The 72,089-nt window shown below is 42.4% G+C and overlaps 2 protein-coding genes across 2 annotated transcripts in view; both read left to right on the forward strand.

The window, feature by feature from the left end:
* The first annotated feature begins 263 nt into the window (after positions 1–263).
* Positions 264–60,407, forward strand: zc3h3 (zinc finger CCCH-type containing 3). Its single transcript, XM_056379448.1, has 12 exons — positions 264–339; positions 910–2,389; positions 2,712–2,884; positions 33,875–34,025; positions 41,909–42,072; positions 44,348–44,423; positions 44,855–45,010; positions 46,157–46,226; positions 49,372–49,503; positions 56,734–56,897; positions 57,011–57,168; positions 60,135–60,407. Exons 1-12 carry the CDS (start codon positions 294–296, stop codon positions 60,164–60,166), a joined length of 2,802 nt encoding a protein of 933 aa, XP_056235423.1. The 5' UTR covers positions 264–293; the 3' UTR covers positions 60,167–60,407.
* Positions 60,408–68,252: 7,845 nt separating this feature from the next.
* The window catches only part of mafaa (MAF bZIP transcription factor Aa), a 4,111-nt gene continuing 274 nt past the window's right edge, over positions 68,253–72,089 (forward strand). Inside the window, exon 1 of the mRNA XM_056379610.1 lies at positions 68,253–72,089. This exon is cut by the window's right edge and continues 274 nt beyond it. Within this exon, the coding sequence (XP_056235585.1) occupies positions 69,275–70,210 (936 nt within the window). The 5' untranslated portion in view covers positions 68,253–69,274 and the 3' untranslated portion in view covers positions 70,211–72,089.

Genomic DNA, 72,089 nt, shown 5'->3' on the forward strand with positions numbered 1-72,089 from the left:
ATTTAAGGAATTTTGTTTTAATAACCAACATTTTTTTTCGTATTTTTTTTTAAGATTTGGTGTCCTCGTTAAACAGGGCATATCATATTTGCCAAACATTGCATAAATAATATAACTGCGCCTTCTATGTGTACAACATGACGATATGTCTGTAATGAAATTCCACCTTGCAAGACAAGACTGAGGGCACAACCCTCTATTAACTGTGCCCTGTGATTGGACAGTATCAATACCGTCATTTGCGTGAGCATATTCACGTCGCTGTTTGATGACGTACCACTTGGGTTGTAAACATGGAGGAGAGAGAAGCGTTGAAGAGGCAAATTGAACTTCTTCAGAGTAAGTCTTGCTTTGTAAATGTCGACAGTTGTATGAGCAGCAGGTGGGTTAAAAGGATGAAAATACACTGAGAGCTCCCGGTAGGGTGTGCGGCCCGCGCTTTCTGATATTTAAAAACGAACTTTAACCGACAGCTTTTCCTCCAATCAACCGTCAACGTTACTCATTTGGCTAAAAATAGACACGTCTCTGCCCTTCATAACATAGGATATATACATAGGATATACATGTATCCAGCTAATATAGTAGCTAATAATTTCTGTTTAGAAGCACATACGTAGTCATTTATTCTAGTAACGGTTAGCTACCAGTAACAGGTTAATAGTTTTACTCGTCGGTTCTCAAGGCATAGCGGTAAACGGTCAAAAAAACATAATTTATCATAACATAAGTGCTTGACTTTGATACTGTTATATCTAATATATCAGATTGTCGATTACTATGATGTTAAATTTCCTTGCTGCACGTTGTTTATTTTGTGAAACAACCCTTTAAAATAGGTTTTATTTTCTCATTATCAGTTTGCAAGTGATTGACAACCAAATCACCCCATTTCTTTTTAATTTTCAGATCTCATCAATAAACACAAGAGTGTCCATGGTGATGCACCGTTTGAAAGAGATGAGCAGAGGCATCTAGAACCTCCAACATCAGCCAGAGGCAGAGGTCACAGCGCATCTGTCATCAATCCTCACAGCTCCAGAGGGAGACTTTATGCTCCTCAGACCCGTGGGAGTTGGAGGAAAGCGTACTCTCTGAGAAACAAGAACCCTCAGTCTTCTTTTGGACATCACTCAGCTTCAGACTTCTCTGTGGATCAGTCTAGTTCCCAGCCTGTATCTCGCAGCATCTCACTGCCCAGTCACAGCAGAGGAGAGGAGAGCCATAGAACCAAAACTTCTGCTTTATCGTCAGGGATTGTTCAACAGAAGAAAGAGGAACATGTAAGCAGCATCACAGGGAATATAGAAGATGCAACAAAGAAAACACCCACAGACACTCTGCGCAAAAGAGGTGAAGAGGCAGCTTTGTCTCAGCGTAAAGATGGAAAAGGAAGTTCAAGCTCAACAGGCACTAGCTTGCAACATGAAACGGGACACAGACAGACTCAAGAATTTCAGCGGAAGACTGAAAGCAGTCGTGTTGCCCTTCCAGGGAAGATGGTCAGTGGTTCTTCGGAAATGCCATCTTCACTCAAGACCAATACCTTGACCAAGCAGAGAAGCTCCGAAGTACAGATCAAACCTCCCCTGACCAGCAAAACTGAGTCTAAACTGACTCCAGCAATTCCTACGACTGGCAATACCGCATTACCCCTCTCTGCTCAGTTTAAGATAGCAAAAAAAACTTCCCCTGACCTCACATCTCAGACCAGACTGGCCCAGGTCAGTACATCTTTTATGAAAAAATCCAAGTTCACTTGGGTAAAGAGCCAGAACGTGGGAGGAGTGGAGTCCAGACAAGGTAGCTCTATTTCTTCATTCACGGGAAAAGCTGTAACTGTTGCCCCAACATCAGTCTCAAAAGCTGGAGTTGCCAGTGGAAGCTCCCCCTCGCTCACAATCAGTAAGAGAACCCCTACCAAGAAGTTACCCCGAAAGCTTAGCCCAGTCACCGTCGCCCCGAAGACCTCCAAGTACAAATGGGTCTCCTCTTCTGCTGGAGTCCAAGCCAAGGTGTCTCGTAAACCACTGTCACCCAAAGCCCTGACTCTTGCTCAGAGAGCTCTAGAAAAGGGAGAGGCCACCAAAAAACTCAGAGCACCCTCTACTCCCTCTGCTAAAATAAAAAAGGCAACCAGCCCCTCACTTAGTAGCCGTTATCGCTGGAAGGCTGGGGGACAGACTACGTCTGGAGCAGCGACAGCAGGGGCAGCAGTGGCTCGTCGTAGATCTGCCTTCCACTGGACTTCTGAAAAAAGCAACAAAGGAGTGAAAGGAGGGCTTGTTGTTTCCCCGTCTCTACATCAACGTGCCTCCCTCCCATCCTCCTCCCTTGGTGGGTTCAAACTGCGCAGCAGGATGAAGATCATCAGGAAGTCTGCTAACAGGTTAATAATGGAAACATGCACATGATCTGATTGATTTTACCCTAGGTTTATTCTTATCTAATGATGTTTCTTTTCAGTTTTTTTTTAGTGTACTTGTCTTTTGCCAGAAGGGGGCAGCAGATATATATATATATATATATATATATATATATATATATATATATATATATATATATATATTTATATGCCCTTGTTCATGTTATATTCTTGTTTATTTATACATTAATCACATAGATTTTTCTCGACACAATTTGATTAATAGTAACCTCTAATGTCTTACTGATCACACTGTTCTCTTTTGTCCTTTGTATTGTGACCACAGTGGGGGTGGGTCAGAGAGGGGGAGCAACCCATCAGCAGTGAAGTACTCCCCACGGGGCCGAATACTCACCTCGACCCGGACTCCTTTAGGACTGAGGAGGACATCCTCCAGGGAGCTTGTTTCTTTTGGAAGACACAAATTGAGGCGGCTCTCCCCAACCTTATCAAGGACAGGTAAGGAGCATACACTACAGTACAAGATTGTTGTTTTCTGGTATTGTCTCGTTCAGTTTCATTAAGGGCATTTATTATGCGCATTTTTTCTGCCATGTATTTGTCATTGCCAACTAATTGCTATAATGAGCTGCCAACCAAATGCTCATCCATGGAAAACAACATTACATGCTTAGGAGGGAACATATCTAATCTGGTTAGTTACAGTCCAACTGTAGTTTCTGTGGTCCTAATAATGGAAATGCTCAAATCATGTAGTTAATTTTGATTAATCTTTTTAATATTCCTTCTCCCCTCCCCCACTTACAAGCCTGTCAATATCAGTAACCACACAGTACGACCCACAGCAGCTAAACTTTCCAGATAGGATCAAAATCTCACCCACTGACTTTTTAATGAGAACTACAATCCACAGCCTGATGGTGGTGCTGTGAAAACTTGTTTTCCAATCTCACCAACAACTCGCAGTATTCAGAAACATTACTTCCTTATACAGTCATCATGTTCTGTTGGATTTCCTCCCATTTCACCAAACTGGTCTCACAAGATTCTCTTGAATTTCAGTGGATGCATTTACTCCTAAAAGTTGTACTTTTTCTTACATCATCAAAAAGCTTCAACTTATGTTTTAACTGGAGTTATTTACATCCTTCCAAAGCTCAGCAAACCTGGTACTCGCACTCCCACTTTGGTTTGTTTGTCTTCCTTCAAAACAAAAGGAAACACAGACTTATTGATTAACAGCTTCAGAGTCCTAATACCTAAGAGCATGTCTCATAGAGAAATCTTCCCATCCAGTAAACTGGCCTCTATTTTCCATTTTATCTCATGGATCAGATTGTTGATTACTGTGATGTTAAATTTCCTTGCTACAAATATCTCAGTCAACTCTTTCCCCTTATATTTTTGTCCAGCCTCTGTTTTCTTGTATCCATTTGTCTCCTTTGATCATAGTTGACGCAGAGGATTTCAAACATACAGTTCATGATTATTCTAACATCATGGGGATTTTGGGTCAAGCACGTCTTCTGACCGAACACTCGTCCTCGTCGTGTGTTCATTTCAGCTTCTTGAAAATGTAACAACATTTATCAATGTTTAAATGATCACCACTGTTCCTCTGCATTTCTATTGGTTCCTTGCAACTTTAATCCCTTTTTTTGTTTATTTTATTGCTTTTTACTCTGGCTCCGTGTCTCTCTTCAGTGCTTGTGTCAGTTCTATACCAGCTGTGCTCTTGTGTACTTTGACTGCTGCCAACTACACGCTTTACTATACAGCCTTATAGCTTATGGCTTATGACTTATGGCTTTAGTATGCCATTTTTGCAGTTAGTTGAAAACTATATTTGAAATCATGTCAAAAGTCATATGAAATCCTGTAGTAGGTTGGGGGTTTGGAATGAGATGCAACAGTTTATTGTTCTTCACTATGAGGGAAAAAAAAAGATTTTCAAATTTTCTTAATGATTTAATTCTAACTTTTTTGTTTTACAAGATCCTCCTGAATGTGTTTTCAGCTCCACTCACTTCAGGTTCAGTGTTTTGCAGCTGTTATTTGCTCCTACATTACCTTTGTGCATTGCATTTTAAGACAACAGTGTAAAACAATAGCACACTCAAAAATTAATGAGATTTAGTATACCAACTTCTTATAGTAAAAATTACTTTTGGACAAAGCATCTAAGTAATTGGCCCTTCAACTACAGTAGCTATTGCAGCCGTCTCCAGTAGAGGGCAGCAGCTCCCACCCATGTCCTCCTTGTAAGGGCTTTGTGTTGCTGCCTGTCACAGGAGAGGCATACACACAGGCTATAAGAGGAGGGGGGAGGTTAATTGATTGCCCAATTCAGCCGTGATGGCGAACAAGTGCCGATAGCGGGTAATTTGCAGAGGTGGAGGCAGGCAGCGACACTGCTATCAAGCCCTGGCACCACTCTCCCTCCAGTAGATAAAAAGGAGCTAATGCATAATTATCCTTTTGCAAATTGGATTGTTTTAACGAACTGTAGAATATAGGCCTAACCTGATGGAAAGCAATCATTGTTTTTACAGTCCCCCCTCTCGCTCTCCCCCCTCCCTCTCTCCCCCCTCCCTCCACTTCCCTCCCTCCACTTGCCCCTCCAACCCTCCGGTCATTCTGCGTGTACCCTACACGCCTCATGCCCATCTTGGTGTAATCTCCCACACTCAATGGAGTCAGAAGACATTAGAAAAGCCATCACTATTAACATTAGGCTTTATTCGTCCCCATGGCTTAGCGTCTATCAGTCCGCTTCTCTTTCTCTGATTCTCTAACTTTGTGTGTCCTTTCTTACACCTCCTACATCCTTTTCCTCTTCCCTTCCTCCTCACCATTTCTCCCTTTTTTAAAAAAAAAAAAAGTCATTTGGAGAACCTGACTGGCCTACTGTAGGAGTGAATGCATCTCTAATTAAAGATGTGGATTCAGAATTAGAGACACAGGAAAGGTGGAGCAGGGGTGAGTGCAGAGGAAGATGAAGTGCGGAAAGCTGCTCATAGCCGTCTGCGCCTCTGATAAGAGCCGCTAATAAAGAGCAAATTGAATTACTAATGATGGGAAGCAGAGTCCCTATAGATGAGCCTGTTAAAAACCAACCTTATGACCACTCACACATGCATGATAATACACTCACAAACAATGTTTCTTAATTTCCTCCTCAATGACTAGCTTCAGCCTCCCATCCTCACGTTTAGGGGGCTAGCGTTTTCTGAGGTGCTCGGTTATCTGCGGATTAATTTAAAGAGGGCATAAACCTAAGTAAGCAGTTAAAGCAGTAATGAATCAAGAGGTGTGTGTATGTATATATCTATACGTGTGTGTGCTTGCATGCGCCCGGAGACAGCTATGTAGCCCAGATAATCTAATAAAGCAGATAAATGTCAGGAACGGACAGAACACAGAGAGGAAGAGTGCTGAGCCGAGCGGCTTCGGGCCCCATGTGACAGGCTTCTGGAGCATTTTAGGTCTCTATCTCACTCTGCTTTTCTTTCCTCCCTCACCGTCTCCCATCCAGTCTCGCTCAGTCTTTTTTTCCTCTTTGGAGCTGTCTTCACCACTCTGCTAATATTCCCTGTGACTTTATTTAAGCCCAGTGCTGTATATCACTGTGCACACTGCAGACATTTTCTGTATCATCTGATTTTAGGTCTAAACTGAAGTATAAAGTCGTTAGAACTAATCAGATTTTCTGAATTCAAATTTCCCCCCCCAAAAAAACATTAATAAGTAATAAATCTTGGCATTGATCATGTGAATTCATTGTACCGCAGTCTGATTTAAGATAGTCAAGAACTAAGCTGCTTTGTGGAACCAGCCCCTGATTATTCTCTCAATTGTTTGGTATACAAAATCTCAGGTGGTGGAGAAATGTTTATTTTATTTTTATTTTTTTATCTCAAAGTGATGTCTTTAAATGTCTGTCTTTGTTCGACAACAGTCCAAAACCCAAAGGTGCTCAGTTGACTTCCACATAAGCGAGAGAAGCAGCAAATCCTCATATTTGATGAGCTGTAATTAGGGAATGATTAGTGCCGTTGCTTTGAAAAGAAAGGTCTGCCTTGGGGCTGCCCTCCCCAACGCAGTCGTGTGGAAAACATTGTATGCATTGCCCACACCAGTTGTACTTCTCAGTTGGTCTCTAGCCCTGTTTATGTAAATCATAAAATCCACTCACACACACACTGGGGGTCAGATTGTCGACCTGCTTGTGTGTTGTAGTAGGACTGAGTCTCTGATGGTGGCAGTGCTGCCACCTTTGGTCTCTCAGCATCAGCTTACCGACACGCTGCCCCCCTCCACCTTCTGACACCACGGAGCCCATTACTTACTACCACAAAAGAATCCTCCCTCCCCACCCCCCACCCTCTCCTTCCCTCCTTCAGGGATCCTGTTACCGCTCCTACAGTGATCCCATTTATTTCACCCATAAATCATATGTGCTGCTCTGCATCGAGGCCCTGCTCTCACTGACATTTTCCACTTTCTCCTGTGATATGTACTGAATGTACACACTACTGTATGTACAGACACGTGCAAACACAGATGGGATGCTATTAACAAACAGCCGTTACTGTGCAGTGTAATCATTTGAGAAGCTCAGAACCATTTTCAGGTATCAGGTTCCTCATAAAGTGGTTCAGCCTGTGCACTGGTTTCTTCCACACAGCAGCAAACGCACCTTCTGACTAATCTGTTTGTTTTATTCACCAATGTTTTTTTTTCCTGTTCTTCTGATGCCTCCTCTCATTGTTGATACCTGTTGTCCAGTCACAAAGTTATCGTTAATTTAAGAAGCCATTTGCTTGATTTACCTCTTTGAAAACTTTTAAGTAATGCATTGGTTGTAGCTTCTTTAAGAAAAGACTGAAGTGATGTTCTCTCATACCTTGTTATCTAAAGGCCCACACACACCGGCAGTATCTGATGTGTGTCCACACATTACATACATCCATAATCCTCGATGTATGGTGTTATGCACCTCATTGTGGGTTTTGTGAGCAGTAACTCATGAGGATCACGTCAACACACTCGTCAGCTCCTGAGAGAAACAGCAGTTTTTCCATTGGCTGCCTGGGTTGGCACATCCTGGCTACTGCGCCTCACTTTATATGGTGCATTCATTCTGCGCCATCACCGTCACTTAACACATCTCATTCATGAGAAAACTGGAGGATTTGCCAACAGTCTAATGGGGCTAACCGTGTCTGTTTTCCAGTTGAGAAGTTTAAAGTTCACTATACATGTGCTAAATATTCCTTTAATAACTTCACCAGCTGGCTGTTGACTACATGCACTGGAGACTCTTAATGTTGTTTAGAGCCACTCTTGATTATTTGATTGGTTCCTGCAATACAAGTAAGATGAGCACATGACAGAAAATGAAACTTTAATTTAGTGTTATCATTTTAATCCACCTTTCATTTGACCCAATGGTTGATTTACCTGTGGCACGCTGAAGCAGGAAAGCTGCAGTATAAATTGCACAAGTTTTTGTTTTGCTTTTGTGTGCGTCTAACTTCATTGTTGCTACATTATGCATACACTTATCAGTTTATTATGAAAACGAATACAGTCTAATACGACAGTCCTCCTAAATCCTCCTTCATGAAGGTTATAATGTTCAGTTTGTTGCAGCTGTGTTAAAGAGGTGTTGATTAAACTGTATGAACTGCAGTTTATGGAGCTGTTGAACTATACTGTAGTGTAGCCTATACCCTCACTGATTTGAATTGGGTGGACAAAATAATAGGAACACTCGTCAACAGCACCTCAGACTACATTCAACGAAATGATCATACAGTTGAATCAACACGTCTTTAACACAGTTTCAACAAACTGAACATTAAACATTACACTGTTCGTTTTACCTAGATGTTCCTAAGAAACTGCCAACTGAGTGTACAGTATAATTACTTCAAAGTTGTGTATTGGGAGTTTTGTCTGTCTTGTCTTGGTCTTCTCTCCGTCTCGATTACACCACTGGTAATCTGACTCTTGGAGTATTATCAGTCTCTTAGTAGGTTATCATTACTATGTTCTGAAACTCTACCCATTAGTTTTATAAGTGCTGTTGGGTGAAAACCTTGTATCTCCTGGTTAGCCATGTTGTTTTTGGCTTGAAGACATTATATATTGTGATGTTGTCAGCTTTTTAAAGAGTTTTTGTCTAAGTCCATGGATGACTTCCATCTTTCAGAGGTTTAGGGATGATAACACAATAACTATCCTAGCCAATATGTTTTTCATGTATTGCAACATGTGCAATCGGACTCCTGGAGCCCTGTCTGTCCTTTTCTGACTTCAGCTTGGCACGACACATGTTTGTTTATTTTTGTTTGTTTATTTGCATCACTCTCTGGTTCACACTTGCTCCAGTTTCTCCCACTTTTCCTTCACACTGTGGCCACTTGTCCTGCGCTCTCCTCTCACTGACTCATGCTCCCACATTTACACACACACAGCACACATGTACACACGCACATAGTCACACATACACACAAAGGCAGATTATAAAGGACACTGACTCACTGTCTGTTTGTTTGGACCTAAGAGCACACAGTTAGTGTTGCTATGTGCATACTGGAAGCGTCATATTATATGTGTTTGTGTGCTGATCTTTCTCTGAACTTTTTATTGGTCGAATGATTTTAATAGTTTGTTTGTGTGTCTGTGTGTCTGTGTGTCTGTGTGTCTGTGTGTGTGTGTGTGTGTGTGTGTGTGTGTGTGTGTGTGTGTGTGTGTGTGTGTGTGTGTGTGTGTGTGTGTGTGTGTGTGTGTGTGTGTGTGTGTGTGTGTGTGAGTGATTCTCCCATCAGCTGCTTTTCTACATACCGTTCTCCAAATGCCATTCCCCAGTCCTCCCATAGTATTATCAGTTGGATGACACACAGACACACACACACACACTTGCACCGTGTGGACCTTAACCCTAATGCAAACACACACACACACACACACACACACACACACACACACACACACACACACACACAGAGGCATTCTGCTCATTCCTCTACACTTTCTCAGGCTCTCTGTGTCAAACAGGTGGACCTCTGTCTTCTCTTTCTGTCTGTATTTCTCTGACCACATCTTGCTCCTCTCTTCCTTTCTCTTGATGTCTATAGACATTTGCCAACGCACACACACACACACACACACACACACACACACACACACACACAAACAAATCATACAGAATTACTGCATTTCCATAATGATTTAATGATAATGATAATTTATGTTTTCCATGTATGTTTTAGCATTTGGGACGACCCTTTGCATGCATTTCTCTTTGCGCCTATATATAAACAGTATGGCTATTTGGTTGCATGAATGATTCAGTTTCTCATGCAAGATGGTGTCTAGTGTAAAAAGGGCTCAGTATAGCTCCCTGCCATGGTGCACGGTAACATTTGGCATTTTGATTAACCTCAGGGACCCAGGGAGCCGTGCATGTCAGAGACCAGACCCCTGTACCTACAGTATGTCCACATGAGTAACTCCTCCCAAGCTGTGTTGTAGCACCCATCCTCCTTCCTCAGACTCTCATCAAACTGTCAACTGGCCATAATTAAAGTTCTGACTCATTTGAGATCAACATGCAGATGGAGCTCTCTGAGTGCACACAGAGAGTAGTGAACACTTGTAATGCTTCACTAAACCTGGTCAAGTGACTGGATAGGTCATGTTGAATGAGTTTCAAATTGCTCAACAGGTTTAAATTATTTTTCTTTAGAAATATCAATGTTATACAGAGCATCATAATATTTGATCAGTGTGATTTTGACTGAACTCAGAGTGCTGTGCTGTGTGCCATCATGAGGGGGTGTTTTTATGCTGTGAATCTGCAAGGGGGGGGGGGGGGGGGGGGGCATGTGTTGAAATGTGTAATCAATACTATTGAGTCCTGAAACTTTAGCTTGAGATGATTGTGACTCCTTCCCAGTTAAGGAGGTAAATGTTTTCTTGGTATCCAGAGGAGTGGCCCATGTTCCAGGCTGTCTGAATAAATCAGAAACCTAACGGGACACAGGCGGTGTCCTACTAATTATTTGAGAACACATGGCAGGCAATGCAAGTGTCATTTATTGGTAAACGGCTTGGCTGGGGCACAAGATGTTTCCATCTTTAGCTACAGGAGTATAAATTCTCACAATGATCTAGTATTCAAGTATTCAAAATTTAACATGCACAATTCCTCATGACGTTGTCTTCTGCCCACAGATGTTGAACAGGTGTAGAATTTTATTCTCTTTATTCTTTTGTTTTTGATTTCTTCTTTTAAATGACGATACAAGTGTTTTGCATGTCATGTTGTAACTCATAAACAGAAAATCTCATACTTTACAGTATATTACAAATGTTGCGATAGAGCCAATAGTTTTTCAGTAGCTTATTTTCCCCCATTCTGCAGATTGATCATATCAGTATCATTTCAGTGTCTGTAAGTAAACTGGACTATACACACCTGCAGTTACACCAAGTTCACAGTACACAGACATTCTATCTGGTGGAGGTGATACATTTTGATAAGCTGAATATTGTATTTGATAAAAATTTAATAATTTATTCTCTAACTCTGGATTCATGTGTTACATAACTGTGTGTGTTCTCCTCCCCACCTCCCCAGCTGTTCACATCTCTATCCATTTTGAAGTACATCAGGAACTTTAGTCTTTAAGTTACATTATTGTTAAGTGATAATGTAGTTTAAGTGCAGACCGGTTTTGGGATTGATATTAGAGAATTCTTTACAGCATCACCTCATCATAATAATAACTTTGACAAGAAATAGCAAACCATTGTAAACTCCAAGGTGATGTTTCACAAAACTGATGCAGCAATGTGCCATTTGACTTTCATACAACACTAAAAGGAATGTAAACCAACAGCTCCCTAAAAGGTAGCTCGATGTGTCTTTGATTTTATTGATGAGTGTGTGTTGGTCCAGTGTGGTTTTGGTCTTGTTGTGTTACACAAAACATATATCTGTTCTGGTAACAGGAGGGGAAAGTCAGGAGCCGTTAGGAGCCGCTCCATAAATCTTCACCTTCTGTCAGCTGGAGAGCATGCTGGTATAGCTGCCCAGCCCCTCACCCTGCTGTACCCCGACCCTATGACAGTAACCCTATCCCCCCCAGCTCTCCTCCATATGTCTGCACACACTGACGTGTTACCATAATAATCACTGGGGGTTTGCCGTTTACGTGGGAAGACGAGCAAAGAGTCTGAGGAGCGCGCGGCATGTTAATTATGTCCCACACACGGGTATGGACACATGGTGGAGCAGGGATTGTGTGACTGGTTGTGGGGGGTTGGTCACTGGTTGGTCATTATGGTCAGGGCAGGGTTATCTGGGCACTTGGCATGGCTGTTGACATGGGGGATGCTTTATGACTTCAAGGTCTTGTTGGCGACTTCAAGTAAAATTGCTCTGCACAATTTAATCACATGTAACTGTCTTTTCAAGGGGTTGATTTTGGGATCTCTATATTAACTTTACAGAGCCAAATTTGAACTGTGGATTCATCTAAAACACTTTCAGTTCTCAGGGTCCAGACAATTGCAAGATATACTTTTAGATAGTTGATTTCATTCTAGCTTTCTAATCACGGTATATAAAAGATGAGGTGCCCAATCCTCATAAGTGTTGTGCACGATGCTTCAAAACTCTTGAAAGCATTAGGACCAAAGCCATCTCTCATTGAAGGTCTCAAACATCACAATATTTTGGCCAAATAGCTCGTTGTCAATAATGTCCTGATAGTTTTGCAATGAGTACAGATGCTTTCAAAAGGCATTTACATGGGAGAGTGTAAGAGACAATCGAGCAGGTAGAGCTTTCACTGCAGAACACAATCAACTAAGGAAGTCTAAAGCTCGAACAGAACTTTGAAAATTCAGTTCAGAAGTTTATTTGTGCAACTTGATTGTAGGAGCCAAAATGTGCATTTTGCCTATGTTGTTTATTTGTTTAGGTAGCACACGTTAATTTGATTATCACTTCAAGCAGTGGACACAGGGGTGAGGTTTAACTTTATTTACCTGTACTTTCGTGTGGCGGGATTCAGACAAAGAGGAATAGTGAGGCTCTGTTATTTTCTGTTGACCGTTATGTTTTTCTAGCACCACAATTGCTGATCGGTACCAGTTGTTTCAAATAAACAGTGTCATATGGACTAAGCAACTGATTTGTACAAACGCGTCGCAGTGAAGAGCCCACTGAGTCTCTTGCAGCTTTCTTCAATGGATAATAGTCACTACATTAACTTTAATTCAGCCATTTGAAGAATAACTGCGTCCGGTTCTGTTTGCCGTGCTAACTATCTGTGACAAAATGCTTTTCCTACACCCAGTGCAGCAAAGATGTTGCATTACAATATAGTACAGCAGACTTCACCTGACTACACCCAGCTGTGTGAGAAGACAATCGCGGATCATAATATGACATTATTCAAATCTGGGGAATTGAAACTTGTGAAGTATCAAAATCTGGCGTTGAATGTTTGGTCAGATCAATACTTCTTTTTTATTTTGATACAAATTCGTAGATATAGTTCTGCTTGTGTTTAGATAACATGTAACATTTGAGCAAGTTTGGGGTTGTTTGGTTAAATGGAAAAAGGTTTTTAAAGGCTAGTATGTTATTGAAATATCATTTTGAAATCGTATTTTGCACTGGAACTCTTTTATCATCATATTGGCCGTAGTGTTCCCTACACATCTCTTAGCTCTACTTTCAGTACCGAATGAACATCTCGAGTCAGATTGTCACAAACTGTTGAGCCTGTCGATCAAATCAGTGATCTACAGGCAGTCAGTTGTGTCATCCCTGTTGATATCACACTAACCACTCACATGTTCACTTGCATTTTTCAGTACCTTCCATATTTTCTCTCTCCCATGTTCACATTCCTTAATTGTTCACCCACACCCTCACTCTATTTCTCTACTTCCTTCCTGAGGAATTAGCCATAATTCCCTAATTGATGGCTTGGCTGCAAGTCTCTGTAGGTTGGTGCAGCCAAGTGGGGGCCAAGGCCCATATTCTCATAATGTTAGTGAATTTTGTGTGGTCATGTGAACTGATCATCCCCTCTACCGCTCCACTCTGGTTTTATGATCGTAAGCTCTTATCGTTTTTATCTCTGTCTTTCTGTCTGTCTCCATCTCTCTGTTCCCCTCTTAGTCTTATGCCCTCCCCATCCTGCCTGTTCCTCCTGGCTCTCCATCCAAACGCCAGAGCCAGGCATCAGGTCATCGACCTAAGCTGAGGAGAAACCTGACCGCTTATCTTCTTGACGTCTTTTTTTCTTTCTTTTTTTTTTTCTCAGCCTTTCCAACTTTCCATTTCAGTCATACTGGCCTGGACACCCGAACCCCCCCAAGTCTATTCTGGTCTTGTTGAGTTATTCAATAACCCCCTACTATCTCCCCCAGGTCCCCACTACTCCTTTCCCATCCATCTAAGTACCTCCTTTCCTCTCTTGGTCACCACTCGTCCCCTCCTTCCCCTTTTCTCCTCTGCGTCTTTGTCCGTCCCATGGGGAAGGTTACATTTTGTGCGGTCTCTGGGGTCCATGAGGTATTTTACTGTGTGCCCCAAGCCATGATTGGCATGCAAACCTCTAAGCTCTATGCCCTGACTTTCCCTTACATCCCTGACCTCCCTGCTTGCTGTCAGAGGGTAAGCCTCCTGAGCCCACCATAACCTCTCTGCAGGTGTTCCCCAAATGCAGTCATTAGGAATAATGCTGTCTGGCTTGGGAACAAATGTGGAACAGATTCTTCAGCAGACAAATCATGGACAGGTGTAAACTGAGTTACAGATCTGTCCTGAAAGCCAGTCTCTTCTTACAGTTTTGGTCTTATTTTTGGCAGCAACGTGTAATTTTTCTTTTTTATAGTTGCAGATTGACAGAACCAGAAGACCATCGACATGGCCATTGAGAAGTTTATGTATTTAAATGCTTTGAGTTGCTATTGGTATTGTTGATATTGCTATTGATTGTGTTACAGTCTGTACAGCATATGACACCATCTGGCCTCAGACCCTCGCAACACTCATGCCTTATTGAAAAAGCTGCCTTTTGCTCACGACTTTCATTAGTCATTTATTAATGGCCTCATCAGAGGAAGGTATAAAAGTTCTCATAGGAGGCTATTCCTAAATTTCATGAGTAATGAAATGATCATACTCGTTTTAAACAAATCCCCATGTTAGCTAAATGTATTTGAAAGAGAAAACAAAGACATAAACAGTCTGTTAAAATTCACAGATTGACAGTTTTGTCCTGCTGTTTTTACCAAAGTTGTGTGTAAACAATTTTCCTGGGCAATGAAATATAATTACCTACACTCTGGGTGTTTCTCCCCAAATAAAGTGATTTAGATAATCTGGATTAACTGTCGGCTGGTTAATAATCTGACAGCTCATGTTTTTTGCCCTGCTGAACTTTGTTTCAAGGGGGGTGACAAATTAAAGGAAAATCCAACATAAAGTATCTTAGCAAGGTGTTGTTCCACCTTGTGCCGCCAGAACAGCTTCAGTGCTCCTTGGCATTGATTGTACAAGTCTCTGAACTCCACTGGAGGGATGAACATTCTTCCTAAAGATATTCCCTCATTTGGTGTTTTGATGATGGTGGTAGAGAGAGCTAACACGTCACTCCCAAGATCTCCCATTGGTGTTGATCTGGTTTGAGATCTGGTGACTGTGAAGGTCATAGCATATGATTCACATCATTTTCACACTCATCAAACCATTCAGTGACCCCTTATGCCCTGTGGATGGAGGCATAGTCATCATATTACTATAAAATACTATTACTATTGGAATGTGACAAATAAAACTTAAAAAACATTTTAAAAAACGATAATCTAATCATATATTATCAAAAAAAAGAACTGAAACCTAAAGTACAACAAAATAACTATTTTATATAAGAACCCGCCCCTGCCTGCACACCGCCATGATAATATCATATATCGCCATATTTGGGTTGGACTGTATCAAGATACTAAAGACTTAATGTTACCAGATCTCAGCAATGACTTTGGTGAGTATGGTGTATGACTGGTTGAAGTGTTGGCGAAAACTACAGAAACAAGACTTAAGTAAGGAAAGGTTTCCTTTATATTTCATTCATCTGTTTCTCCCTCTTCCTCAATCTCACTTAACTTCCCCTCCATTCAGCCTCCCACCTCCTCACCCTCCTCCCATCATCACATCACCCACACCCTCAGTGTTTTCATGTGTCCCTCCCTACCTCCCCCGCCCCTGGTTCCGCATGGCCTCAGATGTGTTTTGGTATTTAATAATGGATGATTGTTTGTGTTTGTCAGTCAGCACGCTGTTGTTAAAGGGTTTTAAGATAACTGCTAATTCCAGCAGGGCTGTATTGATTAGCCGCGCTGGGTGCAGATTGTTTTATAGCCCGAGAAGAATGCTGCATCCCCCTCCATCATCCCCTTCCCATGCTCCCTCAGTACCCTCTCCCTCGCCTCTCCCTTCGTCAAGGGTCTCTCTCGCTCTCTGGTTGAATAATTAATGCTTAACCTATTTAATTAGTGAGATTTGCTCTGAACAGAAGTAGAGTAATTGAGTCCTCAACTCTGTGTGTGGTTGGGGGAAGTCTGTTGGTGTTTTCCTTGGCTGTGTGTATCCATCGCACTTCCTCCTGCACTCTCAGTTAAAACAGCTTGTATGATTTACAGTAGCGCTGTGGCTTCGATGTGACTGTCAGTGAGTTGGTATTAGCGGCGTTGGCATATCTTGTAGCGTAGGCGTAACCAGTTTGGTATGGCAACTCCGGCGCGGGAAGCTGTGGTTGTGTTCAGCAGCCGTCATGCCAGCAGGGCATCAGGGAGTCAGCAGCAATAGGTGGAGAGCTCAGACTATGAGCTGTGGTCATGATATTAATAACCAGCACTACAGGCCAAAACAATGATGAAGGATTTGTTGATCATCTTTGGTTTTGTAACTGAGGCTCAGCATGTAGACCCTGCATTCTGATTGGATAAACTGTGATCCAGTGTGACATTCGTTTGGCTGTTGAGATTTTGAGACACTGAAAATGTGGCAGTGACAGTTTGAGACACTGATATTTTCAATTCAGCACAGCAATTTATTAATTATTACCTACATGTATATATACCCCTTTATTAACCACTTCTAACTGAAGTTAATGCCTCAGGTGAAACAGATCCCAAAATGTCAACAATAAATTACAGTTCAGAAAATATTATTTATGAGTATATGTGGAAATTCTGTGGTTTGACTTATATGTGTCAGATGTACATTGTTGTAGAGCTCGAGATCAATAAGTTAATGTTTAGTCCATAAAATGTGAGAAACTGCTCCTTCCAATTTTTCAATATCCAGGGTGACATCTTCAAATGTTTTTAAAAATGTGTTTCTGTCCAGCCAACATCCAAAACCCAAAGATATTGAATTTAATTATATAAAACAGAACAGCAGCACATCCTAACAAATTAGAAACTGGGAACATAGAATTTTAAATTATTTTAGAAATTAATTGATTAACTGATGGTTGTTTTTTGATTTTTTCCCTACAATCAGATGATTGTTTCAGCGCTAAATGTAAAAAATGAACAAGTAAATTTAATAATTTGTTGATGTCTTGATGATTAGTTGGTCTGTTCCTAATTTAAAGCCTGGCAGGTGGTTGGTTATCAGCAGTGGTTGGAGTCTGCTGGCAGCGATAAAGGTTTGACTGTGGTCCCACGTTGGCTAACAGTTGAGATGACACTGATTGGTCAGAGAAGACCGCCGGTCTCCGTTCCACCACGTCGTCTTGGCCCACTGTGACTTGGCATGAAAGCCCAGAATCGGGGGTCAGTACTATTTATACTCACCTGTGAGTAGGTCAGGGTGTACAGCCAGATTTGGGACACGTGCGCAGACACACACACATACACACACTCACACTCTATCTCTTAAACACACGCCAGCACATGTACACATACTGTAAACTACAAGATCCTACTTCTGCACTGCTGCCAGTGAGCTGCAGAGGGGGCTCTGCACATGTTCACCGCTGCCTCAGCAACCTGAGCAACTGATGAACTCCTGCCTGATTTTATCTAATGCTGACAGTAACAAGTGGCATCAACAAGTGTCAAATAAATGAAACGTTAATGTGTGTATACGAGCAAGAAAAACAAGTGGCAAACAGTGTTAAAACACATAAAAGCTTATTAAAAGAAGGCATGGAATAACATCTAAAAACATTACAACAGCATTACAAAAACAGATGGTTTTAACAAAAATGAAACAACAAAAGGCAAATACAAGCGACAGCAATGCACACAACAAAATGTGCTAATATATCTTATGCAACACGGAAGCTTGGTAGAATTGCATATCACACAACATGTCACACAGAGCTGCTCAGAGTTGACTCGGGTAGCTGGTGGCTGCAGTGTTTCTTTGCTTCTATACCTCACTGTGTTAATCATTTTATCTGTGGATATGTTGCTCCAGGTGAACTGGTTTATTCATTGAAGCAGGGATATTGAGTTGCAGCGTATTAAAGCAGCATTTAAAAAGGTTGACCTTAACCAGAGTATGACAAATAGCCAGGTTGCATCATGAATGTAAACATAAGGTGCGTTTCCACCGCAGGAACTTCCCCCAGGAACCTTTTGAGGAACTATGTATATTTCCACTGCAGGAACCAGGGTCTAAATTTAGTTCCGTGGTAATTGATAGACCCCCAGAAAAGTCTCTGGTCGGGGGATAGTACTTTCCAAAGGTTCAGGAACTATGGGGGGTGTGGTCTGCAGTGCTGAACATTTCTCATTGGTCGAGTACTAGCTGCATTTTATTTCACCTGCCATGTTTTAAAGCCCGCAGCTGCAAGCCGACTATTTTGTTTTGATTTGAGACTGTTGACGTGCGTCTTTAATCCGCTTTGCAACTAACGCTCGCCTCCTTTCAAGCGTTGATTCAATGAATCCATTTGCAATGCAATAAGGCACGATCAACAGCAGCACAACTTGAATCTCCTCCACGTTAACAGGCTAACTGTAGTGTCGCACAAATGATGATGCTGGCCTGTCCGTCACTTTTATGGAGTCATCGTTGTTTTATAGCCGTCGTCTTCATCTTACTGCTACCTACTGGACTGAAGGTGTAGTGCATTTATTTATTAAGGCCGCGGTGGAAACGCAGACAACAATGGGCCACAGGAACCTTTTAGTTCCTGAAGAAAAGGTTAGTTCCATGTACTTAACTAAAAGTTCCTGGTACTTTTTGGTCGCAACGCGGCTATACTGGAATAGTCTTTCATGGAATACCTGCGTCTTCATCACTGACCAGGATTCTCACACAAAATTCTTGCACATTTACCTTTTTTTCTTTTTTTCACTTAACACTTCTTCGAGGTAAGGCATGCAAACACACTCATTCTTATTTCCATCCCTGAAATAAAAACTAAAAATGTTGTCTTCTCCTTGGTGGGCCACACTTTGCTGTGGGTCTGTGGAGGAGAGTAGAGAGTGACTGTGAGAGAGAGTACAGTATTGATCTGGGGCAGTTCATTTTCTGCTGTCCCTGGTGAGTTGCTCTGGGGGAAATGGCTAGTTTGTCTCCTGTCATTGTAGCTTCAGAGTTAAAGAGGAGTAAAGAAAAAAAGAAATGTGGGGGGGAAGAAAGCCACTTGTCTAACAAGAGCATCACGAGCACAAAGACTTCCTCAGTCACAGAGAAACCTCAGGATCAAACTGGGCTTAAAGTGTTATGTTTAATGCACAGGATTGATATACAGTCCCCTGGACACATGTTTATGTGCTTGCACGTGCACTTGTGTTATGTATCTACATGTGGGGCTAATATTGTGTGGGCTTTCCCGAAGAAGGCGATATTGATCACTTGCTGTTTACTGTCCCCTGCTCCCTCGTGAATTGCTCTGTGGGAAGTGGTTAATTTGTCTCCTGTCCAGGGGGCTTCTCTGTGTGTGTGTGTGTGTGTGTGTGTGTGTGTGTGTGTGTGTGTGTGTGTGTGTGTGTGTGTGTGTGTGTGTGTGTGTGTGTGTGTGTGTGTGTGTGTGTGTGTGTGTGTGTGTGTGTGTGTGTGTGCGTGCGTGCGTGCGTGTGCAGGCAGGCATATTTGTCACATGTGTGTATGCCTGTAGTGTGTGGTTAATTTGTGTCCTGTCTGTGGGGGGCTTAGCTGTTAAATACCTCACTCTGTCTCTGTGGCGACACACACTGATATCATTGATCGTCTTGTCCGATGACAGTAATGCTGGACTGATTGGCAAATAGCCGTCATTAACAATCTAAACTCTAATATAAATGCAAAAAAGTTAAAGATGGTGTATCTGAGGAAAACCAGATGTTTGTGATTTTAATATACATATAAAATGAATCATGTTTGGTGATTTTAAAATTAAATTAAAATGATTCCCAATGTTGATCATCAAACACAACAGAGACGCACTTTATACCCATATTCCACCTTTTAAACATTCCTAAAGTCCTGGTCTAAACATAAAAATCTTAACAAATATAGGCAAGAACAAACATGAATAAACAAAACAAGTATAGGCACACAAGTAAAAATCAGATCATTGTCATCTCATAATCCCTCTATAGTTTATCCCATAGAAACGCATACCACAGATAGAGCGTATTTCCAGGGACTAACACAGCCACAATCTAAAAATATTTAAACAATGACAACATAAGGAATATTTTCACACTTTAATGAAAAAAACTCTTTGAGAGGTGAAGGTGGAGTCATTGGTTAAAACCTCTACAACACGCTATAAGTGATGCAAAAGCTCTCAAGTCTAATGTCTTTCCATCAGGTTTATACCTCAAAACCATCTCATCATACTACGATTAAACTCAAAATCCAGGTCATCCAGTAAAATAAATAAGTCACATACATCCGTCCTGTTTCTGTTTCTTGTTCTTGTTCTGGAACCTCAGTCCCTCCTGCTTACACCTCCTGCTTACACCTCCTGCTTACAGCAGCCATCCTTTGCCTTCATGCTTGCATGTGGTGTTTTATAGCATATCTGCTCTCTTACAGTTTAGCTTGTGTACTGGAGGTTCATGACCTCTGGTCTATTTTGGTCAGGACATGCTTCTATTTTCTCACTTATCTGTCTCACATCGAGGCCTGTCTTTCAGTGAATTCTCGCTTTAATGAGTTTGTACATATAATAGCCAGTTTGGAGCAACATGTGTTGAATTACCACAGTAATGGGGACTGTGTAAATAATGCTCCGGCTTTGAGTGATGTCAATGGAAATATATTCCTGTGTTGAAAGGTGTACAGATACTAGACTGGTATTGCAATAATGTTGTTAAAAAACAGTTCTATACCTTATTTTATTAGTACAGATACTTTAAGAGTAACTGTGTTTTAATTAAGAGACGTATTTCCTGAGTTGCGTCAATGTGCCATAATGTGCGATAGTTCAGCAGTGTGTGTGTGCACTGCTCTGCTTCCACTCCCTGCAGGCATAGTGGGTGCCACGGCTTGTCGACAGAGTAGACGCACAAAACGAAAAGTGGCTTTATTTTGCTTAAATTGCCCACAGTCAGGCCAAGGCCACAGATGTTTTAAACCCACACAGAACAAGCAGGCCAACAAGCATCTCGCTGACCCGTTCAAAGAATTCAAATAGCAACAGGTTAGCAAATGTGACAAGATAATTACATCATGTCCATGATCTGAAATATAAGTGAAATGAGTGTGATTTATTTAGGACCATTGTTCCTACAGAGCTGCTTCAGCACAGATATATTTTTAAGATGTCTGTTTGATTGTTCACAACTTTAACTGAGATGAAAATCTGACCATATTTTAAGAAGAATTTATACTTAAATGCAGGTAATTCCAAAGAGTTCACTTACTTTTTCTTGCTACTGTAGAATAGGAACCGTTTGGAGAATAATAGTTGAAAGCATAACGTCAGAACCTACTAGCTAGACTTGGAGTCCCAGAGAAGAACAGCTATTTCTGTAAAAACTATTAAGTGTGATGGGTTTTTTCTATAGTCAAGGCAGGTTATGACTTCATGCATCAAGGAGTTTCAGGAAGTTATATTTTTGTATATTTTTTTCTAGTTCTCCACTTGAGTAATCTTTGTTTTAGTCAGTAAGCATAGTGTAGAACTGACAGTAAATATAATCTTGCTCTGTTGTAAATCCAATCTTAGCGTTATGGAGCTGAAGCCCTTCAGCTCTTATGTTAAGGTCTGGTGTGACTTTGAAGGACCTTTACCAGTTCCTATGCCTCTGTGTATGTGTTTGTGAGCGGACTGTGCCACTGGTTCAGCAGCGGTGTCCACTCTTAGCAGATGCCCGCTCCTCCTGGTTGCGATCAGCACTTTAGCGGGCTGCTGCCAGTTCTTCCTCGGCCCAAAGGGACCAATTAGGCGCCGGCAGCTGCACCGCGAATGCCACCACGGAACGAGGGTTCTGTGGGTGGGTGAGGATGCTGCACGAGAGAAGGGCAGATAGAGCTAAGGACACACATGTAGACATGGAGAGTAACAACATGGAGTTATTACAGAAAGGGTCCACAGCTTAGTCTAAAGAGGGGATGGTTTGGTGCGAGCAGAGAATGGAGAGCAGCTGATGGAGAAGAGAAAGGAGAGTAGTCAGAGGTGCACAGTATTTATTTGGATCCTGTCTTCTTAAGATCACCTGCTGGTCTTCTAAAGGATCAGAAAGAGTAGAGTGGAAGCCTCTTGGCCCCCTGCCCTCACCAAATTAGCACCCGAGACGAGAGGGGACTTGACTGTCCCTCATTGGACTGTTGTCCCCCTTTCTCCCCCCTGACCTTTAGCCCCTGAACCCTCACTTCACCCCGGTAAATGCAGTGCCACATCCAGAGCTTTGTGCCCCTGTTACTGAGCTGACTATGGCCTGGGGCCAGAGTGAACCATTAGCCACAAGTTCTGTAGTTATTCCAACAGGCCCTCTTCATTACATTGAGACTCAAAGGTCAAATATCACTGTCTTTTTATTACTGGACACACAAACCTTTATAGTTACACAGGGATGCCACTTTCTTATAGAAATACTGTCATCAAATGTTGTTATTATGTATAAACTACTGGCTCATTATTGTAAAGGGTGTAGAAGTAACAAAAGCAGATAAGTAACTTTTTAAATATATGAGTGATTAAAGTCTTAACAAAATAAGGATCATCATGATAAATCTTTTTTGAATAAGGCCGATGAAAAACAATGCTTTATTGTTCAAATGTATACCAGGATAAATCCCTTTAGATTTAACATGTTGAGTGCATGCCATAAAAACATGATATAAACAATAGCACAGCACTGCCTGGTAACAATAGAACAACCAGCAATTACCACAAAATCAACCAAACTGCATTAAAGAAACAAATAAGGTTAAACAGTAAAATGGCAGGATAGGCACAAGGAAGCATTAGAGAAAAAAAGGGATCATGCAACAAGGAGGTGGCAATCAATGTGGGTTTTAGATAAGAAAACTAAGCATTCGTAAATAAACCAAATGAGCACAACAATCAACTCTGTACAGGTAAATTATTCTAATCAAAAGCAGCTCTAAACATAAAAGCTTTTTTTTCCCCAATGTCCCTGTTGGCTATGGGACCAATAAAACTGTGCTCATCAGAGCCTCAGTGAGTAATGGGAAGTGTAAGAGAAAAACAAACACAATACAGACACACAATACAGACAGGGTGCTGTGCGGGCCAGTTCTCCAAGACACCAAACTGGGAAAAACATTTTTATTGACTTGGCTATGCACAGGGACATTATCATGTTTAAAAGGTGGAAACAGAACATTGTCTAAAATATCGTGGTATGGTGTCATTGTATCAAGATTTCCTCTCGCTGGAGCTAAGAGGCCTCAGACCAAGTCCATATTTTGTACAATTATGTCCAATTAACATCTTTCTCCCTGATCCGATGAAACGACGAGACATTTGGTCTTTAAAGATACAGTAAAAAAATTACATACACTGAAGAAGCTGGACTCAGCAATATGCTTTACTTAAATGATCAACTGATTATCAAAGTAGATGACACTTTGTGTCAATTAATCGACTAATCAACTCTAGATAAAAGGAAAAAGACAAGAGGAAAGGTAGATGAAGGTGGTTGACTGACAGTGTGAGAGCTAAGTGGCAAACTGATGCCAGTGTTTTTGTTCCCTGACCTTGAAGGAGAGCAGCCTAAACTTTATCCTTTGAAAGATGTGCCCCTGCTTACAGTCGAGTGTAAAGTATACCTAAATACTCCTCATGAGTAACCTCGTCCTCTTGCCGACACCCCCCCCCCCTTAACACTTTGACACATTCGTGATGTTTGTGTCTCTCCCAACGGGCTTGTACGTCAACTCCTTGTCTCTCACTCAGTGAAACAGAAGTTGAGGGCCGGTGTGGGGCCGGCTGACTGGGGTCCATCACTCACTGGCCCAAAAGAATAAGCAGCATGATGGATGCGCACCAGGTTGGCAACTGCAACCAGAACCTCAGTCCTGGTCTAAACTACACTACTAAGCCACCTCTGCTCCCTGAGTGTGTGTGTATGGGGTGACTGACATACAGTACCACTGGGCCTTGCATATGTCCTCAACCCATCAGTCAGTATGATGAAACACAGTCAAACCAACATACTGTACGTCCAAACACCAGCTCCTCTTTCTCAACATTACTTTATTTCAGCGCAAGTGTTGTCAGCCAAGACATCTAAGCACAAACTATTTCTGAGTATAAAAACAAGGCTTCTCAACACAGTTGACAGGTGTTGATGGCAGGTGGAACCAGGAAACACACCAGTCAACCAGTTTTTATCTTAAATATAAGAAGAAAAAAAATCATAATGACAATTAGCCAATATTTGTTTTTTAGACCCCTTCAACCTGTAGTAACAAATCTGTTGTCCACCTGGGGGCAGTGGAAACAAGTTGTGAACACAACATTGACATATCATCACCTTTTAAGTTAAGATATTGTAAATTTGTTAGCAAACTGTTGCCTATTTACAATTCCAGCAGTTACAAAGCAACATTATCATTCATTTGGAGTCATGCTTGTGAATGTAAGTCCTATACTCTGTTTTTTGCTCTGGTTTTGGTCTCCACCACCTCCTGAGGGTAATCTCTGGCTCTTTAGCTGCTAAATGCTCCACTATGTTCACCAGCTGCTCTCTAACTGTGTCTGTCTGCTGTTTGCTGCTGAGCAGGTAGTGGACAGTATCTTTTTGGAGCTTTTTACTCTAAAATATGAGAGAGGTGAGAGTGAACCAGAACAGTATAAGTGAATAAAAAATCTAATTAAAGGTCCATATAGTATAAAGGTAGATGTCCTTGTGTTGTTTGATTATAAAGCAGGTCTAGGTTCTATATTAATACTGTGAAAGTATCAAAGCCTCAGTCCACAGAGAAATGCACACAGCCTGTATTCAGAAACTGAGCCTTAAAACCAGCCGTCAGGCCTTCTGGAACTTTGTGATGTCACAACACACCATCAAACCTTACAGGATTTGGTTTTTTTTTCAGCATTTTTGATTCAGCATTAAAAAAAAAATACAACAAAATCAACAAAAAACTTCTCAGACGCACCTATAGCGTTTGTCCACACATCTTCCCCCTCTTTCTTCTCTCTCACTCAGACCCGGGGCTGCTCACTCGCTCACGATTTTGATGTGTATTGTTCGGGGCAGAGGTTCACATCCCTTGTGGAATCTGCTGTTGCCCTTTAGGGATGCGTTCACTTAACCTTCAAGTGCCCCCGTCATGCCTGGAAAAGGTTTTTATGACTCACACTTATCCCCCAAGCTTTTCACTCTCTCCCACCAGCACACGCACCCCTGCCTTCCCTCTTGATACTCACAAACAGATGCACATATAACGTATGTAATAATAGCAGTCCTTAAGTGGACAAAGCCCCGGGCTCTTCCTCTTGATGCGTCTAATGGGAGCTGCTGATTGACAGCCACAGTCATCCCTTTGACCAAACATGACACTGAGTGTGTGACACACATGTCATGGGACACACATGAAATGTTTGTGGCGAATCACAACCTCACGGAGTCCTGATCACCACTAAAGATTGTGTCAGCTCTTGGGGTCGGGGTCAGGGTCAAGGTTGAGTTCACAGGAAATGCGTGTTTTCATCATGTCTTATTTAAGTTATTGATGTTCTTTATGGCGATGGGAGCATATAGCTACTCTGGAAAAGCACACATAGGGGCTATTATCATTTAATTATTCATCAAGGATGTTGTCAGGTCTCCTTGCATATTGTTCAACATTTGGAAAACTACTTAGACATGTGGTCTTTAAAGTGTGGAGAAAAAGTCTGTCTGTGTTTTATCTTTTGATTAAGGTGATATAAAAATGTTTTAAAAATGTACAGCAGATCCATTATGTAATGATATAATCTTAATGCTGATTACACATCACAGTCAAGTAGGGTTATGTGTGGCCCTGAGCTTAATTGCAATACTTCCTAAACTTACCTAAACCCCCAAAGACTGGGAATCAAACCTTGATATATTTGGTTCAGTCCAACTACAAGACAGCTGCCACTAAATGTGTTTTCTATTCACAGTCGTGCTTGCTTGTTCTTTCTAATGACTCCAGTTTTCATTCACAATTAGCTGCTTGTGTGAAGACAGAATTTAACATTTGAGAACTTTTTTCACTGAATATTTCTGGAAATACTCATTTTCTTCCCAGGAGGTATGTAAGAAGATCAGTCCCCCTCTCATGTGTCTGAGTTGAGTATGAAGCTAAAACAAGGCAGAAATATTTAGCCTGACTATGTCCAAAGTACAAAGTAACCTTTACAACACCTCAAAAACTCACTTATTGTATTTAATTTGTTTGGTAAACAAATAGAAAGGTAAAAATGAGACTCAGCTCTCATATAGGCGCTAGTGTTAAGAATTTTAAATGATAGAAGATAGATTTCATTTTTTTGTTTCTGTTGTTAAAAATCTGTACAAATCATTTACTTAATATAGCATTGCTATGGCAACAAGCTACCAGCACACATTTGTGTTTGCATTTGCCTGAGCGGAAGAATTTTCCCTCCCTTGGTCAGCTGGTATATGTTACAGCTGATGGCTCCACTGCGATGATGGATGAGACCACAAGCCAGACCACAACCCCCCCACCCCACCACCAACCCCCACCCCAATCATCACCACCACCACCACCCTCCTACCCAAAACACACTCATCCCCCTTGAACACGCCTCTCTGTGGTGACATCACCACCACATTGGCTGTCAGTGGCTGCTGATGGCATGCACCAGGGGCCTCCTGTGTCAGTATGTGGCCCCATGCAGCCGTCAGCCTGTCAGTTCATGTCAGCCCAGCTCTTCATCCACATACACACCAATGGAGCCTCTGAGTATTCCTCTAAAAAGATTCCATCAGACAGAAATAACTTTCTTAAATATAATACCATTTATTCTCTGGCATCTGACTGTGTTAATTCAGTAATGACACAGTATAGACCTGAAGAGCAATTGATTAATGTTAGGCCATCTGTTATCATTTATGTTACATTATGTATTATCTCCTTCTGAACACCTCCAAGACCAAAGAGATTTTCATTGACTTTCGGAGGTCTAGGCCCATCCTTTAGCCAGTCAACATTCGAGGGAAGAACATTGAGGTGGTGCACACTTATAAATACCTAGGTGTGCACCTGAACAGTAAACTGGACTGGTGCCTGAGCACAGATTCCATCTACCTGAAGGGACAGAGCCGGCTCTTTTTCATCATAAAGCTCAGGTCCTTTGACGTCTGCAGTGAAATGCTGCACATGTTTTATCAGTCAGAGGTGGCCAGTGTACTCTTTTATGCTGCAGTCTGCTGGGGCAGCAGCATGTCTGACATGAACACAAAGAGACTGGACAAGCTGGTAAAAGAGACTGGGTCTGTGCTTGGCAACAGTCTGGACTCACTCAGGACTGTTGTGGAGAGACGCATGCAATGTAAGATGGAGGCCATCTTGGGCAATACCAACCATCCTCAGCTACAGCTACAGCAAACGTTTCATCTCACTGCGCTGACAAACAGAGAGGTTCAGGAGATCCTTTGTTCCCACTGCCATCAGGCTATACAACACCTCAGCCACAGGAAGTGGACTAATCTAATTATTATTGATTATTAACTGTTATTATTATTATCAACAATGAGCTAATGGACGCATGAATTTCCCCTAGGGGATAAATTAAGTATCTATCTATCCATCCAGTAGTGCTGTTTTTAGTCTGCAGTAATGAATAAAGGTCATATGCAGTATTACTTAAAGGAAGTACACAACATATTCTCAAGCATCCTTAAAGCTCCACTTAATTTTAATGTTAAAATGAAATAAGTGAGACTTGTAATGATGAACCCACAGAGAACTCTGCAGCTCTGTGGAGCTTTTTAGCCTCTTTAAGCTCATAGTTTTGGTTTTATGACACATTTACTACTGTATGGTTCAGTCTCAGTGCTGTCATCAACCCTGTGTCTTAGTCTGCAGCATGTGTGAATGGACAATCTTTTGCTAACACCTTAATCATAACAACTTTGTAAGCCAATAATATGCGAGGGCTGTTTTTCCTTTGTTCCTCTGCCCCTTAATGGCTTGGATGCATGGATGGTAGTTGCTGTGGGAACACGGTGCATGGTGTAGGACATTTCATATAATATCATTATTTTCACAACCATGTGGCAAAACAGTACACTATAGTTTGTCAGATACTGGCTTTTTGAGACCAATATCAACATAAAATTTTGCTTAAGATTTAAATTACCAATACATTTCTTTTCATAAAAACAAATAGATTTATTATTATTATTATTATTATTATTATTATTATTATAAAATTATTTTTTGATAATTTGGTAATTTTGGTAATTTTTAATTTATCCTTTTTAAAGGAGCTATTTGTAAGTTTTGCAATTGTTACATGGCCAACATTAGCATCTGATCTTCCCTGAAGATGTAGCGCTGACAAGAAACCACATTTGGCAGGCAGAGAAAACTTATAAATAGCCCCTTTTTAAAAAAAAAAAAAAATTAACTGAGGTATGTACTGAGCAGGATATTTGCTTATGTGATAAAATAAAATCAGCTGATATAAATATTGACAAATATTGAAATACATTTATTTTTAATTGTAGTGTTAAATGTCAGCGGCTATCAGGAAGTAAACTTGGACCCTTGCTACTTCCGAGCAATGGTATTCTGACCAAATGGTCCATATATTCACTAGTTACATATCTATCAAGCCACCACATGACACAATAAACACACAGACACACATCTGGACCCTTACAGCAGGTCAGTAATTACAAATGGATCCACATCCTGCAGCATTCAACATAGCGACCTTGTCTATCATGTTAGAAAACTGACGTACACTCTGAGACTGTACAGACAGAGATGGCTCTAGCATTAAGCAGTAGTACATGGAAGTGAGTTCGTGATTTTCTTAAAACAAGATGTTCAATTTGTTCACATGGAACGACTCCTGCAAAGCTCACATTCTAGTCGTACTCTGGGAGTACATGATATACTGCGATGAGTTACAGGATGCAGTATTTTTAAGACCATGGAATGCAGTTCTCTGTTGGCAGGCTGGGGCATCAAACTCTGTTGACATCTCTGGGTAGTCTGTCAGAAAGTATCACTGGGTGTCAAACACGCAGAGATCATATTATCATAACCGCTCTGGCTTACAGCAGGTTATTAAATCGTGGTAACTCCCTTGTTAAGTCTGATGTTAGCATGGCACCGCTGTCTTCTGTAAGAGCGGCAGAGCAGTGGGAGTCAGAAGATGAGCCCCAGGGGACGGGAACATGGGATGGCAGGGGGAACAGGCGCTGTCAATAATAAGATTTATTATCCATTGGGTCGTCCCTGGGAGGGGGCAGATGGAGACCGCTGTTCCCTGGAATTAGCCGTCAGGTATGGAGGGAGAGACTGCTGGGGGGGGGGGATCCCTAAGAGGATGGTGGAGGGGAGGTGTAGTGCAGTGGCCTGTCAGTATCCCCAGTCAGAGGGCTGAGGATAGAGAGATAGAGAGCATGGAAGTATGAAAGCTCTGAAGTGGAAGACAACTTTACTCAAAGTCTCGTCCACACCGCTTAGACAAGGCTCAGTCGTCTTAGGGATGTGACTCGAGTTCAACACTCGCAGATCCACTTATGTGATGCAACATCTGCTGCTAAATGTTGATAAAGCAGCATCTACATTAGTAATTTGTCACAAGTTTTGAGTGGATTCCTCTTTTGGAAGAGGATCAGACCTGTTATATTGCAAAGAGGATAAAAATAAAACTTGTTTTGAAGGGTGGGTTCACCCATATTACTTTCAGTGGTCTCTATCCATGCAGATCCCTGTGGTTTTACTTGCCCAGATTTTTAGATACTTGTCAGATTTCTGCCTCCAGTCTTTTACAATGGAGACGAGTGGAATTTAGTTTTGAAAATGGATAATTACAGTTTCTTGGATCTTATTTTCATAGCATTGGCCATCATTTATAACAGTTCTGATTACTCAACAAAAGTGGTTGCTTGAAACAGGGCTTCATTGCTTAAAAGATGACCAACAGGGAAGAAATACAAGCAGTGAGACAGTCAGACTTCCCACTTTTTAAAATGTAAATATTGGTTGTTATTTAGTCGGTTCCAAATTGCTTTAATCATCAAAATGGTATGACTCCAAGCTTATTGATCCCTTTTATTGATGCTGGCATGTTTTTTTCTTCTGTTGATGATTTCAAATTAGGGTCGGAACACCAGCAACATGCCAAAACATTTTTCTACCCAACATTGGCTTAAACTCCAGGAATGCTGTGTACTTCAGACTGTTCACACGAATGCTTCCCAGTCAGGCAGCACATTCATTACTGAGGTTAAATATCATGAACACCATCTTAATTAGCGCCATATTAATACGTAAGTAATATTAAAAAAATATTTAGTTAAGGGAGTCGATATAGAATTGGACTGGTAAGATGAATAAATAATAACATTGGTATCAATCAAATGTTATCAACAAATCCAAAACTATCTGCACGGGTAGATTCCACCAGAGTGAGAAAATGTGTTGCACCAACCCTTTACTGTAGCCCTGGTAGTAGAAGGCAGGCTACTTGCAGAAGGAGCGATGAGTGCGGCGTGGAGCCACCGGAGTAGATTATCTGCAGGTTCACAGCAGCGAGTCAGCGAGAGATGGATGGACGGTGTGTGAGCTGCATGCGTTTGCAAACGGTGTCTTCACAGCACAGGGCGCCACTTTGCACACTCCCCCCACTTTGCGAGGCAGGCCACTGTCAAAGGTCTATTAAGGGAAGATTGAGACCCCAGGTGTATACGTGTGAGTAAGTGTGTGTTTGTGTGTGAGCGCGTGTGTTCACATGCTCATTGGTCATGGTCCTATAGTGGAAGATTGAGACCCCATTGCTCCCAGAGCCACTCAACCAACACAACCTGCAGTGGTTTACAATCAGAGCAACACCGTCCATCCATCCCTGCTGACGCTTACACACACACACACACACACACACACACACACACACACACACGCTGAGAGATACACACCAATGGTGCAGCTCACTATAGATGTCATTAAACAGTAGCCAAGGTGGAACAGCTGTGTGACAGTGTCGTGGACATGGCAGGTGTTGTGAGGTTTCGAACGAGGGTTTAGAGGCAGATTGAGGTGCAGGTTAGGGATGCAGGGGGGAGGAGGGTGTGTGTGTGAGGGGGGGGGGTAAGAGGTTGTGGGGTGGGGATTGTGGCAGCACCTTTGACAAGCCCTATTTGTCATCTGCCAAGACGCCCAAATAGCTCTGACTGCAATACAGATGGACTGTGGGACAAAAAGTGACTTCAAGCCAGGCAACTAATCCTGTACAAAACACCACTCCCTCCATAAACCTGCCCCCATATACTCTCCCTAGCTCTCTCTCTCTTGTGCTGTCTGTCTTTTATTCCAAGGTCTCTCTCTCATGCACCTAACACGCCCACAGATCTGGGGCTGGGTGATATGGCTGAAACACCTTAATGAGAATATTTTTTTCTCATTTTGATACATATCATAGTGTTGCATGTAAATCTGGAAAATCACGTATGAAATACTTGTACACTCTTCAGCACACTTGAATGCTCTTCAGCACAGACCTATGTTGCACTTTTCAACTTCAGAAACAACTTTACATGTGAAAGAAAACTAATACAACTGATAAGAGTTGATTAGTTAGTTTTTAATTGCAATCAGCTTGGATTTATCGAAGGATAATAAAATGATGTATAAAAATACTATAGTATGGGAACACAGCAACTTCACTCAAACAAAGTCAGATGTGTGGTCCGAAGATCCCCAGGGCTCCTGATACAGTTTCAACTTACACTTAAGAAAGAATAATAACCCTAGAACCCAATGTACAGACATTGTGAGCCTCTTCCTGAGTGTATATGTACAAGGCACAGTGTGTGTGTGTTTGTGTGTGTGTGTGTGTGTCCTAAACATGCAGCCAGTATCTAGCAGTGATTTGTTCAACAGTAAATGTTTGTCTGAGATGAATTCTCCAGCTGATCCAGAGCTGCATCCCGGCCGACAAATGAAACCAGCGCCTGAGGGGGAGTGAGAGTGGAGGGGAGGAGGGAGAGAGTGGGAGAGAGAGAGAGAGAACTGTGGAAAGTGGAAATCGAATCATTTTATTTGTCACTGCAGCCCTCGTGGTCATGGTTTGTTATTGGACGCTAATTAAAACGGCAACAATCCTGATAATTGGCAATTAAAGACATGTGAAAGAGGCGATTGGAAATGAGCTCCTCACCGAGTGTATAAACTCATTTGTTACCCCCCCCCCCCTTCACTCTGTCTCTTCTTTACTCATTATGGAGACAGAGTGCTGTCACTGACCACCACAGTGAAGGATTGGTACAAGGGGGAAAAGGTGGCGCAGATAATGACATTTTATTGTGTGTGTGGAATAATTTAAATGAATATGTTGAGCAGCTGATTCATGTTGCATTAAGTCTTTTCAGGATGCAGCAGCGGAAGGTTTTTTACCTCTCCATGAAATACTATACAGCTTGTGGCAAATTAATTCATAAAAGGCTTTTTACAAATGCAATTTTCCACAAAGCTTTTCATCCATGTGTGTGAAAGCTCATCAGTGAGGATATATTGGATCTTATTTATTTAGTTTTGGCTATTGTTTCTATTAGCAATAATAACATTGTACAGACCAAGTATGTCACGAGCAGTACTAGACTGGTAGTGATGAAAATGTGAAGAAAAGGCTCAAATGAAGAATTGGACGGTGGGTGGAGGTAGTTCACATCGATCAGACACTGAACTGACATCTGCCAGCAGCAGAGATGGGAACAGTTTTTAACAGGTGAGACAGTTGGCTCACAGAGGACGTGGCAAATACCCACAGTTATTTGGATTGAAATTTCTCTAAAATTCATTTTGAACAGAAAACAAATTGCAAAATTGAAAATGCTAACTAAAATTATTCCCCAAACTATCTGCTGTAAATGTCATCACGGTTATAGATACACAGTTAAATATGCCAAGCTCGGAGTTCATGTTAAATTATATTTTGACCTATCGCTAATGGGTATCAGGCTTTCGTCATAAATCTCCTGAAGCCTCTGACAGGTGACACCTTCTCAAGTCCTGACCTAACTCGAAGCTGCCTTTAAATCCTACACACGCCCGAGCAAAGAGCAGATGCTTGGCAGCATGACCTGGCCTCACGACTTGACCCACTGGACCTCTTCTTAACGATATTGCTGGGTCTGACTTCAATACAATTTCATCATAACTGATAGAAAGGAAAATAATTTAAATCTGTGAAACACCAGAATCCTCTAATCCTCCTCTACAACTACCCACAGTGACCCCACATTTCAGACTTCAGTAGAGAGGCTCCTGGCTCATGTAGTCTTTAATCTTGGTGAACAGGGACTGGGATGATCCACAATGCAAATTCTCTTCTTCGTGCGAGTATGTCAGCCAGCCCAGGCCATCATAAAACAACATGATGGATACACAGCCAAATAAATAAATAAATAAAAAATACTTAGTCCTCTTTTTTTTTTTTCCCCCTACTCCGATCTCTGTACTCTCACGCCTCTTCTCTGATGGATCTGTAAAATGATATAACGAATGAGAGCCGGGCAGGAGGGATGAAGGCAGCGAGGAAAGAGACAGAGGAAATGATTTATTATGCTCATAAAAATTCTGCCTTTGTTATTCCCTCTCATTTTTATATGTGAAGCTTATTAAAGAGCACACCTGCCAGAGTCCTCAGACAAACTTTTGTGTGTATGTGTGTGTGTACTCACAGTTTTATGCATTTGAAATGATGTGTAGCTATATGTGCGTTTGTTCACACACTGACTGGATGTTTCATGTGTGATCAGATTTTCATACTTATCTGTCCATGTTGCTGTCCTCAGGTCCCACCTCTTCTCCCCACTATAGCCCCGCCTCCCAGCGGGTGTTCAGGACACGCTACAAGATGGTCACCCGCCCGGGCTCCAGCACCGCACACACCCTCCACTACAACCCCGCCCTGTCCTGGAGAGCCAAGAGGATCCAGTCTGCCAGGTAAATCCACGAAGACAAATACTCACACATCTCCTGCAGGTCTGGGTTTAATGTGTCTCAATGGCTGATATCTGTCAGTGCAGAGCAGGGCCCTGTCTTTTATGTCACCATCATGTGGAGCATGAGTGGAAGAGGTCGGAAATTTATGGTGCTCATTTTTACACAGTAGATAACTCAGAGAATAAACCATTTGCACCAACGTTCTCCTCCCTTTAATTTACACCAGCAGGGAAAGTGTCTCACCTAGGCCAGATATAGACAGAGGGATGGGTGGGCGGGTCTGTGTCTTAATGTGATTAGAGCCCCCGTCTTTTCCTTATTTCTCTTTTTTTTACCTTCATTTATCTAACTTTAATCCCCTCTGTTTCAATACTCATCCTAACTCAGCCCAAAGTGCTGCCCTTAAATTGTTTGTTTTGTCTGACAAATGGTTCAAAAGTGAAAATAAATTCAGTTTACAAAGATATAAAACAGAAAAAAAAGCAGCAAATCCTCAATTTGAGAACCTGGAACCAGAGAATATTTAACATTTTTGCATAATAATGATAATAAATTACTTTCTGTCAACTATCAATTAATCGACAAATAATTTCAGCACCTGTCTATTAACAAAGGAATATGGAATTCTGTGTGACTCATAAAAATACATGTTTTTAGCCCAGAACCATAAACAGCTGAGTAGATCTTTATGTGTGATATGACTGGTTGTGGTGGTGAGGTCATATCTGAGAGTAGAGAGTTAATTAATGTTTATGAGGCGGCCATTACTGTGCGATGTTAAAGCCTCATTCATGACTTTATCACGATGACAAAGACGTGCTACTGCTAACATTTATGAATGAATGTGTTGAGCTCTGTTCTCTGCAGTGGCTCCGTCCTGTTTGAACTTTGGTTATGAAAGCTGTGACCGGGTTGTTGTGGTTGGTTTTGATGATCTGTTAATGTGCAGAGAATTAGCGGGATGCTCTTCCTGGAAACTGGCTGCGGTATGACTACACAATGTCTCTCTCTCTCACACACACACACAAACACACACACACACACACACACACACATACACACACATCAAACTGCAGGGAGCTGAAAATGGCATGAGTGTAGGTTTCTCTACTCTGCATATTGTTTTAGTGGTAAAAAGCTTGTAGGGTTCCAACTGATTCAGCATTGATAAATCTGTCGATATCTTTTTGAATAAGAGCAGAAAATTGTGAAAAATATTCCTAACAAGCTCCTAAACCCCAAGTATATATATTCAAATTGCCTTTTTATTTTTTATTACTACACATATTCAGTTAAAAAGGATATAAAACAAACAAATCCTGACATTTCAGAAGCTGGAACCAGCAAACGTTTAACATTTTTGCCAAAGTCATTGTAAATTAAATTCTGAATATTTTTATATTGGAAATATAGTAAATCCTCCATTCTGTGTGTGCATTTTAGAGGGTTAGTTCATCCAGTTAATAAAAACACATTTTTTCTCTCCAGTATCTAATCATGCATATGATTCCATTGTTATGCACTGAGTTTTACAGATATCCAGATTTGAAACTTTACTCTCCAGAGATGACGTTCCTGTTACTAAGTATCACCCACAAACCACTGTAAAAAGATTCCATGTAGGGACTATTTCTTGGGTAGAAAGTAGTTCCAACTGTCTCTGTGGCTACATGCCATTAGTGGTAAGTGCAAAAATATGTCATCTTTACAATTTGGATGAACTGATCCTTTAAGTTGTTATTTGTTTGGTTAATAATTAAAGCATTCTGTGTGTTTATGTTTTGCATGTGTGTGTGTTGATGATGGGGGAGGGGGGTGGGTTCATTTGTGTAATCCGGATTTGGTGAGACAGAGGGCCCTGGACAGTGGCCGGACTCAGCCTCTGGTGACTTATTACTATTCATTTAGCTGCTGCAGTAAATATTGATTCATCAAGGGATTTTCAATTTGAGCCCCGTGACATCTTGTGAAATATCACCAAGTGTGTAGAAGACAGGAAAGAGATAGGGAGGGAGGGGGACAGGTCGGGTCCCCAGGGATAGTGGATCACCCCCCCTGCCCGCCTCACCCACTCATCCGCTCCTTTCTCATGCTTATCTATCTGTTTAACTCCAAAGACCCTCCACTTTTATCAGTTTGCAGCTATTGAGTGGAGCATGAGCTCATGTTCTCTGCTCTTAACTACTGAGTGCTGCTCTTCATCTTTGGCCTATCAGACCCACCGGACCCTGTCCTCATATGTCCTCAGCTCTTATCTCTGTATCTGGTCATAGCTGAACCTCTTACTCAAGAGCCAACCTCGACCCACCCTCGCACTGTGGTCCAGAGGATGTATAGATTTGACATGGCGACATAACACAGATATATGCAGTGAAGACACCATTTTGATTTTTAGATGGGGCTGGATAATCCCACTACAAAGATATTTTTTGCATGTTTTTTACAAGATCCTTTCTTTCATTGAACACAGACAACCGGAGGTCTCAAATGTCAAACACAAGAATCCATGCAAGTGTAGAGAAAGGACCAAGAAGAGGTGTTTTACACAGCGATATTATGATGGATTACAGTTTATTCTGCACCAGAGTTCAATTGAAAACTTTCTCAGCAGCTCAAACTAATTGTACTGAACCGGAAAATGTTAAAAAGTTCATTTTTACCGAACCAAACAGGTGTGAAAGAATCCTTGATGGTACAAAAAAGGTAAATCAAGATAGAAATCCCGCTGCTGTATAAAGATGGTCACAGACAGTTCAAGATACGTACAATTTACATGCTTCTCTTATTCTTTCATTCTTTCATTCATTCATTCAGTCAGCTTTTATTTATGGTGTTTCATTGAGGGAGCAAGATCAATTCATATGGATGTAGGACAATAAAAGCAGAGTTATTACTCATTGCAGTTTTAGTAAAACCTTTCATAAAACACAATTTGCATATTATAAGTATTTTACAGAGAAAAAAAATAGTCTAGCAAACATAAAGATAAAAGGCAAATGCAACCAAAATCATAACGCACAGGAAGGAGAGAAATCATTTTTAGAAGAAAACCTGAAATGGTGAGAAGCATTTTTTCTATCCTGCAGAAATTATATAAGATGCTTTTATGTGTTTTTTTTCTCCTTAATATTCACAATAGTTTGTTTCCCTAAAAAACTAATTATTGTACAGTTTTGCATCATACTAACCAACCAGTCTAACTAAACCCTTCTAACCTGCTTGTTGTAGACACTGTTCCTGTTCCCAGGCCCACAGGAAGTGAGGTTCTCTCTACCCAGCATACTACTCCCTCCACCTGGTATTAGCCATAGTGAGCGTCATGGTGGTGGTGGGTGATTTAGTGCTGGGCAGCAGTTTGAGGGCGGAGGAACCGGCTGCAGTATTTCAGCCCCCGCCACCAGAAAATAGATATAATCTCAACATTAACTCCATTAATAGTAGCAGGAGTTGAATTAAGAAAGCCGTAAAGCACGCACACTGCAGGATAAATTACAGTCCACGCCTCCCTTCATCTCTCTCACACACACACTCCCCATTTTTCTCTTCCCTGTCCCCTCTTTAATTTTTTGTAGCCATGTCATGTTTGTTCCGTTGCTTTCATTTTCTATTGCTCTTTTAATGAAAACTTTGTGCCACATCTACATACGACTGTTTATTGTCTCCTCGTGCACTTGCCTCTGACTTTGTCTGATTTATTTCTGCCATAAACTTAAAGCCCCCAACATGGCAAGACAACCCCAACTCCAAATAAGTGTACTATTTTTGAGTGTATACATCTACACACACACATACACACACTCACACACACTGGGTCCAGGCGCTCATCTCCTTTAGTGCTTCAGTATCGATCAGTTCAGGATGTAAGAGACTGGGCAATAAAGTGAAGCAGCGCTCCCTCTTCTTCACTTCTCTCCTCCTTTTCCCGCATTCACTCCCCCATTCATCCCCTTTTATTCCCCAATTCATTCATTTACTCATTACCCATCACATTAGTCATCTCCCCGTCTCTTACAGTCGCTTGTTATGAGGCTCTTGTGGTGCTGTTCACGCTCTATTCTGCACTGATCCTCTCTGACTTGCCTTAAAAGAGGATTTTGTTCATTATTCGGCTCCTCTTAAGTTATAGGATCATGATGCGTAATGACGCTGCTTTGGTTTCCTTTAAGTGCCTGAAGAAGAGCAGCAGTCCTCACTGTTGGAATTAGCCAGATGACTGTTTTTTGCTGTGCTCTGTTTCAAGGGTAACTGTTTCCCAATATGAGCTCACTAATGCTTGGGTTGCAGACAAATAGACGAGGGCAGCATTATTCTGAGCAGTCGCGCGACCCTCCAAATTCTTCCCTGTCACTAAAACAAAAGTCGGATCATTCATCAACAGCGCGGGTAATGCTGAATCGCGCTCTCCTCTATCCGTGCATCGCATGGTCAGAGAAGTCCACGTGCACACACCTGCATGCATGCACACACACAAACACACACACAACCACGAACACATACACTTACAGAGTAGTCTCAAGGGACTTTCTTTATGCCCTTGCCCCCCTCCTCTATTTCTTTCTTTTTCCCTCCATATGTTTTCCTGTCTTTTTTGTGGACTTTCACTTCTTTCACTCTGACCTCCAGTCATTGTCTTCCTGTTTTATAACACACACTGTACATACTGTATTTCACAGCTGTAATAATTAGTGGATTAATTGAGTAACAGAAATTTAATCGACAAACAACAAATTCAATTCATTTTTTGTCATTCATGAAGCAAAACATATCTAATGTGAGGATTTACTGTTGCAGTCTGTTTTTAAATCTCTGTAATTTGAATATAAATGTTGTTACACAGTTAGTTAGTCAAGTTAAGACATTTAAAGATGTAACCTTGGGCTTTGGCTGCTATACAGTTCATCAAACCTCTAGTCAAGAGTAGGTAATGTTTTTTTGTAATATTACTTTTATTCGTGCTGCTAAAAAATAAAGAACTTAAGGAAATATAGAAATCATTTAGATTGACACATGTTTTGATGCTGTGTAGGCAATGAGGTTAAAGTGCTGACATCCAGCTGTTATTTGAAGACAATATTAACGTCTATACTGAGTGAAGACTGCAGCCCTGTCGTGACCCTGCTGCACAAAAACTGGTGGACCATGCGTATAAAAACGGCAAAACTGTCTGTCCAATATGGATGTTAAGATTATATCAACAGTTTGAAGCTCACAGTTATTGTTTTGTTTCAAATCCCATTTTCTCTGGAATATAGAGCCAAAACAACAGAAAATGTTTACAGACTTCACTGTACAGCTCTTAAGAAAAATATCTGTTTCACTTTCTGACCGGCTTGTCTCTAACTTTGTCGTTCAGCTGTAGTGAGCAAATGATAGACAGACTGAGATTGAACCATAAAGTAAATGTACCTTAAAACCAAAACAAGAAACTAAAAGTTAGTGATAATTTCATAAGGGTTTGTCACTAATTGTTAATAAAGTAAATATTGATTAGTGGAGCTTTAAATAGTTTGGAAATTTGGATAAAGACTGTGTAGAAATGTCAGTCAGGCCTTGTGGATGCAAAACAGACAACAATAGAAAAGGCTTCCCCCTGAAACAACTTAACTGTCCAGCAGGGGAGGATTTGTGCATCAGACAGGCCTGAAGGCTCTCTGATAACAGATATTCCTCCGGAGGTCAAGGACACCACGGGAAACAGGCTAAGGAGAGTCTGGAGGCAGAGATAAAAACTCTGCCCTTCTCTGATGTTGTAGTTTTTCTGCTCTCTACTGTTTGTTCCTGTTCCTCCTTCCTCCTCTCCTCCTCTCTCATTACAGGCAGATTACCTTATTGTGTAGGTAACTGCTCCCACAGCGGCTGTTTTCACTAATGGTGTTAGACCTGAGGCTAAAACTCATTCCCACGGCTGTGTGTCTCACATTGGTGTGGTGATTAAAATGTGTGTATGCAAGCAAAACCTTAAAGTCTAAGAACTTTATACAATGTAAACTGCAGTTTAGTCTGGATTGCGGAGTTTAGCTAAAAATAGTTTTATTAATGCTTTTTCCAGACCGCAGCAGACCAGTTTGATGCTGTGTTGTGGTGTTATTTCTTACCCCATGAGGTGTCTAATAACCTAAAGCATACAGCGTGGAACATGTGAACATGCACAGGTTTGGTTTGGAGATTATTTTGTTTAATTCTTGTGTAGATTTTCGGCGTAACGCTAACATGTTAGTGGTCATTTGTTGCACAACACATTTAGATTTTAGAAGTGTAAACATTGGCTAATCTGTGAGTCTTTGCGACCTAAGGTAACCTATTCCACTGACACTCCTCATGTTTACGTGTATCTTTGCAGAAGCAGAATTCTTGCATTACTTGAATCTGGATGGTGACCTTTGCCATCTCCCTCTCTCTCTCTCTCCATGCTTTCTGTCCTTCTCGATCAAAAGGCCAAACAGCAACATAAAAACTGTGATAACATAATTTCTTGGCAAAAGTGATGAATTTGCACTTTTATGGGTTAAACATGGAAATGTACCTCAGATTGAAATTAGTGTATAAGCAGGACAATCACTCTGTGATTTGGACCCAAAAACACAGACCCAGTGTGAAAATGCTAACAGACTGGGTGTCACACCCCCTTTCACCCCCCTGACTACAGCCCTGTGTCAGGGTTAACTACCGTCTGTGTTAACTGTTCATGTCATATCCCCATTAACCTCCATTGTGGCTCCCCAGGCCGCCCGGTCCTTGTTTAAGCCTCCCTGGGTGGCAGTCAGCGCTCCAACATTAGCCTCCATTACAGCTCCCCTGGCTGCTGTTGCCCTGTGTAGGGCAGCCACTGATCAGTGAAACTGAGTGTCTGTGCCTCTGAGTTATGGCACGCAGTCAGGTAGATGGTGCACGTGATGGCTGATATTTGCTCCTTCTTTTTCTTATTTGCAGCAGTGCAGCAGCTCAGCGCGGGCCGCAGCGTGTTAAGCGTCCATGTCAGTTGTTTTGCGCGTGGCGTGCGTTTGGGGTAACCCTCTCTTCTCTCTGTAATGGGAGGCATGAACTCTCGCTCTAAACCCATTTCCAGCCCATCTGAAATACGGCAGCAAATTACCTCCAGTGGCGCCCTGCACACCAGCCCCAATCCGCCCCAAATAGAAGTGACAGGACAGCGCAATTTATCGCCATAACCCCTGCCCCGCCCCACCACCACCCAACATCCCCGCACACATCGCAGGCTCACACATTCAGCCACCACGCACATACACAAGTCTACTGAGTGGCTCCTGAATGGTGAGCATGTGTGTGTAGAGGCCTGTGATTGTGTGCACTGTACGTACTGTAGCTGAAGTGTGTTGTGATACAGTGTGTGTGTGTGTGTGTGTGTGTGTGTGTGTGTGTGTGTGTGTGTGTGTGTGTGTGTGTGTGTGTGGTCTCTACGCTCCAGTGTAGGGGCCAACCTCGCTGCTCTGGCCCCCTGCCCTGCCTATTATCTCATTGATTTCCTCCTCTCCTCTTTTCAATTCTCTCCATTTCCACACTGCCGTCCTTTCCATTAGAGGAGCAATTTAACAGAGTGCTGTGACATGGGAGGGAGAGAGAGAGGGAGAAGGGGGAGGAGGGGAGAGTAGAGGATGGGAAACATAAAGTGAGGAGGGGAGATATAGAGGAAGAGCTGGAGGGAAGACGGGCAAAAGAGGGGTGGAACTGAGGGAGATACAGTAATATCATTCCAGCATGACTGAAAATTTCACACAGTTTGTAAACTGAGCTTAAGGGACAGTTACAGTCATTCCAAGGTGTAAGAAACTGCTCTGTATGAATATGACTTAATCAAACATCTTTAGAATTCATGTTCATCTCTTATTTCATCTCCTCCTCTGCCTCCTCCTTGTCCCTCGCAGGAGTTTCCTTCAGAACCGTCTTCGAGCTCCCCACGACAGACACCCGTCATCCACCCAGCACTGGAGGGGAGGAGGCATGTGCTGGATCGGTGGCTCCCTGTACCGGGTGTCAGCCAATAAGCTGTCCCGCACTGTGGCGTCCAACATGTCGATCAGCCGAACAGGTACACCGAACTTCGCCACAACAATCATCATCATCGTCAACAATAACAAAGCGTACAGATGATGTGGTGATTGTTTAGCATTTGAATCAAAAATGACAACTACAGGAGTTTGATCATTCACAGCTGAGGCGTGGCAATTTAAAAATCATTATTATTAATGGCTTATTTAACTTTAATTTATTTCTAATAAATAACGATGAAGAAAAAACATACTCAACATACCCTAAATCTGTTATTCAAACAGCTTGTTACACATCTTTAACATTGAGTCTGTATGTTTTGTCTTTCTTTTTTAACATCTTGGGAAAATTCATTCGACAAAACAAAACTTAACTGTCAAGTTTTAATGAATCTGTTGTTTCTGAGCTGGAGAAAAATGTGAAGAGCTGAGTTTTACTCGATAATACCGGAGCTGCTGAGTCACTGTCGAAATGCTTCATTCATTAAAGGAGGGTCCAGTCTTTTATCAACTGTTAAGAAGAGGTTGTATTTATATTTTTACCTCCCAGAGTTTACAGATGAATGTAACTGACTGAGTCTGAATGTACATATTTATTTTCTTCATTTATAGTGCACGTGTTGAAATCTGTCGTGGTTTTGAACTTGAATCAGCCAATATATGCGCATTAATTCAAATGAGATCAAAGGGGTGAAAGGTTATTGGGCAGAGCACTCAAGTACATCTCAAGTTTGTATATGCAAGACTAAAGCTGGGTATCATTTGAACAGCTTGAATCTAACCAGTCATTTAATATTAGCATTTGATACTTAATGGTTTTTGATAGTTTGTGCTCAGGCACATTTCAGTCAGTGCTAAAAAGGTACTCAGGTTCAATACCCTGCCCTATTCACGACATGCCTTGCGAGTACAGGGCAGTAAATCTGTGTGCAGCCGGAGGTGATACAAGGGTGTTAATTCATGTTTGTGGCTGCAGCTCTGTCCACATGCTCTCTAATGGACTTAGTAGAGCTGGCTGGATTTGCCATCTGAAATAATAAAGTTGTCATCTGTCAGAGCAGCGAGGGGGAGGGTCTGGAGAACTGGACGGTGCAGATTAAAGCCTGGATCTGCTCCTCTACCTCCTTCCTCCACACTTCTCTCTTATACCCACTCTGCAGCAACTACACCTGCAGGAGAAATTGAAGAGCTCCACTCTGTTAAACTCGTGACCGGCATCCCAACACACGCATTCCTGCATCCTCCAGAAACAAGCCTCAGGTGTCCTCTCCGCAGGAGTTTTGATTTCATATCTTCCACTGCAGAGCTTCACATTTGTTCTTGGTCCGGAGCCACTGGCCTGAAATCCTGCTGCGCTTAAATCACACCACAGCGTGAAACGTCGAAACTCTTCCAAAATTAGAGGTCAACCGTCATCTGTAACGCCGACCTCCTCACCTCCCTGTCTTCTTCTTCACTCCTATTCATGGCCTCCAACAACTCTACACACATACACACGCACACACACAGACACACACACCTTTCCCTCCAGTGTTTGTGGAGTGCATTGGGTCCACAGTGTTTATGATGTTGTCAGACAGAGCTGCACGTCACCTTTGGCTTTGGCACCTACACGTCAAACCACCACAGTATAAATAACCAGTCACATATCAGGTTGTTATTGCATCTGCCTGCACAAATACACACTCAGACAGCTATAATAGTATTTTTTAATTTGATTTAGGAAAGATGTATGTAATATCACACCATTAGAAAATGTAAGATGAATACATTTAAAAAATGATGAATAAATCTGAAGAAAGACAGAAACCGACTTCCACTTCAGTGTGTTAGCACCATGCTATTAGCTTGTAATATAGTGGAAACATTTCACAGCATTAGTCCTCATGATATTGTATCATTTCGTCATTGAAAACATGGGCAGAGTGTAAACTATTTACAAGTAAGAAACAAAAATGACCGTAGATTATATCATACTGTAAATGTTCAACTGTGCTCAATATGCTTCCTTTCATACTTCATACATCTCCTCTGCAAACGTGTGTGCATCCACAGATATTGAAGTGGCTACCAGAGGCACTGGTTTAATTTTAATGATGATTATTTAGGTTAATGAAAAAATAAACCAAAACGAAAAAATATGATAATTATTAGTGTCAATAAATATTCAGGGGAAAATAGAAAGAGACAAAAAATGATCTATACCATTTTTTTTTTTTCTCAATTTTAGGATTTTTAGTTCCTGACTGATCCTTTGTTATGTTTTTGGAGGTGATTGAGCTGTTTGACTAGTTTGTCTCTTTCCTCCACTTTCAGGAAGGTCCTCCAGCCCCCACGTCTCACCCATGATTCCTGCTTGGAACCGACCCTCCAGCACTCGACACTTAGCCAGGTAGGCTTCTCACAACCTGTTTCATCTATTCTCAGCAGAAGCACTCTCGTGTCTACGTTTCTGCACACATATCCAACTTGTAAGCTTTTTAATTAGCCGCATTTATATGTGGGCCATCCTGCTGGCTCTCATCATACAACAGCCCCATCTTGAAATCAAATCCAGCCAAGACTGTTGCATTTGATCCTCCTCTCTCTCTCCCTCAATATTAACTGCCTTTCATCACTCTCTGCTGAGAGCTGCAAAGCCAAAAGTAATCTTAAAATTAAAATTAGCATATGGAGGATACCTATATACCCAAAGCCCCTCATAGGGCTGAGAGTAGAAACTCCTGGCTTAGTCTGTCCTGTTTAGCCACAACAGGCTGCTGATTATTGATTTGTGGAAACCTGTGTGTGTTTGTCATGTTTGTCTGTGTTTTCTGAATCAAGTCGTGCAGTTCAGCGGAGCCTCGCCATAATCAGACACGCTCGCCAGAAGAAGCAGCAGAAGCAGTACTGCATGTACTACAACCGCTTCGGCAAGTGTAACCGCGGCAACAATTGTCCCTACATACATGACCCAGACAAGGTGGCCGTCTGCACAAGGTAACGTGAACACACAGTGTCATATTAAAGGGGGATCAGTTAATACTTAAATGCTTGATCCTCAGTAAAGAGAGAAAATCTTCCTCTCGCGCCAATTTACCCGTTGAACATCCGATAGCAGTGAAGTGGTGGTTAAGGCATCCAAGATAAGATAAGATTAGATAAGATAAGATATTCCGTTATTGCTCCAACACTGGGTGGGGAAATTTGCAGTGTCACAGAAGCAAAGTGGACAGTGCAAGAAAGAAAAACCTCAAAATGCCAGTTGTAAATATTTAGAAAGATAAAAAATAGATAATAATATAATATATACAATAGGTATTTACAAAAGTTTACAAAATAGCAGCATATGAGGTATATTGCACGGATGGTGTGTGTTACTTATTGCTCATTATTGCACATGGTGAGTCTGTCAGTTCCTGGTGTGTGTGATCTACTGAGTACAGTGTTTGTTGTACAGTCTGACGGCAGCAGGAAGGAAAGACTGCGGTGCAGCAGCCCGTTACTGTGAGTGGAGAGTGTTTGTGCCTGCAGAACTCCACCACCAGCTCCTTGGTTTTTCTAAGGTCCCAGATGTAAAAGTCCAGATACAAGCACTATCAAAGCTCGGATGGACATGAAACTCCCCTGTTTGATTAAGTACAGAAAGGGGCATCTCTATCATCCAGTCACAAAATCACATCCTGTTGCATGTGCCACTAACAGCAAACTGAGGCTAAAGATTACACTGATAAAACGTTCAGCAGTTAAAATCACTACACTTTCAGTTTCTGGGTCAGTTTTGGATTCATACACAAACCATGACAGTGTCAGTTCTAACTGCAAGAGCAAAGCAATGCTGCTTGATTTCTTCTCTATAGCAACTGCACCAGAGACGCATAAGTATTGTAGTATTTTAGAGCCTGTTGCCGCAGAAAACTGATGGAAAATACATCAATACACATCAAAAACTACATGTCAACACATTGTCCAGAAGATTCCTGTGTTTATGTGTTGATGAAATATGGAGGATTTCATTAGAATAAACTGCCAAACTGGAATTTGTTGTGTGGAAAAATTATTTTCAGAACCAGCAGCTCATCCCACTTCACCGCTTTATTAGCGTGTCTTCTTTCAGGCTTGTTGTTGTTATTTGTTGTTGTGCAGGTTTCTGCGAGGGACGTGTAAGCAGGCGGACGGGACCTGCCCATTCTCCCATAAGGTGGCGAAGGAGAAGGTAACAAACTTGCACGCTCGCACACAGGCCCTAGATGTTGGACAACATAGTGTTTTATGGGTTTTCATTGCAAAGGCCAGGGTTGAGTACAGTGCGTACAATCATCGTGTATCGTGTTTGCCTTCTTGGCATGGGTCCTGTTTCCATGACACAGGAAGGAGTGAGAAAGACTTAACCTGATGGGACATTCAGGGAGAGGCTTATGGGTAAACAAGCAGCCTAAAGGTTCTGATGGATACACAGACCAGTGGGAAGACATTTGTTATGATTGATTTTTCTTCTTTTTTTTTTCTTCCCTCAAGTAGGTGAGTTTAGCACAGGTCTGCTCTGGTTTGCACATACAGAAAAGTGAAGCACGATCTTCACCTCAGACCTGTGATCAGAGGTCTTATCCTGCTCATGAGCAACAGCAACTCAGTCACCTGAGGACTACATCTTATGGCTGAAATTAATAGCATAATATTTAGTCAATGCACGGAAAATTTGTCAACAACAAATTTGATAATCGATTAAATATTGAATATATGTTCAACATTTAATCACAATATCAAGTTTTGATTGGCTGTTTTTCACAAATGACTATATGTTTAATCAGTTAATTAATACAAAAATATGTGTTAGTTGCAGCTCTGAAAATATTAATAAGATACATATATATGTACAGTACCAGTCAAAAGCTTGGACACACTTTCCCATTTAATTAATAACAATCTTTATTATCCACAGGTGTGGAAATTTGCCTTTGGCTTCACAGGCTGGTTAAAAAGCTGTAGCTCATAAACAAGAAACACTCTGGGTGGGAAGGTATTTAAAATGACATCTAAAATCATCTGAAGGTCAGTTCAATGAGCCATATTCCTGTTGTGACAAAACACGAACTTTACCAACTCATTTTGTTGGTTTCAGTTTTCTTCTAATCGTCAGTCCAACTTGATTTTTTTTTTTTTTTTTCAATGAATATTGTTGTCTCAGTGTGATTCTACCAAAGTTGTGATATCGAGTTATCACACTGGCCAAACTCAACTCCAGCAGTAAATCCAGTTTATTGAGTTACAGACATTATGAATCTCAGCCAGCAGCCCCGTTTATTTAACTGGTTGTAATTTAAACAGACACACATCAAACGTGAACCAACATGAGACAGTCAATGAAGTAAAACAAGACATAATGATATAAAGGTTAATCTGATCGTTTTTCTTCATACAGATTTGAGGTCATTCTCACTCCACTTCCTCTTAGACGTTTTTGGATTTCATTAAATAGATCATTTTGGCGTATTAGTGGAAATTTGTTTGTGTGTGTGTGTGTGCTTGTCTGTGTGTGCGTGTGTGCGTGTGTGTGTGTGTGTGTGTGTGTGTGTGTGTGTGTGTGTGTCTGTCTGTGTGTGTGTGGGTGTGTTCTCTTGCCCGTCTAAGGGAAAGTGTAGCCATTCAAAAAGGGAAAGCTGTTTTTCCTACTTTTTTCTTTTTTTACTTGAGACAAACAACCCTCCAACAGGTGCCTTGCCTCACCACACACACACACACACACACACTCACACACACTCACACACACACTCACACACACACACACACACACACACACACACACACACACACACACACACACACACACACACACACTCACATATACTCACACACACACACACACACAATGCCCTGCACCTGTGTTGGTTGTCACGCTGCTGCCTGTAAGTGCTGAGAGCCCAGCTGTCTGTTTGTAATGCCACCTCTCCAACAGCCCCTCCACCCCCACCCCTAACCCCCAAACCTTTGGCCCCTCCCTCCACCGGATACACCACTCTTATTTCATGTGGACCCCTTAAACAGGACTGTACGGGGGTTTTGGAGAGAAGGGGGGCTGCAGGGTTATACACCCAGCAGACTTCCGAACCTGATCTGGGCTCTAGTGCGTACAGCGAGCCCGAATCTTGAATCCTACACTCCACCCTCCTGTTCCCCCACTACCACAAATACCTCGAAACCAGACACCCCTGAGCCTACCCCCCCCACCAGGTATCAACCTCCCCACACCCGGGAACCCCATCCCCGTCTTCCCCCTTCCAGCACTGGCCTGGTCTGTGCACACATCCAAAGCACATAAACACATCATGAGAGCTGGACAAGCTGCAGCCTGGATAAATATTTCTGTAGCAGTTAATTAGGTAGAACTGATCTCATCCCAACGAGGTGGAGTCCCTCTCACACTCCGCCTCCCCCACCCCTCCCTACCCTGATCTATGCCCACTGAACCCCCTCTCAGAGGTATATTTAGACCGGCCTCCACCAGGCTCACCCCTGCACGCCAAACAGTAGATCTAGCTGCACACACACACACACACACACATACACACACACACACACACACACACACACACATGCTGTCAAGACACACATTCACTCTCACTCTGCCGCTGTCAACTGCAATTAAGGTCATTTAGCTGCTTAGTGTGACAGATCGCTTGGCACACGGGACACGTCTGATCTGTACATGACAGCAGTTTGGTTTTAGAACCGCACGTCTGTTTACAAACTCGTATAATCTCATGTAATCTCGTGCTCTCATCACGTCCGCTCTCTTCCTCTCTGTGGTGTTGTTGTCTTTATTTACATTTTTCTCTCTTTTTTTCACATGATTTCGACGGTGAACAGAGGAAAATAGATTTTAAAAAATTGTTTTAAAGGCGGAAAAAACAATAAACACAGTTTTTATCTTCTTTTCTAACACATAAATCACCAAAACCCTCTATTGTTATATGCTGAAGTGTCAACCAGGAGGCTTCTTTTTTTGCTATCACAAGCACATCTTTGACAAACACCTCAACTTATTGTCTAATATGTTTTCAGGAATAATGCCAAGAATCAAAAGTGCTTAATTTAGTCAGCGTCAGATTGATTCTCAAAGTCAATTCAATCTCTTTTTGGACATTTTGCCAATAATCTGGGAGTTTTGGACGGTCCTGGAATATCCCAGCAACAAGTCAGATGAGTCATTATATTTTGACACAACAAAACCAATGTCTCTTGTGTTAGTCTGTGTTCTGATTAAATGTTTTAGAATTTTTTACCTCGTCTGTGTCAGACACCATGAACCACCATTTTCTCTGGTTCAGATGTTTTACATATTTGTGTCTGACTCTCTCCAGATGCCGGTGTGCTCTTACTTCCTGAAGGGAATCTGTAACAACAGCGACTGTCCCTACAGTCACGTCTACGTGTCCCGCAAAGCTGAGGTGTGCGAAGACTTTGTGAAAGGCTACTGTCCCGAGGGAGAGAAGGTAAAAATACACAAACACACGAAAGACATCTGAGAGAGAGCTTCAAAGTATATTTGACAGTATCAGCTATTTCATATTCAGCCCATTACCAAGCCTCTATTTCTTTTGTTTATGAAATCAAATAACCTGAATGTGAACACCACACAAATTTTCAATTCCACCATCCATGCATCACCCCCATATCAACAGAGCAGAAGCAAATACACAACCAAGCCAACAAAACACACACAGAACAACAAAGATTTACAATGAGTATAAATGATAAAATTAAAGCAAAGCTGGAGAAGGTCAGATGTTTGACAAAGAAAATCCAGTTGTGTGCAATCACTGGCTATAACAAACACCTGTAACACACACCCAATGTGCTACAACATCTCAGACATCACAGTGCAGGATGAAGTGTAATATGAAGGATACAGTGAATTTGTGTCACTTGATTCTGTGATTCTGAAAAGTCGGTGTCTGCAGCCATGGCTCAGATCTCTTTTTAAATGTTTTCTTCAAGTGGCAGCGACTGCAGCGGATTGAGCTCCTGATATTGTTAAACCTAAAATATAAGTTTCTCCTTGTCCAGCTGCACAGCTAAAGATCATCAGAATGGACAAGAAGTAGAGAAATTACAGTATCCAGGATAAACCAGTTCAGGGAGGGAATCTAAAGGAAATAATGGTTTTGTGGAGTGTTGATCAGTGCTGACAGTGGAGAATAGAGCTGTGGTCTATTCTGTGACGGCACGTGTGGCAACGCCAACACAGGTGAGGTTTTTCAAACCTCTGTCAGACTGCAGAAGTGCATTTAACACTGGTCTTCTGAATAAACCTGCGTAAGAGGGAGTCACAGGGTAACCTCTGGTTGTCAGTATTCACAGACTCATGTCTGCAGCTGCAGATCTACAAGTTGCATGGCTAAAATACTGATTGCAAAAAACTTTTTCAATCAGTCAATCAATTACTTTAATTGTCCCCAATGGGGCAATTGAGTGTGCAGCGCTGGGATATATGCATATATATATATATATATATATATATATATATATGGGGTGTCTCTGCAGCACCACAATGCTTATGGTGCTAACAATGCACATCAATGTGACACATTTTACCTTTTATCAAAAAAAAAAAAAAGCATCTCTTGCAATTTGGATATTGCACTTTGCCATATTGCAATTGTGATTATATTTTGATTAGTTACATAGCCCTATATACAACATCCACAAGTTTCTCTTTAGACCTTTCTTGTTTGCTCACTGTTACTGTTTTGTGCTCGCTCATCATTCTGCACACTCCCTCTGTCTCTCTCTCTCTCTTCGGGGGGTCAGTTAAATGACATTCAAACATCAATATCTTTAGATGAAGTAAAGACACCTGTTCAGGGAAGTCAGGCCTTATCTGACTCATGTTTAAACCAGGTCAGACGAGGGTCGTGGACACTGATCAGCTGATGTTTGTTTACCCGTTCAGATCGACCACCAGCACAGATTTAATCTGCATCACTGTGTCAGTCTGAATAGAGTTGAAATAATAGATGTGAATCTTGTAATAAACTGTCAGCGACTTCATGTTTCTTTGATGTTACTACATTTTAATTTAGCGCTGCACTGACACTATTACCTGTTTGTCCTTTCAGCTGTTCTCTTCATTTGAACGTACAATTATGTTGTACGTCGTGTGTGTACAGCTCCACTGGAGTTAAACTGAGGCTTAGGTAAACAAGTAGTTTGGTAACCAATGCCCACCGCACACACACACATGTACACAGTGACACACAGGCAGGAACAGCTGCAGCGGGTGGCGGTCCATAATGGCATAACTGTAGTGTCTGAGTGACACATTGAGGGCCTGATGGGTAACAGAGAGCCACTTACACATGACACTCAAGCCCACCAGCCACCCCCCTCCCCCCTCCTCCACACACACACACGCTGTCCCAATGTCCACCTTAAACACACCCTCCAGTGCCCCCCCTCCTCTGTCTTTGCCTCCCTTTGTCGTCCCCCCACCCCCCCACCCCCCTCGTCTCCCTGCTTGTTTTCGAATGTCGAGTGTGAAACAGATGCTTTTTCACACTGTCAGACCTCATTTAAATAGTGCATGGTGAAATGAGGATATAGAAAACAAAAGGGATATTAATATTTATTCTATTAGCTGAAGTGCTTAGGTCTGTGATTTTTTTTTTTCCCTCTGTGTGTGTTTGTGTGTGTGTACGTACGTGCGTGCGTGTGTGTGTATGTGCGTGTGAGAGAGAGTGTATTTGCGCCTGAGTGCATGTGTGTGTGTTTATGGAGCGCAGCACTGTGAGGCTCTGGCGGCTCTATGATGGATAGCAGGCAGTAATTATAGATGGGAAAACTGCTGAGGATGGCACTATGGGCCAGGCAGGCAGACACTCCAGCAGCTCAGGGGTTAAGTCTGCTCCTCGCCTCCATCCTCCATCCTCCATCCTCCTCCTCCTCCTCTCAGACTTGCTGCCATCCTGCCTCATCCTGGCTTTGTCTCACCCTCCACCTCACAGAGTCTGTCTGTTCTCTCCTAATTGTCCCTCTTGTTTCTTGACTCCATAACATCAATTCAAAGCTGTATGTAATCATTCAGATGTGGCTCCTGCATCAGGTCCCTCTGCTCCCAGGTTCCTCACACATTAAACCAACCACTATCATCCGTAGCTTTTGGAAGGAAGTTTGGCTATAGTTAACTTCTGTTGGCTTTTATTAATGGCCTTTTGGCCGATTCAGCATGTTGAAGCTACGTCTGTGCCAGTCGGTAACAGAGAGCTGTCTGATCAACTGTTTAGTGTAATGAATCAGTGAATTGATCCTTTTTAATGCAGTCTCTCCTCATTTTTCACCTCTGCCGTTTCTTTCTTTTTCCACAAGCAAAAAAGAACCAGCGTAAAGCAAAACGTTACAGTGCTCATTACATTTATATATTACAAGATATATTATCAATTTGTACTTCAAGTCTATGACCAAACAGATTTTTCTCGTTCTTCTCTCTGCGATGTTCCTTTGACTTCACATACAGTGTCCCACTAAAGTGGTGTGTATAACTGCTGTGATTTACTTCCTCTCCTGTCAATGACAAAATCTCACTGAATGCATCTTGTGGAGGCCAGAAAATTTCGGATCAAAGTTCAGTGAAGCTGAACTTTTGCCGCACAGCCTGAGGGAAAGATCAGCGTAGTGTGTACTCATGCAGAGTAATGTCTTTTCTCTGCACAGTGTTGAACTTGTGCTTCTGGTGATGAAACCCTGTCATTCAGGCCTCAGTCAAAGCTTAAACGAAACAACAAATTTTTCTTTCTCTTTTTCTTTTCTGTCTTAAACCTGAAGAGTCCAGTGACACTGAGACTTGACTTTGTTCAAACTCAAAGGTCTGTGTTGGTGCTGCTACATTACACGGCCCAGGAAGTTCAGTGTGAGTCATACATCTTTGCGTGTGAAGGCTTATCATACACCCGAACACTGCACAGTGGTTATGTGATTTACAAGTTATCTACCAGGAATGTTTGCTTGCACATAGATGACTGAACAATAATAATTAAGAAAGAATTTCAATTCTCAGGCCCATTCTGCATCGTGTTTCTGTAGCAGCAAAAGAGTTGAACCTGGCTCAGTTTTTACCTCAACATGATGCAACAGGATGTCCCACTAAAGCTCTCTGCATTGGCCCCTCCACTGTGTCAACACAGGGATCTCATTTAAATGAATTAGGAAGCTGTGTTTTTTTATGTAGTGCTAATATCGATGTGATCGCTGCCTAAAGTCTAGTGACAGTGTGAACCTCCATTTTTCTCACTGTTTTCTTCCTTGTATTGTAATCTGAATAATCTATCAACCTGTTCCACTCACTGTAAATTGCTCCAGATGAGTGTCGGCTTAATGGCGAGATGAAAATGCATGTGATGTCCCTCTCTTTTTTTATTTTACTGTCTTTTCCAACTCCCACCCTCCCTGCTCTCTTTTTTTTTGCTACCTCTCTCAGTCTCTTGGTAAATGTGCTGACTCCTCCTGGTTTTGGCCCTGCAGAGAGCTCTCTAATAGGCCCCAGAGACGTCCCAGCATTCCTTAAATCAAGTGGAAAATTGTTAACTTGGTGTAGGATAAAGATGTTCTGTCCACTTTAGCTTTTTTCTCCCATTTCCCATCTCTCTCTCTCTCTCTCTCTCTCTCTCCCTCTCTCCCTCTCTCTCTCTTTTTATGAAAATGAGGATGTATGGAGCTGTGGTGAGTGGACGCAGCTCTTACAGTCAATTTCTCGGACACTCTGTTTCTCATGCTGGTAAAGTGCTTCGGCTTTAACTCTTGTTGTCCCATCACACTCGTCTCCAGATGTGAACTCCGTGATGAGTGATGGCACCTTTTTAGAAGTTACGTTTTTGATTTCTCTGTCAGCTCTGACAAGTAAACATCATGATGATCACCAGGTGGACTTTATCATGTATTTTGTGCCGCGTTTCCTGTCAAATTACATAACATTAGACAGCATAGTAATTAGGACTTACTCAGGGTTTCCCGCACTGTGTGATTCTCTGTGAACTCTGTGATTGTTGTTAAAATGTTTTCACATTTTTATCCAATGTTATAAACCAACTTTAAGATCAAAATCCTTTTTTTTTTTTTTCCACTCAAACATTTTAAATGTAGAAATCTTTCAATCAAAAAGCTATATGCTGCATCTACAGTGACTAACATGGGACTCCGATTGAAGATGCAGTGACACGCGCAGGTTGCTGTAAAGTAAAAAGCTTGGGCCTGCTCTATACCGACAGTACGGGAAGCAAAGAGCTGTTAATTTAGAGAACATGAAGAAAAAATGTGTGATTGTTCAGGCAGTTTACCGGCAGATAGGTGAGGATCGTGGTTATCATCAGCTTCACTGTGCAGCCCTGATGGAGATGAAAAGTCTACTGGTACTGTCACTGTTTTCAGAAATCATACTGGAGGAAATCAGGTTCATTTAGACAACAAACACCCATAGCACTGAAACAAGCGTTTTGAGTCAGTCTTCTGTGTTTCATTGTTTTATGCCTTTTGGCCTTGGACTGTATTTATATTTGGTTTTTAGTAGTGACAGTAGAGAGTGGACAGGAGATGATGGTAGCCAGAGGAGCAACACAAGTTTAAGACTCAAACTCGGGATATTGCACCTTAAACGTCATGACAACAGATCAAAAATAAGTCTTTTGAAGATGTCATGGCTCTGGGAACAAACATTTTTTCACTTTTCTCTGACATTTTGTAGAATAGGTTAACCAATTAATCATTAAAAATCATTTTAACTATTATATTAGTAATATTTTTTTTACTTAAATAAGTTTGTTGCAGCCATAAAATCATGTATCACGATTAATGGTACGACAGAACCCGATGGGGTCAGTGGTGATGTCATACTCTGAAGATAAAACCCTGGGCATCAGTGACACTGGTGTCAGGTCTGATTTGTTGATCGAAATGTGTGTCAAAACCGCAGCCCTATAAGATGATCCAGAGAAACATTTGACAGCGAGCTGATCCGGGGCCGCCCTGGCACCCAAGGGCGCATGAACATGGGTGTGAGTTTGTGTGTGTGGTTGGGTGGGTGGGGGGGGGGGTCTGATGGCAGAAAGTCAGGGCCGCTGGGCTCGAGGTAGAGTTGACCAAGAGTCCACAGCGTTCCTGGAAAATTGATCTCAAGATCCCTCTAACACACACACACACACACACACACACACACACACACACACACACACACACACACACACACACACACACACACACACACGTCCCCCACTGCACACTCTATTTCAGGACCAATCTGCTTCCCAGTCCCGCACTCCTCACCCCTGCACACACACAGGCACACACACACTCCTTGCAGCCTGCACCCCAGAGTGAATATAATTAGCTTCTCTGACAGGTGGGAGGGATCGAATCTCGTGGAGAATGAAGCTACCAATTTACACCCGTATTACACTGTCATACACACTCAGTTGCAAACATGCATGTGAAAGCTTGCGTGCTCATGCACAATGCTCCTCAGAATGACACTAACTCTGACGCACTTGCTCAACTTGCACATTAAAGGAGAAGCTGAGTGTCTCAGTGTTAAGTGGTAACTTAAAAAAGAGTGGACAGAACAACGGAACGAAACAAATCAACAGCCTAATTAGGTTTGAGGTAGAACAAAACCAGTCATGTTCTGTGACCTGGTGAAAGTTACTGGATTTCTTCTGTGTTCATCGACCAGGGTTAAATTTAAAGAGGCTCTATCGTCTTTGAATATGAGCAGCACTGTTGCTTGTACCTGGTCCTGTTTAAATGTTGCTGACTGTGTATGTCCATGAACAGAAAGCAGTGACTCCCATAAGAGAAGGACATGGCCTGTAAATGTAAAGGACCACCACCACATTTAACTGGCCCTGTGAACCGAAAGCATCTGTCAGCTTTATAAAAAAAACAAAACAAACCTTTATGGCGCTAACAGTGCACAACAATGTGAAACATTTTACCTTTATCAAGAAGCTGCAGCTCCTGCAATTTTTTTTTTTTTTTTTTTTGCAGCTTCTTGGATTTGGATATTGCACTTGGCCATATTGCGATTTTGATTAATTTTGCAGCCCTATTTTAATGTTTGCCGTTTTAACACATACCATACAAAAACAAAACAAAGTTCTTAAATGTTAAGAGTTTTACGTACATAAAATTAGTTGTCTAAAAAGTTTTAAGTCAAATCAGACGCAACCAAGATTATTCACTGCAAGTTTTTGGTACTCCCTAAACCAGATCATGTACTGTGTATTTGAAATAAAGATTAGAATGGAAGCCCATGTGCAGTTTATGATGTATCAACTATGTCAGAGGAGGAATCAATAATCAATATGTTTTATAAGTTTTTTTTTTTGTTTTTTTTTGCCCAACAGTTTCCTTTTTGATGCTCTTTGTGCTTTGTGTATGTTATATAATAAAAGCTTACAGAATGTGACCAATGGTCTCACACTGTGGGCTTTCTGGAATCACTTTAGTTTCCCACTTTAGGTAAAACTGTGGCTGCCATTAAAAAACAATTCCACACAATATGACAGACTTTTGCAGCTGAGTCCTTTTTTTTCTGCATCTACATTTAATGGAACATCTTCTTCATATGAGATGTACATACATTCACAGAGGCAGATCCACCCATGTCAGTTTGTGTGTGTATTAGCAGTTGTGACTGTCTTCATGTATGATCTGTGGTCTGTGTCTCTACCCACCAGTGCAAGAAGAAACATACTCTGGTGTGTCCAGACTTCTCTAAGACCGGCTCCTGCCCCCGAGGAACCCGCTGCAAGCTGCAGCACCGACAACAAGCCAAACGAAGCGGCAGCAACACCTCCACCACACCGGCCAAGAGAGGCCGAACCAAGGAGCCCTGCAAGAGGTGAGAAGAGATTTAAATCATGACTGATACAAATCATCATCTACTCACAGTAATGAAACTTTGGTTGTGTTTGATCCCGGCTCATCATGGATCATGTTGACACTCTCTTGCAGACCTCGCCTGTCTGTTGTCATGCCACACGGCCCTCAGGCAGCTCCAGGGACGCCCGCCGCGGGTCCTCTGGAGCTGCCGTCCTTCATCTCCCTCTCCAGCTCCCCAGAGGAGGCAGACGCACCGGACACGCTTCCAGCCGAGGCCTCACAGGTTAAAGGTAACAAAACGCATAACCCAGCAAGCACAGACCAACGCAGAGGGACCAGCAGTGTTACACAAACATCTCCATGTGTCATGAAACTGACAAAGTGTGAAAACCGACCTGAGTTACAGTGGCCAGGAAAAGTTCTTTTTTGGTGATTTGCACGTCAACAGAGATGTCCTGGTTGAAATTGTCTGAATTTGCTTGTTTAAGTTACGTATGACTTTTACAAAAGCATTTATAACTAGATTCTATTGAATAGTTAGAACCTGTCTCACGCTGTTGAAACTGTGATTTACAGTAGCAGATATCCACAGGACGCCAAATTGAGCCCATTTTTAACCCCGACATCTTCTCACATGTAAATTACCAAAACGATGCTCTTCATTTACAGTCTCCACATTTGGTGAGTAAAATGTGTAAATTCATATGAAGGAAGGTGGAAACAAGGTAAATTACATCCAGGTTATAAAAAAGATAATGTTCCTTAGAGGACTAACTTTGCTTTAGTTAATGTAGAAGTGCTGAGTCAGAGATACTGTCCAAAGATGGTTTTTTAGAAGGCTCTTGTTTGTCATGAATGGCACAGGATCATTCCTCAGTTCATGTGAGTGGGGGAGGAGGGGGGAGGGGGGGGGGGGTGGTCTAAGCTGCAGACAGATAATGATGATCAGAGCCAGCCTGTGGAGTGAGTGTGATGATACTCAGGGGAGGAGTAATAATGCTCAGAGCACAGAGGTAATAATATTTAGGTTTTGGGCTGGACAGACGCACAGCTGAGCTCTCTGTTGACAGACTTGACAGATAGAGGATTAGGATAGAGGCTGCCCTCCCCCGATCCCTCTCATTCTCCCCCCTGCCCCTCCTCCTCACCCTCCCAAGAGGCTCCACCATCCACCTGCCCCTGCCTACCGGACACACGCACACACACACATACACACTCACACACACAAGCATGCTGGCTTCCACTGCCACTCAACATTTGACTGGCTTTAACACCTGTGTTCACCCCGTCTTATCATGCGACACATTAACAAACAGTTTCTCTCTTTTTTGATACAAATTCTCTCTTTTATGTTATTGTACTGTTTATTTGATCGTTTCCTCTGAGTAAAATGAAAAATTCAATATGGGTGACTTTATTTTATTGTCTATTTTACCTGATGAACAGCCCAAATTTCTACAAGTTTTCTGTATATGTTTGTGGGATGGACAGTAGTGTTGCACACATCCAGAAACAGTCTAAACTTTGATGTTGAGCAGCAGCTGCGTTGCACACACTTCACATTAGACAACTTTACACAACTCGATTGCAGTTTTTGGCTGGACCGCAAAAGCCGGGCCAGCGCTATAATTGCAAATTTTGCTGACTGACTGAGTGGGTGATGATATTTCCACCACTGCTCAGCGGACTGCCGAACCACAGTCTACCGAGCTGCTCTGGTTTCCCTGCTGCTCAGGAACTGCAGGGAAGTGGAGGAGCACTTCTAATACACTGAGCCTCGCCTCCATTACAGCAAATAAACTACTTTCATTACATGTATCATTATTACTAAAGCAGGCAGAGGAATAAATTAACATAAGACACACTGTGCACAGAGAGAAGGGGAGAGGGAGGGAGAGAGAGAAGTCCTCGGTAACCAGGATTCGTACTAATGACTATGACCAACTCTACATATCAAACAGAGGGAGTGAGACATACAGACCTGCCTCTATTAAAAGTCTGTAATTCTGGAGTTGAATTCAGTAAAGACTGAACTATTGTGGATCCCAGACTGAAGCGGTGAGCTGTGTGAGAGGCACAATAAGAAAGACAGTGTCTCGGACCCCGGTGGTTCCCCCAGTGGACCTCATGCTATTTGGGCTTAGTCTTTACCCCGGCAGCCCGGGTTCCTCATGACCGTAATAAAGGCAAGAGCCTGAAAAGAGAAAGATAGTCTGTCTCTCCTAACTTTCTCTCTGAAAGATCATTTTATAAGTAAATACAGCTGAAATCACAGCTCATTCTTGGTCTTTCATTTATGTGTTGCTGATTTTGTCAGACGACATCGCAGTTATAACATCAGGATTTGACCATAGGCAGTCCAGCCACATACTCGGTTTTGACCTACAAATTCTCTTTTGTCATTCATATTGAATTTTTGATTTTAATCAGATAAAACAATAAAATAAAAAGTAAAATAACCTGAAAAAACAAAAATTGCTTTAATGTCTATTTTACTGATGAACAGTTTTTGTTGGAGTAGGTGTGTTTTAAGTTTCTGTACATCTATGTGTGTTTTTTTGTCTCTACATTTGTGGGATGGACAGATGTGTTGTAATAAACAGTCTAAACTTTGGTGTTGAGCAGCAGCTGCGTTGCACACACCTTAGATGACTAAGACGACTTTAGACAACATCTCCTCGAGGGCAGTTTTCCTTTCTGAAGAGCAGACGTCAGAGTGTGGTTCCGTGGCGAGGATTCACACTGTTGTGTCTACTGTAATAAATATGTCACTCAGTGAAACAGTTCAGCCGCACTGTGTCCAAACACACTCACAAACACACACACATACACATGTGATCCAGTGATGATTTCCTCGTCTCTCCGCCCCGCTCTGTCCAGTTGCTTTGTGCTCTTAAGTATTACTAATGACACTCTGGTCCCTCACTAACACACCGCACCGCCCAGAGCCTCATTAAAGGTGGAACTCAGCCAAACGAGCTCCTCTTCACTTTGCATAAATTAGCTCTGATGCAATGTATCACTGCCACACTGCAAACTCACACGCACACACTCGAGCATTTCCTGCTCACACGCCTTCATCCATCCCTGTTGTCCTGCTCTCTTCCTCATTTACTCATCAGCTGCGATGTCATCACTCAGCGTTTCAGCAGGATTCAACACGCAGCAGATCAGAGTCGGTTACGCACAAAAGAACACACACACACACACACTTTTTTTTTCATTTTAATTTCCTGTGTTTCTTTTTCTTACACAGAGAAGAAGCTGCAGATCAAGCCTCGGCTGTGAGACGATAGAGACCGGCAGCAGTTGGAGGTGAACGACACTTATCAAATGATTTTTGAGCTTCAGGTTTGTCCTGACTGATCTTTCTGTGTCCTTTCCCTTTGAATTACTCAATAAACTCAGGGCCTGAAAGTTTTATCCTCTGCCCCTACAAGTCAGGTTTACATATCAGTTTGGATGTTTACATCTTTTCTCTTCAGGTTTTGTAAAATTTTAAAAAGTACAAATAAAATATGAACTCTGATTGTGTTGTTTCACGCTCTTTTTGACAACGTGAAGTCAGTGCTGTGGGAGTCTTTCTCAGCTGTGTGTGTGTGTGTGTGTGTGTGTGTGTGTGTGTGTCTGTTTCGGAGTGGCGGTGTCGTCATATGACCCGAGCGTGTTTGTGAGAGTTTTCATCAGGAAGGTGGTGACAGAAGCAGCAGTGCCCCTCACTTTAAAGGCCTAGAGACGAGACACATGAGCACACCGTGACTTCATCCTCATCATGCTGTGTGTGTGTGTGTGTGTGTGTGTGTGTGTGTGTGTGTGTGTGTGTGTGTGTGTGTGTGTGTGTGTGTTTGAAAGAGTGTGTGCACGTAGAAATGTATCATTGCAACCACAGTTTTAAGTCATAGACGCCACATTTGAAAACAACTTTCTTCTCTCTCACACTGAAGCCACATTTTGATGAGATTAAACTTCTTCCCCTGACACTGATTAAAAACCCTAAAAACTCATCTCCACTTCTATCTCCACCCACCCCTCAGTTGCTCGCCTGCACCCCCGACTCTGTTCCCACCTCTGCTTGTTTTTCTGTTTTGCGCGCTGCTGTAGCAGCAGGGGGGAAAACAGGAGTAACTCACATGTACGTGTTCAAACAGGAAACAGAAAACGCGAATTGTAGAGGGTCGCCTTGAAGTCGATGTAAGAGGACGGTAATGTATTTTATGTATGTTTAACATTAGAAACGTAACAGTAATAGATAATACGAGTGTTTGGCATGACGACATTGGCTACGTAGCAGTATGCCACTGCAAAACGATATGGAAAGCCCCACCCTGCAAATCGACGGGATTGGTCACTCAGGTATGTGACGAATGAAACCCTGGCTGTCTGAATGTGTTTTTGTTTTTTGTTTTAATGAGGCTGTCATTGCTTCACTGCAGCTTCAAGGTGGAAATACTCAGCCATGCTGTTGACTGATTATTTCAGTCATGATTTGTTTTGTATTACATAATAAACACCATATGGATCACAAACCATCATGTTAACAGGGTTAAAACTTGATTTTCATTGCAGAGGGTCTTTAATGTTACAGACAGGTGGGGAGTGAAATATTCACTGTGCTACGTGATAATTTAACACATTTCTCTGGACAGCCTTTATCTTTTCTGGACGGGGAAACAGGATGTGGTCTGTAATAAACCTGGACGTTCTGCAGGACAAAGACTAAAGACACCGGTGCCAACCTGACAGCACATCTGGTGAGCTTCTATGGGTTCTTATTCTCGCGATGATTTAAGTGTTTTCCCATCATCCTATTGGTTCCCAAGTAGGCCTAAAATTTGGTGTTAATGTTGGCTAGCATTAGATAACATTGGAACATTTTTGACTTCCTCTATGTTCACACAAAAGTCACATTCCCACTGAGCTGTTTTAAGAAAGGGGAAAAAATAAAAGATGAGGAAAAACTCCAGAGATCAACTCTACAGACAGGATTTAAATTACAGGAGTTCAACAGTAGGTTATTGTGACTGTAATTATTATTATTAATTATTATTATTGGGGTGGCGGTGAAAATTACCCACATATGCACTCTGGACGGGATTAAAATCACTGATCAGCGCAGGTAATGTTGAATGAAAATGTGAATTCAGTCTGATTGAGGTTTTAGACATCGGCTCTCTTTCCAACTCGTTAGTGTGTGCACATTAGAAAACACCACCTTTATGTTGTGTTCACATTACAGCAAAACCCATGTGGAAATAAATATTTTACAGTTTCTATAACTGAGTGTAGAAGGTCAATCCTGAACATGGAAATTGTTCTTTAACAAAATAATCTCACCTCAACCTCAATTTACTTGATTGATCGATTGTTTTGATGTTTCAATATGAAGAGCAAACTCATCAGTAGAAGCTCAAAAAAGCCCTCTCATCTGTTCCTCAGCTTGTCTCCGTACTGACCTCAGTCCTTCCTGTCTTTATTATTTCCATCCGTTATTTCTCTGCATCTGTTTGTATGAGATCTAAATGGCTGAGTGCCAGTGCAGAGCATCACAGAGAGGATGCCGGGATGCTCAGACCTCCACTAATGAAACTATTAATACACTGTATGAGTGCGAGTGATGAGCCAGTATTAACATGCTAGTTAACCGAGGCGTCTTTACGGCGACAAACGAGCTGTGTGAAACTCTGAGGAGTAACACGACATTAATAAACAGCCGCGAGGTCACACACAACAGTGACAAAGCTGCCTCCTGCAGCAGATTAAAGCAACAAGTGTGTGTGTGTGTGTGCATGAGCATACCTGTGTGTGTGTGTTTGGCACATCTGTTAGTGATTTTTTTTTTCTGAGCTTGTCCACACTAATGCAGAGAAATTTGAAAACATATTTTTTGAGTTTTTTTTATGCCTCCACATCAGTGACAGCCAGGGCTGGAGGTATCATATGTTCGGGTCGTCCGTCCATCAATTCATGGTGAAACACTACAGAGATGAAAAAAGTTGCATCTCCTCTTCCTTTTCTTTTGGTTGGTAATCAGGAAATAGGAAACCTTTCCATAATGGCATCCCTCTGGTTTCTGCACATAAACTTTATGTACAGAAATTTAAAAACAACTAAAATTATTTCTTGTCCGTTATTGACGAGTTGTCAGACTCGTATCAGTTTTGGTTTCAGTGTCCGAACAGACACCATGGGACCAAACCCTGCTACAAGACTTAAGGAAGCTGCACTGTCACTGCACCTGACTGAGCTTTGACGACAAATGGTTCCATTGCATCGAAAATAAACTGTCATTTTATATCTCTGTTTGTGCACAGAGGCGTCGGTGGATAGATGAATTTCTCATTTTTAGGCTAGATGTTTCCGCCCGTTTTCAGTATTTATGCTAAGCTACGCTAACTAAAGCTGATTTTGCAGATTAAAAAATGCTTGTGTATGTGTTTCCAACTTCATCAGAGTTATTTTGAACCTGACCTCAAACACAACAGATCAATCAGCTGATGGTCGTTCAGCAACTTGGAAACCTTCACGTACGGATTGTCACACGCTGCCAGTTAAACTGTGTTGAAAACATTTTGTCAGGATATGTGTGTGTGTGTGTGTGTGTGTGTGTGTGTGTGTGTGTGTGTGTGTGTGTGTGCGTGCGCGTGTGTGTGTGTGTGACTGTTCATCTCGATTCTCTCTCAGATGTATTGACAGCAGCGAGCGGAGATGGAGAGCTCGACATGTTTCTCAGAGAAGGCAGGAGACAGGGAGCCATCACTCTTCTCTTCTCACTACACGTTTTTTTTTTTTTCCTCTCTTCCTCCTCCTCCTCCTCACCCACGTAGCTCCTCTCCTGCCTGCGCTGAAGACATAAGTGCCTTAGACAGATGTCTGCTGCCTCTTGTCTAAAACCCTCAACGTGAGCTGCTGAGCTCGGCAAACTCTAATTAAGATCAATATTTCAATTTTTAGTAAAAGCGCACGAGACGGAGAGAAGACGGAGGGAGAGGAATCATCTGTCCGCGGAGACTCGCGGAGACAAAAGGAAAGGTCAACTGTGATTCTTCATCGTGTGTGTTTGGCTCAAAGACTGCGAGTTACAGAGATTTGATAAGAACTGGTTAGTGTGAGTGTGTGTGTGCATCATGTGTTTAAAATCCTCTTTTCTTTGTAAGAGGTTACTCCTGTTTAACTTCAGGGTATTTTCAAAATACTACAACTTTGATCATGTTTTTTGTAGCATTGGCCTCATTTGTTATAACACTGTACTCATCTAAACAGATAGTAAAGTTAGTCAGTGTATCTAACTCACTGCCAATGGGGACAGATGATATAAAAGACACATTACACATCAAGCGGACATTAGTTTAGTGAAGAACTAGCTGGGCCACTAAGTGAAAAGGTTTCCTCCTGGTTCTTTTCCTGGGAGCCAAACCAACGACTCTAACAAACTTGTAACTATCACATGCACGATCATAACAGAAGACGAAAGCCAAAAATCTCTGGTAACATTTTAAAAGCTTTCTGACCCTGATGAAAAACAACCTGGATTGTGTGTTTGGAAACACAGTTTTAATATTTTCTGATCAGACCAAACAAAAAAAGGAGTCATGATCAGACAGGTTGTAAACAAACCTCCAGGTAAAATTATGACCTGAAGTGTCTTTAGCAAACATCCATCACAGTTTAATGACCCACTTCATGCTTCAGTCTTGACCTACTGCTCTTCTTGTAGTGGATGTGCTCACCTTTACCAACATTTCAGATTTGCTTATAGTACGTAATCTCTCCTTTACCTCCATATGAAGGGATTTCTTTAGTCTGGATTATCTGATTCGACTGCTCCTGTCTCTTCCTCCGTTCAGCTTCTCTGTAAGATGGTGACACACGTGATGATGGACTGGGCGTGTTGCTGTTGGCAGTTGAGAGATGAAATCATGTTTAGGGATTCGAATGGTTCTTGTCTTTCACTCCATTTTTCTCTTTTTAACTCAGTCCACAGCCATGTTAGCCGGCATTGGCCCAGGTTGGTACCAGACAAAACGTCCTGATTGCCAGTCACCGCCTGCTCTTAAAGCTCCATATATTCCTCTTCTCCTGTTTTTGATACGAAGTGTTGATCCATATGAAGCAGATTTCAGGTAAAACACTTGGAGAAACCAAATCCTGCCATGTTGGATGGTGGGTCCAGGTGGGCGGGGCTTAGGGCATGGCTAAGGGCAGTGCATTTCTCTGTGGCCTGAGGCTTTGATACTTTCACAGTATTAATACAGAACCTAGACCTGCTTTATAATCAGACACATGGACATCGACCTTTATACTATATGGACCTTAAAAGATTATTTTAAGCATGTTTTATATTTACTAGGATCAGGACTTCATCATGTGGAAACCAAAACGACTGATTGTGATGTTGTCCTCTCTCTTCCAACACACTGTAGAGTTTACAGTCTGTTGCTTTCATCTCTCCATCCATCATCTCATCTGAATTTCTAATTTTTCCCTCAGTGTCTTTCCCTCTTCCATGTGGATTGCAGATTCATCAGCAGGACAAACTCTTTTTGATGAATGTCTGCTTCTGTTTTGGTGCATGAACATATGAGAATTCATGTTGCTGCAGGATTTTGGCAGTTCCCTGATGCAACAGTAATCAGAGCTGATGTATGACCCAGCGTGTCATCTCTCTGTTTACTTAGTTATTCAATATCCGCTCCTTCCTGACTCTAAAATAACAAGACTATAAAATCTGTGTATGTTGGTGTGAACAGTTGTTGTGTGGTTCATGCAGTCTTTATAAGTTCCACCAAGTCTTTGGACCTGTCCACAGCTTTAGTAAAGCTGTTCTCAGATTATCACCAAAAGAAATGGCAGTCAAAGCACCCAACTTGTACTTGGCCTTGAAGTTTAGTCTCTCATTTTCCTGCTTTCAGCCCAGCATCTGTGTTGTCACATTTCCTGCCTCTTTGAACCCAAACACCTTTCATCCCACAAGTTAACACACATGATTTCTGTATTCAAGCGACTTCCTACACGTGGTGAAACTCCTGCTTTCTAAAGCAAGCCTCGCTGTTAACTTCAGCGGCCGTGCACATGCATACGTGCATGCGTGCCACATCCCTGCACAATTAACGCTGATTCCTCCACAGCGGCATTAGTGACTTAACGGCAGTGACAAAAAAAAAAAAAAAAAACCCTCCAGGCCTCAGATAACCCTGAGCCACCTCCCGGAGCCGGTCTTTTTGGTCTGGGATGCTGGGTAGCCTGGCTCAAAGCTCCCCTCGCGGCCGGCTCAAAGCCCACCGTCGATCCTCCACCTTGCTGATGTCCATTTTGCTTAAATCGGTAGAACTGCACTTGCAAGCGAAGTCCCAATATGCAAAGGCACAATGAAAACCCTGACTTCAAAAATTTATGTCTCAAGCCCTCGGCCGCAGACACTCCCCTTCCCCTGACAATGAATGGACCACAGCAGATCTACTTAACTGTGCCATTTCAATGCAGACTGCTTACCTCGGCGTTTGAGGGCCAGTTCCTGCTTATTTGATAAAAAAAAAAAAAAAAAAAAACCTCTCCTAATGACTTAGCGCACCTAAACTTAAAATACCTTGATATGATTTCCGTCCCTTCATCTCATACTCTTCTTTTCATCCTCGCCAGCAGATTTGATGCAGGGGAGGTGGAGTGGAGTGGGGGGGGGGGGGGGGCGTATTTCATGGCCAGTTCGGAGTGGAAGTTAAGCTCAGCAGCTGTGCAAGGTTTTCCTTCACATCTGACCGAGTTAAACTTACTGCCACCTGTTTTTCCCGCGGATAGGCACTTTATTCCGCAGATATATCACTCACATATCGGGGGGGGGGGGGGGTAGATGGGACTCTGGGGGGCGGCCGCTGCTGAAAAGGCCAAATGGGTCAGGTGCAGCGGTGTCCCGGTTTAAAGCCCTGCTCCCATGATGCTTATCACCGGTATCGACATTCTGCTCAACCTTCCGCCGTGATTTGTCCCGCCACCCCACCCCCCTTAAAAAAAAAAAGACATGTGTCCAGAATGGAGACGCACGCGGCGGAGCTTAATTATCCGTCGATCCGCGGGGATGAGTCGGGATGCAATTTGTGGTTAATTGCGAATGAAAACCCTGTAGACCACCACCGGGACTATCCAATCATACTTAACCCCGCGCGCAGCCATGGGGTGGCCTCCTCACAGCCTCGCGAAAATGCGGATTGATTTTTGGCAGAGGGGCGCATGGCCTTCAATCAATCAGTGATTGATAGATTCTGATGGTCTGTGTCTTCAGAGGTTTCCTCAGACCGGGTGATTGAGGGGGGGACACAATAAGCTCTTTGTAAGAAATCTGATCAAAGGAGCGTTTTCTTCTTTTAGTGCCACGTTTGAACTTGTTTCCTTTTCATAAGTTCATTTCAACCCAAATAAGAGTTCTATACTTAATTTGAGCTTCTAATCAACCGGATCACAGACGTTTAACCTGCTCAGTTTCTTTTCTTACCTCTGTATTCATTTTCAGTTTAGAATTTTGTCATATTTTCAACAGCTCTCTGTGTTAAGCCTTTTTCCTCCGGTGTATAATCAAAGTGACACCTGCCAGAGTTTTTCTTCCTTCTGTCTCCCAACATGATTGATCCTGATTTTATTTCAACCTCAGTAAGTTTCTGTCTTTGGGGCCAAATGAGGAAATTTGATGACATTTATTAGTCCAACATTATAGTGAAATCCAGCCTGGATTCATAATCAACTTTATCAACATGTTTCCTCGCATATTTAAATGAGAATACTTTTATATTTTAGAAATAGCCTATTTAACGTGTTTGATGCAGTGTGAGGTCACTGCAAACAGTCTGAAATAGACTGACTATAGTCAGTCCATAAAAGTGCAGCCTAGATATTTTCATTTACTGTGAATTAACAAGGTGGAGGTGAGTTTTCTTTTTCTGTGAAATCTGAACACGTGAACAGTCTCCTTACATAACGGAAGCCCGCTTTTCAAAAGTGTTTCTCTTTTCCGAGTAAACATTTTTTCTCTGAGAAACCACCGGAGCTCTCGTCTTACTCCGCGCTGCTCCGTGCAGTAGCATCTGCTCGGTCACTAGAGGGGGGGGTCTGCTGCACCTGTTCTCTCTCTCTCTCTCTCTGCGAGGCTCGATCCGCTTCTGCTTCGGCCCCGCTCGGCTCCTCTCGGAACGACCAGAGCGGAGTCTCTCTCTCTCTCTCTCTCTCTCTCTCTCGCTCTGTCTCTCCGCTATAGGAGAATGCAAATGCACCGCTGTGATCTCCTCCCATTGGCCCGTCACACCTCTGTGTGGGAGGGTCGGGGGCCACGCTGTCTTTATAAGTGCAGATTGCCAGCCAGTGCCTCAGTGACACTACGTGGTTGCACCGAGAAGCGCTTAGAAACAATCTGAAGGCCGCGAGAGAGAAAAAGCAACTGGAATTTATCACCTCTTGCATAATAACACACACAGTCAACACTTAAGGTCAACAGTGCGCCCCGGTGAGGGGGGGACAGGACCGAGGGGACCGAACCTGTAAGTAGACGCTGCTCGATTTAAATATCTGGACTGAACACAACAACAGGGAACCAGACTCTCCTGTCCCTCCAGGTAGGAGACCTACCTGCAACTGAAAGATTTCATCTCAGATTCATGTGAACTTTGAAAACTTCTGCACATGCCATTCCGTGTTTGGATTCCTGGGACTTTTGGCACACTTTTACGCACGCCTGCGCGGCGCCCTGTGACTGTCACACATACACACACACACACACACACACACACACACACACTGTCTGATGTGACTGTGTTAAAAACTTTAAATCCGGGCCATGCTGCAGTGACTTCAGTCCGCTGGCCGGGACTCTTCATGATCAAGTTGTAAACAGCAACAGAAGAAGAAGGATGCTTGGAAAATATTTATAACGCACCGAGCGGAGGAGACGCAGAGAATCTTTTTCGTGTTACTTGATCGAGCAGAAAACCGAGGACAGTAAATCACAAGGAGGCAAGTGGACTCCAGAGGTGAAGCGAGGACAAGACAGGTCGGTGTCTCCAAATTCACCGGGCTCGAGTTTCAGCCGCCCCGGGGGCTCCTGGTATTAAAGCGTGCATTTGACCTGGGATAAGTTGTCAACAAGAGCAGCGAGCGGAGGCAAACTGGCAGGTGTACAAGTTCATTTACATGCATACGTATATTCACGCCACTATATATAGAAGTTGTCTTAGGGACGAGCAGCCTTAATAAGTTTCTCCACCCACCCTCCGGCCCTGCAGCAGCCCCACACACCGGGCGTGTGCAAGTGTCTATATATACACCATACAGGCTTTTATTCCTCTCCGCAATCTGTATCCGAGAGGGCTGCCCGCCGTCGGTTTGGCTGTGAGGGCAGGAGTCGTCGCATGGACTGACATGGCCACCGACCTCGCCATGAGCGCAGAGCTGCCCAACAGCCCTCTGGCCATCGAGTACGTCAACGACTTTGACCTGATGAAGTTTGAGGTGAAGAAGGAGCCGCCGGAGGCCGACCGCTACTGCCACCGCCTCCCGTCCGGCTCCCTCTCCTCCACCCCGATCAGCACACCCTGCTCCTCCGTGCCTTCCTCGCCCAGCTTCTGCGCCCCGAGCCCGGGCGCACAGCCGAACCAGAGCCTCGCCAGCGGGGTCAACAGCAGCGGCAGCAGCAACAACAGCAGCGGCAACAACAATCACAGCAACGCGGGCAAGCCTCAGCTGGAGGACCTGTACTGGATCCCCAGCTACCAGCACCACATCAACCCCGAGGCGCTCAACCTGACCCCGGAGGACGCGGTGGAGGCCCTCATCGGCAACGCGCACCACCATCACCACCACCACCAGGCCTACGAGGGCTTCCGCGGGCAGCAGTACGTCGGGGAGGACCTGTCCACGGCCTCGGCGGCCCACCATCACCAGGCCCATCACCACCACCATCACCACCACCACGGCCACCACGCCCGCCTGGAGGACCGCTTCTCGGACGAGCAGCTGGTCAGCATGACGGTGCGGGAGCTGAACCGGCAGCTGCGGGGCTTCAGCAAGGAGGAGGTGATCCGCCTGAAGCAGAAGAGGCGCACCCTGAAGAACCGGGGCTACGCGCAGTCCTGCCGCTTCAAGCGCGTCCAGCAGAGGCACATGCTGGAGACCGAGAAGTGCACCCTGCAGAACCAGGTGGAGCAGCTGAAGCAGGACGTCGCGCGCCTTGTCAAGGAGCGGGATCTTTATAAAGAGAAGTACGAGAAGCTGGCCAGCCGGACCTACAATGCCGGTGGACCCGCGAACACGAGAGATCCGTCCGGGAAACAGGCCAACACCGAGTTCTTCATGTGAGAGACTGATGATTTGTAGCATAGACTGAATTACAACCCCCCGCCCGAACATCCTTGTTACATTAATTTATATTTTTCTGCGTTTGTATTTTGTTTACAGTTTTTCCCTCCACAGAAAAAAAGACTTTAAACACAACATCTTATCAGATGCGCACAACAATAATCCGTGTGCGCGTTTTAAGTCTTAAAGATGTTTTGGCTCAATTTGTGTACGTCTCCAACGAGCTGTCATGTAGTGATGTGGACACATGGGATCACTTAGCCTGTAGACTTTTCTCTGGTCAGAAGTCTTACTGAACCAACATGACTGTCTTAATTCAGAGAGAGATGATTTTGTCTTAAAACTTTTGGGGGGTAGAATGTTTTTTTTTTAAAGATTGGACTGAAATAGAAGCAGAAAAAGCAATACACCACCTCTCCTCTGACTGTAGGGAGTTCCACTGACTGTTTGTGTCAAAGAGAGGGGAGAAGCGACTTTTCAATATTGCAAGTCTATAGTTTCCTATCCCTATTTGCAACCCTGCATGCAGGACATGTATGGTAACCCCCCCTCCTCCCCCCTCCCCCTCCCCTCCCACTCCCCAAGTCATCTCCCAGAATCCTTCCACATGTATGGTAAGCATGGCCCACGGTCCTCTCCTCCTCTAACGCTCCTTCCTCCGCCATTAGTAAGGTCTGGGTTATGCAAAATAGCCACAAAATGTTCCCACCGTCCATAAACCCTCCACCCCCACCCCTCCACCCCCTGAGAGGTGCAAGGACTGCGGACTGAAATGCAAAACAATCTGCTATACTGCGAAAAAAAAAAAAAACAAACAAACAAAAAAACATGGATGCGTCTTTAACTGCTATTTTCAATCAATTTTTTCTATTGTTTTAAAAAGAAAAGAAAAACGAACAAAAAGAGATTAACTGAGCCAGATTTTAGACTTGTATTTATTTCCACCTGTACATAATGTGTAGAGAAAAAACGAAACAGTTAACTGTGTTATTTTAACCTTCTCTCTTTTTAAAGAAAACTGCTTTTTGTTGCTTGGATTATTCGAAAAATGTCTTAATACAAAAATGTTTGTATGTTACAGCATGCAAATTGTCTATGGTATCCTCCTCCTCCTCCTCCTACTGAACATGTGTAATGTCAAAGGCAAGCCTATACTGCACTAAGAAGAGATCAAACTGGACAAACCTTTTGTTTTCTAACTCGTAGGACCTTTGATCTGTTAAGAAACCTGGATGTAAATTTGATGAGGGAGAATCCTCGTTTATTAGATGGACAAGGACTGCATTCGCTGCTAAAACTCTATGCACCAACCTGATGATTAAAAAGACTTAAGTTTAATGATTCTTTTTTTTTTTTTTTTGTTATTTACTTTAAATATTTGTAGAAATTTCTGGGGCCTGCGGGTTTACTCTGCAGCCCGGTGTCTTAACAAGATCTTGTGTCTGATATGGAGGATGCTTGATTGTTTTTTTGAAAAAAGAGAGCTCACATGCTCTTGGAGTAACTCGATGCATTATTCTGTCAACAAGAAATCCCTGGTTCGTGTGTTTTCTGCTGCCTAGATATATGTGCAATATTGTGCAGAAGTGTCCGATGCTCAGCCTTCATGCCGAGGCTACCTGTTGGATGGCGAAACGTGCAGGAACAGAGACATGGAAATACTCAATGTAGATCAAAACGCACCGAGAAAAACCAACCAGGAAAGGATGCTAAATACATTTGAGATTATTATTATTATTATTATTATTATTATTATTATTAATCGTTTCATGTGATCAAAAATTAAACTTAATTCTTGCGGCCAATAAAAAAATATATTTTTAAAAATGTAGGCGAACAACAGGTTCTGTTTCTCTGTCTTAATTTCAGTTTCCTGGTT

The sequence above is a fragment of the Seriola aureovittata genome, chromosome 6, assembly GCF_021018895.1.
Source record: "Seriola aureovittata isolate HTS-2021-v1 ecotype China chromosome 6, ASM2101889v1, whole genome shotgun sequence".
NCBI lineage: Eukaryota > Metazoa > Chordata > Actinopteri > Carangiformes > Carangidae > Seriola > Seriola aureovittata.

Excerpts from the sequence above, each read along its gene's own strand:
- zc3h3 (XM_056379448.1), top strand. The coding sequence starts at position 294 with ATGGAGGAGAGAGAAGCGTTGAAGAGGCAAATTGAACTTCTTCAGA. Across the intron at positions 45,011-46,156 it reads AAGGTGGCCGTCTGCACAAG|GTTTCTGCGAGGGACGTGTA; the intron begins GTAACGTGAACA and ends GTTGTTGTGCAG. Across the intron at positions 46,227-49,371 it reads ATAAGGTGGCGAAGGAGAAG|ATGCCGGTGTGCTCTTACTT; the intron begins GTAACAAACTTG and ends GACTCTCTCCAG.